Genomic DNA, 72,089 nt, shown 5'->3' with positions numbered 1-72,089 from the left:
AGATGTACAAAGTTGTACGCACTATCTCACCTCCCCTGGGCTTTGGAAAGAACTGCCCACACAGGGTGGCATGCAAGGTTTGGTTCCCCCATGTCAAGGACCACTCCCTTCTATTCCTCCTTTTCCTTCCCTTCACCAACAATCACGCCCTGCTTGACCCTTTAGGGGTGTGTTAGTCAGGTCAAAGAATGGCATCACTCCAGTCTTGGGTACTAAGGCACAGGGCGTCCCTCATTTACTCTGTCGTATTGGGGGAGAGCTTTTGTTGAGCACTTGTTGAGGAAATTGAGGGAAGCCGGTTTCTTTCTACCTTTTGGATCTGGTTAAAAATGTAGTGTCAGACTCCTGCACACTATGTAAGTATGTGATTATAGTACCAGATCCAATGAGGCTGTCATTCCTTTGCTCATCCTTGTCTGAGGTTTTCTCCTTTCCCAGATTTCTATGCCCAGTTGGCAGCATAGAAAGAGTACAACCTGTTTTGTTTCTCCTGCGTTACTCTCTCCTCCTGTGTGCAACCTTGGAATAATCCTTTCTCTTGTCTCTCCTTCATTCTTGTCCCTCTCTTTTACCCATCCTGTCCTGCTCTCCTCCTCCTACTTTAATTGGGAGCGCACTCCCCGACACCTTCACCATAATTCAATATCTGTTCCACTTCCAATATCATTCCTCTCCCTTCCTTTTCTCTCCTTCTTCTCCATCTCTTTTTTTATTCCTCTCTCTCATCCCCATCTTCATGGCAACCTGGCGCCCCAAAGTGGTCGTATCCATTACACAGACATGTATGAGATGTTGACCAACATGTCGCCACCTCTTGGCCTGGGCAAGAAATGCCCCTCCAAGGTGGCATATAAGGTAGACTAAACTCTGGAGAATAACAGGCACTGCCTCCATGTCTTAATCTACAGGAATAAGCACTGGTGAAGCTCATTTTTGTGTGTCATGTTGTGTTGGAAAGGCAAAGCATTCTCTTTGTTCATTATATGATGCAGCATTGCTTGTTCCAGTTTCAGTATTTTTCATTGGCAGATCGAAAAAGTGCGACTGTAAAGATTTGGCTGTTTTAATTTGCATCTTCACTGAGAAATGTATTTTTCTGAGCCACTTTACTGATAAAGTTCTTAAACATCTACATGCTAAACTTTTTCTCACTTGTAAAACTTTGCTGTCAGTTGTTTCTCATGTCTTCCATGCTTCTCTTTTTCTTACATATTCCAGTCTGCATGTGCCTCCTGTCACAGCCCAGTGTTACATCTGTGGTGTTTTTGTGATGTGTGTGTGTGTGTGTTTGAGTGACTCTGTGAGCCTGCAAGCATGCTCCATCGCAGACCAACACTATTCTCTTACCGTGCAGTGTGTCATGTGAGTCCCTCTTCCTTTATTTAACTAGATAAGCACCTGATTCTCTCTGCCTGTATTTACAAGAGGACAAGAGAGGACATGTTTGGACATTCAGCATTGTTTGATTGAATGGGCTTGTGTCCAAGAAAAGATACAGGAAATAGCATGCATGTCCTCTCAGTGTTTTCCTGTATATGTTGGCATATTTTAATTTGAGTTAGAGGAAATTGTGACTTAAGGTGTTGTTACATGCGCCAATGCCCAGAAAGGCCGTGGTTGCTCATAAAATTGTTTTCAATAAAGTTGAGTAGACAAGCTCATTAAGTTCTATTTGAACATATTCATAATGTAATTAAATATTGATGGTCTTGCCTGTGTGTGACCCTGAAAATCTGTGTAAAGGGTCATTTTTAAAAGATGATGATTATGAGAGAATGCATGTAAAAATGTAGAATCTTGAGCAGCCACAGCAGTTCTGTGTGATTTTGATTTATTTCTTCTTTTTTCTTTTTGTTTGTCTGTCTGTGTTGTGACTGACTTTGATGCTTTATATCTTGCTGCCATCAGAGATTAGTCCTGATGAACATGCCTGTGGACGATGACATGTCTGTCCACTTCACCTCCACCCTCATGGCCCTCATCCGCACTGCTCTGGAAGTCAAGATAGCCAGAGGTTAGACCCGATGTGAAAGCTCAAGAGATTGTGATAAAACAATAAAACATCACACTGAATGCATCTGCTTCTTCTCTCTGTTGCATATCCTGTTGTGTTTTTTTCAGGTGGAGAAGATAGAAATCAGATGGACCTGGACCTGCAGAAGGAGATCAGTGTCATCTGGCCTCATCTCTCTCAGAAGGCGCTGGACCTGCTGGTTCCTATTCACAAAGGTGACTTCAACATTAAAAGAATGTCTTTGTCATCATAGTACTGATTTATTTTTCTGTTGATAGTGCCGTTAAAGGGTCACATATGTTGTTTATTTCTGCTTCTTCCATCTCAGCCAGTGACATGACCATAGGGAAGATCTACGCTGCCATGATGATCATGGATTATTACAAGCAGAGCAAAGCTAAGAAGCTGCGACAGCAACTAGAGGAACAGGTACCGTGTTTTCTTATGTATGTGTTCTTATTTTTATCACTTTGTGTTACTTCATTTGCATTTCAATGCAGCCTCTCTTGTCTTCTGGCCATTGTCTAGTCATTAAATTAACAAAGAGGCAGATATTGTTGTTTGCACTTCTTCAAGGTTTAGCCTAAAATACATTCTAAGTATTTATTTTATTAATAAAATGTTCCAACTTTCACTTTTGTCCAACGATACAATATATATACAGTGTATATATACATATATATATATATATATCAACAAAAATATAAACGCACATAAAAAAAAGTAGTTCTTGTTATGTGACAAACAGAGTAACTATCTAGAACAACTTTATCAATAAAGTGGCTTTAATTGGCGAGCATTAGGATCAATTTCAAAACAAAAGTCCTGGAGTAATGACAGGAAGAACTCAATGAGGGTTGATGATCCAAGTTCAAAACTTCAATAACGTGTGTGTCCACCATTAGCCTCACGCAGAGCGGTACTACGGTGACGCATGGACATCACCAGGTTGTCGATCGTGGCCTTGAATGATCGTGGAATGACGCACATTCAGTTGTGTTGCCACAGCTGTAACGCTCAACCCAGCACTCAGCATGCCAATGGCACGCTCCCTCATGATTTGTGACATCTGTGGCATATTGACAAGTGACAAAAGTCCACATTTTGGTGTGCCCTTTTATTGAGCAGACCATAAAGAGTGTCTGTGTACTGGTCACGCATATTGACCACCACTCTGCCATGCTCCATGACTCTGGTGAGTTGAAATACTCAATCTGAGATTGTAGTCAATAGGAGTGGCCAAGTGACACTGGACTACTGGGTTTGAGCAAAACAAATCATTCCATAAACAAATGCATCAAGAATCTGAGCAAATGTCATGACATTCTATTTTTGTTCACCATTTCAAGTTTGTGAGTTTATATTTTTGTTGAGTATATGTGAAAAACACAGCTATCTGCTGATGACTCATCTTTCCCTTGTGTCTTTCTTTCTCCACAGAAACATGCTCCTATGTTCCAGCGTATGGACGCTTCCTCTCTGCCTCAAGAAATCCTATGCAATGCCAAATCGTTCCTTAGACACAATCCTGGATCTGCCCTGTAAATACTGACATTTTAACTCTCTTATTTGTGCTGGTCGACTTGGAAAATTCCCTTCCCTTGTCATCATCAATTAAAACAGAAAATCAGTGTGCATCATTGTTTCCCTGTCTTATCTGGTGTTTTTCAGCACCAGAGGTGGATTTGTGGCACTCAGTCCCATTTCCCCCCAAGAGATGTTTCTGCAGCCACTGCCTCACTCTATGGAGAAGGAGGAGGTGGTTGATGATGAGTACCGTTCACCATACCACCCCTACCACCACCCGCATCATCTCCATCGACATCATTTACACACACTGGTAACTACTTGTTGTCCTGTGATCACAACTGTCTGCTTTTTCCATAATGACTTTTGGTCAACAATAACCCTTCAATAACACACTAAATGATAAAATAATATGACCAAACAAAACCGAAGTCTTGTCTCTGTCGTATCCCCTCTCTGATTTCTGACTTTTGGAGAGAAATGTGAAAAAGACCCAGCCAATCTCTGCTCTGTGGTTGTTCATGTACGCAGGTGCCAGATGTAGTGGAGTTTAACCAAGTGATTCAAGAGGCCGGGAAGGACCCGACAGTTATTAAAACACCTCAGCGGACAGCATCTATCAGAGCATCCTCCATGCCCAGACTGGCTGTTGATCCACAGGTAATGATACGCTTTATTTAAACATATACTCCTAACAAATCCTGCATTGTAGAGTCAATAAACAATTAAAATTCACTTGATGCACATTAGGCTAAACTAAAGCCGTTGTAGTGACTAGGATAATGTGTTATGGCTGCTTAGTACATAATGACAAAATGTGATCTGTGTGCATGAGAGAGCGTGTGTTTGCAGATTAGTTGTCGTCCTCGTTCTTAGCTGTCTCAGTGATTCCTCCTCTGGTTGTTTTCTGTAAACGTAGCTGGGGATGTCAGCGGACAGTAAGCTGATGAAGCGCTCCTTCTCCACCATCGGTGACCAGTGTGTGAACGGCCTGTGGCAGGAACAACACTCTCTGGAGAGAGTCAGTCCTGACGACACATACAGACCTCGGCAGAGGAGCTACAGAGGTCAACTGACACGCTACTTCATTATGATATGGACTTGTTTTTGGTTGAACAAAGCATTATTTGTGTGAATATGAATCTTGCGGAAACAAAACATAAACACTCATACATACATATTTACACAGATCCATTTTATGTAATATACTCCAACACACGTGAACCTTAAGGAAGGACTAAACTGAAGCTTGAGTCTTAATTTGCCTCTGCATTTGGTTCCTCTCCCATACAGTCCATGAGACATCCCAGAATATTTGCATACTCACTCTGACTGTAAAAATGTTGTTGCTTTTGTTCTCCTTAAAATTTAATTTGAAATTGAAAAAGTTTTCTTGGTTAATTGAAGTCTACTCCACCTTGTAGGTCCAAGAATCAACCACAAAGAGACAGGTATTCATGAGAGAGGGCGATCTAAGGAACGGCGCCACCTACTGTCTCCTGACGTGTCACGCTGCAATTCTGAGGAGCGGAGCCAGGATGCTTCATGTGAGAGAAGACGGTCCCGCTCACCTAGTGAAGGACGTACTCACAACCTACAGAGACAGGTGAAGTAGAGGATACAAGGATATATAAACCCCATATTTCCAGAAAACATGGCTGACGGTTTGATGTTCATGAACATTCAGCAGCCGTTTCCATCGGTAAACTTTATGCACTGAATTTTCCCTAATATTTCCATGATATTATGTGCTATACTGTAGGTGGTGACAGACTTGTCCCATCCCAGATATTTTATTTCGCTCTGCAGACACGTCTGGCAAGTACACCATTTGGCCAACCTCCGAATCTCCTTAAAAAGGGAACCAATCACAAACCCCTGGCACGCTAGAGGCATGCTTGGCACTTTTCTAGTAGCAACAAGCACCTTTTTTCCACACATTTTTATTATTATTTGGTTGACTGGTTGTAGGCATATCCAGCTTATGGAGGCATTTTCATCTCTATATGTTTGTCACGTCTATTGAAAGTGGGAGGTGACTACACCCCTTTGCAGACTTGCGCTCAATCTTGAACGATGCAGTCAGGCATTATCCAGGCTATAACAGACCTACATTCATTCGAATGTTGCAATTGTTAAACATTGGTTTTGAACAGCACACATTGGTGAGCCATCCTTGCTTGTAGAGTCTCAGGCCTGTTTTTATTTATGTTTCATGGCTTTATTGGTTTTTATTGCATTTTTTGTTTTTTTTCTGAGGAAGAAAAAAGACACTTGGGCACTGGATAGCTAAGTCTTACCACTCTCATGCTTCACGTGCAAAAAATTGAACCTACTACTGTTTTTTGCATTCTTAACACTAAATATGTGAATACAGTGAAGGGGCATACAACAGTGATCCTCTCCCTTTTGTGCTTGTGTCATTTGCAGGTCAACACATCAGGCAGCCCAGCTCACTCAGCCTCAGAGTCCGGTACTCCTCGTAATCGACGCCAGTTGCCCCAGACACCCTCTCGCCCGAGGCCTTACATCTCCTACTCCCCTCTGGTTTGCCAAGCCCAAAGCTCTCCCACACCAGTAACCTCGTCTGAGGGACAGACACAGGCTCAGGATGGACCTGTCACTTCCACAGATTCCTCATGGAGAGCTGACAAGGAGGCTGTCCCCCTATCTGCAAGCCAAGGGTCATCCGGAGGTCAAGTTTTAGCAATGAGCCACCCATCTCCTCACCGCTACATCTCAGAGCCCTACCTTCCCTACCATGAGGACGTTGGAGGTGGCGAGGCAGGCAATCAGCAGGAGACCCTCACTTTTGAGACTGCCGTGGCAACCAGCCTGGGACGAGCCAACGCCATAAACTCTGCCCCTCAGCTCAGACACTCCTGGCAGGTTCCTAACGGGCATTTCCAGAAGCACATGGGCCAAGTGAGTCCGTCTGGAGCCGGCGAGTTGCTAAGTGACACGGACGAGGACGACCGCTGCTAAAATGTACAGGACAGGTGATGCGTGGAATGACTTGTCACCTCAGAGGCTGTAGCTCCTGTGCAGCTCTGAGAGCTTCTATTCTCAGCACCAGTAGCATAAGAGGCAGGACTGAACAACACTGCTGTTTATCTGGATACCTGGGTGTGTGTCTCTCTCTGCAACCTGCCCTTGCTTGTGTGTCTGTCATGGCTAGAGGGAGCGTGTGTATGTGTTTTTGTGTGTATGCTCTTAATAGAGGAAAATTTGCCAAATCGGATGAGTAGCAGAGACTTAAAGTACCACGAGTAGCTCACTGAAGGCAAACCCACGTGGCCAAGCCTTTAGCGTTAGTGTTTTTGGACATTTGATCAAATATGGTGAGATGTTGATCCAAGGAGTCCAATTTTCTTGTTCAGTCCAAGAAAGTGATTTGAGTGCATTTGGTGTAGGTGAACATAGCATGCACAGTACTGTGCAAAAGTGTCAGGGCATCAGCAGCTTCGTTTTTTTTTTATGCATTTCAGTTTCTGCGATCATTGGCATTTGGAATTTAATAATGTGACTGATATAGACCTTTTTCACAGCAGATATTTTTCAACATGAAATAGACAAACACGAGTTAATTAAGGTTCCATTCCAGCTTTAATGGAGCCAGGGTCAGTGTAAGGTTAGGTCACACTAAATACTTGACACACTGTTTTTGAGAAAGTGATTGAGAAATAATTATACTGTATGGTCATTATAGCATTGCTACAACAGCAAATCTAATGGCAATTTTTGCACAGTACTGTACAAATGTAACATTGAATGTACGTCAGCTTGTATTTCTTATGTTCAGGCCATTTGAGGTGTTAGCTGTCAGGTTTAACTGTGTGTACGTGCAACTGTAGCAATGAAACCAGGGTTGTTTTTGCCGGATTCTAACCGACAACCAGCCATTCCCAACAATTCATGTTTACAAAACAATATCCTCATTCTCTGTGGGCTTAATGTGAGCTAAATCTCCATCCAGCGATAGTCTCATTATTTTTCTGCCCTTTCGTAAACAGAAAAAACAAATTAATCAGCACCGTACACAGACGTGTTTTGTGAAAAAGAAGCTAAAGATGTTGAGCAGATTACGGAATGACAGATGTTTTGTCTCAGGTACTATATCGGTTGTGTGACATATTAACCGAAAACCAGATTTTTTTTTTCAGATCTTGGGCCTAAAACTCTCCATGTCAGTTATCATGATATCTTGTGACCTGACTGTCACCAGGACGATTTTTAAACACACACTGTCGTCCATCTTTGCTGTGTTTGTGGACTGTAATCGATCACTGTAGGGCCAAGTGGGTGAAGCCAAACTCTTGCTTGTTCTCCACGTTGATGTGCTGGAAAACCACCTGCTTCTGTTGTGCCAACAAGGCGGCTGAAGCCATTTTGTTCCTGTACATAGAGCTGAGGATGTGTTTTCTCCTGGGATGTTCCTTTCTCATGTCATGCAAATGAATTCCACAATAAGGATGCGTTTGCAGAAGAAGAAAAATCACGGTATGATTTTGTGTCTAACTGCCAAATTGTTTCTGTCACACTGAAGTCTATATGTTTTGGTTCGTAGAAACAAGCATTGTGGTATTTTCTGTGCTCCAGTGTTATGGTAAAGTTCCACATGCATGATCATGGTGACAATGGGACACGTGTGAGAGATGAGTCTGGTTATTCTTGACTTGGTGTCTTCATTACGTTTTAATTAGATTAATTTCACCATTTAAGTAATCAAACAGTGACATGTTTATACCTCCCGATTTCCAGCTCTCACCATCAGTATCTGCAAACACACTGTTGCCCCTAAATAAGATGTATATTTATATCATGTGCTGTTGAGTTGTTCTAATGTATTGAGTTTAACATGTTTTCTAAAAATGTGAACACGGGACATAACTGGACATAGGTGACAAAAGAAAATCTCACCAACCTGCTGAAGCTCCTCACAGAAGGTCCTGGAGAAAATAAAGATGTGTTTTAGAAGAGAAGTGTGTGTGACGTCAAAGGTCAGTTCATACAGGTCAGGTTGAGGCTTCAGCCTGTAGTTTATAGGACTTTGCTTTACATGTACAGTGCAGCCGAGGACTTGAACTCCACGTCCTTCTGTACAGAACAGCCTAATCTGTGCCTGGGGACACTCACCCAAAGAGTTACCCATCAAGCCTGGATTTGCTAGATAGAGATGCTTTCTGGAAAATTATGTAGAATAAACTGTACAAAATAAATCAATGTTTAATTGATTGCACTGTTTACATTTTATTTCCATAGCAATGTCTGTGTATGACTTTTAACAGAAGAAGTGTTCACATAATCTGTTCTAAGGACCATTAAAGAGTTGTCGTTGCTCTTTACTCCTCTGGGTGATTACTGCATTTGAATACTTAGTGTTTTCAAAGTTCATATCATTAAGCTTCACAGTTGAAGCCTCACTTTTGATCATGGATGTGGCAAAAAACTAAAATAAACTGCACAACTATATGAGAGACAGGTGGCAGCAGGATTAAACTAAACAAAGAATCACACACAGTGTGACAGTGTGAGGGACTCTTTTTTGTTTGCTGTTTGAAATCATGGATACCAACACAGAAGAAAAGGCTGTTTTACTTATCACTTAAAGGCAGAGTTAAGGTGTTTTCTAAGGACATTTATAACAACATGTGGAAAAAAACACAAAAAACAGGATTAGCTTAATAATATACAATCAGTCACCATCAGCACAAGTTATCAATTTGGTAAAAGGTGAAAAATGTGTCACCGATGTCAGTTATTACAAATTTAATAATCAATCAAAATCTAATAAGCAGCACTACATTTGTTAGGAGACATTGGCTGCATAAATAAAACATTTATTGTGAAATTTTCACAGTGTTTTTCACAAAACTTACTCCACTCTTCAGGAGTGAGTGTGTGTGTTATTGTGTGTTTCTGTCTGTATATTCCTATATTCCCAAAATAAAAGTGTGAAAGAGTCGCTGGACTAAAAGCTGAGCAGAAACCTAGGTGAGATATCTAGTTTGTTTCTGAGAGATGAAAACATATTCCTGAGTGTGCTGGTGTGAACATAGGGATGCCAGTTAGACCCCGCCTCCCCTCTGGACCAGGTCTAACAGCAGCCGAGATGCTCGTCCAGCAGCATCAGTTCTCATGTGGTGTCATGCCGAGGACATGATGCAGAGCTCATCTTCGCTCTCGCTGTTCTGGCTTCCAGTTTGTTTGTGTCTGTTTAGTCCAAACATTTCGTCTCTGCAGGGCGTAAACACACCACAGCAGCCTCACCTGCATCCTAAAGTAAAACATCATGGCTGGACCAGAGGAGACATGTCCTCAGCAGGGGTGAAAGGTAAGCAGACACAGACATGCTTTTCTGGCTGCTTTATATGTGGACAGACAGGAGTGATATTGAACGCAGAGCAGTCTGAAAGGAGGAAAGTGTGTCTCACTTTTTTTCTCTTTTACTGTTTTCACTGCATAATCCACACAATGTCAGTCTTTTACCAAGAGCATTACTCATCCACTTAGACCATAAATGCTGGGTTCCAGTTTTCTGCTGAGTGAAAGAACTTGAAAATGTGTTTTGGATGTTGTTGTCTGTTGTGGAGAGGCCCTGCAAAAAAAATCATTTACAACTTGTTTGTGTGAGAGCAAGCATCAAGTTGCATTTTGAAGCAACTAGTGCAAACATTAAACCTTTCACCAAAACATCAGCGTGTCTAAAAGACTAAAGCCTCTCCACAGGCCTCTGGTTTGCTTTCAGAATAGCGATGAGCAAACAAAACTGCTCTTTATTATTGATCTACTGCTTCAATATGCCAAGCGTTTGCTGTTTTGACAATAACACATTCTGTTTCATTCTGACCGTATCAGTTTTGTTACATGTTACATGTAATCCAAAATCCAACTTTGATGATTTGTGATCTTCTGGTCTTTCAGAAGTCGATCTACTGCAGCTTTTGGACGTGCAATCACTCGCACATCACAATGTGTCAGCAGCAGAGGACGACCGAGGATGCCCAGCGTATCAGATTGGACAATATTCCACACTTGCCCTGCCTACAGCTGCAGTATTTGGACACGTGTATGTATTAACACTTAGGTTCAACAGTACATTGAGGAGATTAAATATAATGCACTGTTAAACACAAATGAGTTGAGAAAAGAACACATTTTAGATGAGTTCGGTGTCACAGCTGTCATCATTATCAAACTTTATTATCCCATTCAAGGAAAAAGGGTCATAAAATAGAAGCACATAATACAACACTGTTTAAAAATCACAAAGAGGACAATTTAAAAAAATTGTAACGTAGCTTCGTGTGATGACAAAGCAGGAATATAAAACAAGGTAAATGCTAAAATGCAGATGCAGCTGAATGTCACAAAACATGAAGCGGTTCATTCATATTAACACAATTATGCCAAACTCATAAGAGAAAAATGAAAAAGCCAAATATATTTAGAAAAGTGCAAAGTGCAGAGATTGTTTCAAAATTACAGGTCAGTCAAGATACACACTTTATGATTTAGTTTATGAGTCATTTTTGCCAAAAGTAGAAAATATAATAAAGAGATCTCATCCACTCACACCAACAAAAACATATTATTTTGTCTGTTCTCATTTTTTAAATTAAATTTAAAATGTCTTACGAACATACGATGGCAATAAAGGCAATTCTCTCTGACCTGAATCACAAGTTGTAGAAATATATTTATAAAAGTGCGAATTCAGGCTGCTAGCAGACCAAAGAGACTTTATCGTCTCATTGTCTGAGGGTGTCATAGTGTTTAGTACGACAAATTAGTTGAGTTTTTAAATAATAATGATAATAATGTAAAGGGAAAAAAATGCATCGCACATTCATAAAAATCTATACAAAACGACTAGTTCAGTGTGTTTGACATTTTTACTTCTTCAGAGTCACATGTGATTTCAATGAACTTGTTTGTCCAGGGTGGATTTTCTTTCCATGGTGTGTGTGTGTGTAGGTTGAAAGGATTTAGCTCCAGGCTTTGGTGTTAAACTTGACCTTGAATGCAAACACACACACAGAGTGCTAATGCCGCCTGAATCTGACAGCTTTGTGACAAAGTTTACATTGAATCGTGAAGTGTCTGTCTGCGAGGACAGTCTCCCTGTGACATCACAGCCACTGACACTGTACCAGACACACGTGTCTCACAACTGTCCGGTGTCCAGTGACTGATTGAGTAAAGATGAATGTGTGTTCTGACTGTGACACGCTGTGTTTGAGTGAGTGAGTGAGTGAGTGAGTATACTGTATGTACATTTATTTGTGGGTGTGTGTTCACATGTGCGTGACAGGTTTCCAGATGAGCTGAGTGTGCTGCTGCGTCTGCGTCTGGATCAACGCTGGCCAGAGCAAATGACGCTGTTGGCTGTTTTAGGGCAAGAGGGGGAGGAGCTTTTCCAGCTCACGCTGGGACGAGCACAACTCTTCACTGTCATCACTGTTTGGGGACAACACTATGAGTGAGAATACACACAAACACACACACTTTTACTGATATACACACTTACCTCAAGGTGTTATTTGTACTGCTTTTGATTGTGGTTTGACCCTGATAAGATAGTTTTGGAATCAACCTTTAATGACAGTTGATAGTTAGTTAGTTCCTTAGTTACTTATGTAGTTAGTTGGTTGGTTTGTTAGTTGGTTGTTTGGGTTGTTTGTTCGTCGTTTTTTCCTTCGTTCATTGCTTCGTTGGTGTGTTTATTTGCAAATATTAGAAAAATTTAAAACTTAACTAAAAGCCATTTGTGAGTTACTTTGTTAGTTAGTTTGTTGGTTTGTTGGTTGGTTCATTCGTTCGTTCATTCATTCGTTCATTCGTTCGTTCGCTCATTCGTCCGTTGGTGTGTATTGTGTTTATTTACAAATATTCTAAAAATTTAAAACTTAACTAAAAGCCATTTGTGAGTTACTTTGTTAGTTAGTTTGTTGGTTTGTTGGTTGGTTCATTCGTTCGTTCATTCGTTCATTCGTTCTTTCGTTCTTTCGTTCTTTCGTTCTTTCGTTCGTTCGTTCGTTCGCTCATTCGTTCGTTGGTGTGTATTGTGTTTATTTACAAATATTCTAAAAATGTAAAACTTAACTAAAAGCCATTCATTAGTTACTTAGTTTGTTGGTTAGTTGTTTCTTCTGTTTGCTTATCCGTTCATTAATTCGTTGGTGTGTATTGTGATTATTTACAAATATTAGAAACATTAAACTTACCTAAAAGCCGTTAGTTAGTTAGTTAGCTGTAGTTCATAGTTATTTGTAAAACTAGCAAACTAACAAAAACATTTTAAAAACGTATAATATAATATAATTTTAATATAAGATAAACACTTCCAGGAAGCATATAACAGGAAATTGTTACATTTTTAAATCTATTAAAATTATAATGAAGGTAATCAAACATAAACTAGTTACTGTATTCTACAACACAACCTGTTTCCCAAGACAATCACAAGTGGCATAGGCAAATAAATTCTTTAAGATGAGTAAATTAAAAGTACCACTGATATAGAAGAGGGACAGAACTATAACTTAACCTGTGCTGTGTTTGTGGTGAGCAGTGGGAATTGCATTTAGTTATATTGACACTAGGGCCCATATTCAGTAGAATTGCTCATTATGCACCTCAATTAAACCTGAAATTTAAAAAAAATTGTGTGTTAAAAGTTATTCTGATGGAGTGGGATTTGTTTGCAGCAAACAACTATTTTTGTAAAAAAAAACTGCTGCTGTTTTTGTTGTTTTGTAAATATTCTACAAGCAGCTGCTCTGAGACACAGTGTAACAAACATTTTGTTCCCTCTCAGGGAAAGGAAGTGTTTTGGGTTATTACCCAAACCAATTCTCTAACAACAGAGGGTGTTCATGAACAGATTGTAAAGCCCACTGAGGCAAACTGTGATTTGCAATCAAATCAAATCAAATCTTTTTCTTTCTTTTTTTTAATTATTGCTATATATGCGACAGTAAAATGTCCCCAGATCTGTCTGACAGGTTCCCTGCTGCTTCACTCTGGGATGGATCGTGGCACAGCGTCTCTCTGGCCTTCTCTCTGTCCACACTGAAGTTGTACCTGGACTGCTGTCTACAGGAGAGCGCCTCCTGGCGTCACGGCGGCTTGGGACCACAGATCGACACCTTGGGTCTGATGCTGTTGGGCGGAGCTTCACTTCCTGACCAGACACCGTTTACTGTAAGTGTCCGACCTCACCTGACACAGCCATCCTCAGGCTGCAGCCCCTCCCTCGCCCCTTCTGATCTTCATGCCACATTCCTCACTTGGGCCACAGTGCTCCCCTCCTGACCCTGACAGCAGAGGCGGAGGTGGGAGGGCTCCTCAACGTGAAGTTCAATGGCAAATTAAGCAGAAAACGAACCACATTTAATGATATCATTCATTTATTATGAAAACATCTCCTGCATCTACTGTAAAACATTGTGTATTCATTTATTTCCAGTTGCTTTAAACCTTGAAGGAGAATTACCACATGAGCTACCATGAAAATATCATCATTTATTCTCATGCAAAGATGAGAAATTATAGCATAAACTCTGGGTCTAATCTATTTCTTATATTTGTACAGTGACAAACCTGTAAATTCAGGTTTCCTTTGTTTTCTCTGAAGTCTCACACTTCACACATCTGCACAGATCCATTACACCTGTGTGGACGACATGTGAAGCAAAAGGCTTTCACCTACTTTGATGCAATGTGTCCAGTAGGCGACACATTACATTGCCTGCTGTTGTTCACACTCTGAGGTGAGATCCACTTGCAGAGGACTATGTGCTGCTGGTAAGTGACCTGTGAGGGACTGTGACAGCATGGGGAAGCAGTGAGATGCTGTATGTAGACAGCGTAAGTGAGTGGGAGTATTTTTTACTTTTTTTGATGTGCTGTCACAACAAATGCGTCTGTTTGACACTTTGGAAGACTGGCTCTGTCTGCTGAGTTCATCGTCTCCCTCCAGCCAGATCTGGACTCAGTCCTTTAGGGAGGGGTGTGTGTTTTCCAAGTGCAGCAGAGTGAGGCAGGCTGGAGCTTTGACTTACAGACACCAACGTGACGCTCGTTGCAGTGCAGAGAGTTTCTTTCACTAAAAGTCATGCAGTGTGCTGCTTTTGTTGTCCTGCTGCTGCTGAGCTGTGTAAGTCTGAGTCTTTCATTTGTTAAAATATTGTTGATGGATTTATGACAAAAGCTGGACCTTACTGTTTAAGTTTCCAAACTTAAATATTGATGTCTTTACCCAGTATGTGCTTGATAGGGCTTTTAAGGGATCATTGCATTACAAGTGCAGACCACTTTAAGGGACTCTTATTTTATTACATTTTCAATCCTAATGGCTGTAAAGAGCAACGTAAAAATGTATAATTACAATAATTTTATATCACCAGTAGCTCCAATGTTACTGCATTAGGTCTGGTTGTTTATCTTCCATACAAAAGAAGTTCTCATAAAAACATTTGAACCAGATAAACTCTTATATTCAGCCTCAGCTCATTAGTTACAGTGGGTTATGGCCTGACAGTAAAATAAATAACCTCTGAAGCAGTTTATTGAGTGCTGAATATTGGCTTCTTTTTGAGACCAGCCTGTTTAAAATTCTGGTTATGTTCCTCCTTTTATTTTCTCATTTTTGAGAAATTAGAAATAGTCGTTTTGCACAATTTAGCAACAGGCACAGCTTAGTGGAACATATTTACCTATGTCGCCATTTGCTTGTTTAGTTGCAATGTTTTTCAAATGCATTCCTAGTATATCTGAAAGGCAAAGTTAAAAAAAAATCAAGATATGTAGAACAACAATTGTGCCCAAATTTTGTTTTTTCACTTTGAGTTTTTCCCTCTGCTAGTTCAATAGTATTTGAACTATTGCACAGTAAAGCCAAGAAACTTGCTGTTTGCAGTTCATTCTTCAATCTCATTCAAATCTATGCATCACAGTGAAATTATTTGAAACGGTCTGTAGTGCGTTGATGCCTCCTAGTGGTTATAGCATGGAAAATCCACTACAGCAGACAGCGAAATGCTCTGATGCCTGCCATTTAATTAAAAATGTACTGGTGATAGAAAACAACGTTTGCATTTAAATCCTGTTCTTGTGCCTTGTTCAGGGAACCATTCAGCAGATTGTCTTTGTGCTGGGAGATCCTTCAGCAGCTGAGCAGCACTGTCAACATTACAGCAGCACATGTTCAAGTCCGACACACACACAGGTACAAATCACACTGTACTTTTACTGTATATATCATAATAACATAACATGATAATAGGAGATTCCAAGTTATAGCAGTAGTATTGTTAGTAGTTAGTATATTATCATCATTATTATTATTGTACTTTTTGTCTGTATATTGGTGAATGTATACGCCTTTAATATATATAACATATAACATCAGCCATATGCGTTGGCAACAGTCCTGTCTGTGTAATTCAATTTTTTTAACTATTCTAAGTGCATGTGTTGCAGTTTGTAAAAAATTGTGTCCTTTAGTGACTTATTACTGCCTTTATTTATTTGGCACATTAGATTATACTCACTGCATTATAATAACACAGTTTCTAGTCTAATATTTCACCCAAATCTTTCACAAAAGGTTGAAGCAGATGAAGTAACTACTCATCCAGACGTGGTCTCAGACACTCCCCCTAAAGACACTACTCTGCAGGTCGTACTCACACAACCGACACCAAGGCTGAATCCAGTGAGCAGCATTTCCCCTCTGAAGTCACACACTGCTCCAAACACAGAGGATGTAAACACCACAGATGCAGTGAAAACCCACACTGGTTTGGAAACACAGACCACAGACCTGTCAAACAGTGAAGGAGACAAACCATATGCGGTGACAAAAGAGATAGTTCAGAGTGGAGCTCAGCTTCTCTCTGCGTCCACAAATGAGCAGCTTTTTGAATCAGACACTGACATATCCGGGACAATGACGGTGCCACAGACAACAGAGGACAGCATTACAGTCAGGATTGCTTTGGTTCACACACTTCAAACCACGCAGCACCCTGAGCAAGTCCATCAGCTGTCTAGTGCAGCCAAAAAGGGCTCTGCAAATAATGACATATCCGTCTCAGAGCGTGTTGAGACAGCCGTCTCCAGCCCAAACTTTGGACCTGAATACCCCACAGCTCCGAGTGTCACATCGGAAACCACAAGTGGAGATGCAGAAACTAAAAGTGCAGATGGATTTGTCTCCAACAGGTCACACGAGTCAGTGGTTGCTACCACATCCACTCATATTTCGAGCTCCACCACTGAACCGGGGCCTGTTGCTTCATCTGATGGACAAATAATGGGGGCAAAACAGGACACATCTCCAGCAACAGATACATCTCCAATGTCAGAGGTCATTAGTCCCTCCACTAAAGTCTTCGAAAAAACAGGACAAGACACATCACAGACGAGAGCAGGGACAGAGGACATCTCTGCACATGAAACTATTCTACAACACAGCAGAAAAGAACTATGTGGCAGGGAAATCCTTACTGAACCTGGTAATGTTTCATTCACAGAAAGTGGAGAAATCCCTGAAACTGAAGTCAGTTTAGAAAGTGTTTCACTTGAAAATGAAACGTCACCACAACAACTGCACCTTCAAGGTGGAGAGAAGGGAAACAGCAGCGACAAAGACAAAGATGAAACGGGTTTAATGGTGGAAGAGGAAGTGGAGAGCGATGCAGAGATGGTGAAAGAAAACTATGACAATGACACTGTCATCTTTGAGAAATCGAATCAGTCTTCGTTAGAGTGGATCCCTCAGTTCAATAATGAAGTCTTAACAGTTCAGTTTGAGGCTGAATCTCCACAACAGACTGTTAAAACAGCCAAGCAGAGGCCTGCAGTCACACACCATGGAACAGAGATCAAGGGTCAAAGGGTAAGACACTGCTATATAATAAAACCTAATAAGAAGAATAAGAAAATGGTGATGCATTTATTGATTCAGATGTTATTGATGGCAGCAAATGTTGTGATTGTAGTCCCGATATATTATGGACGACTCAACTAGGGTGCCATGCAGAATTATGCCAGTGGGTGGCAGCAGAGATCAGTTGACGTCAGATTTTGCACGGCCATTGCTCAAATTCAAATTACCAGGGACACACTTTTCATTAGGGGTGGGCGATATGACCTTAAAATGATATCCCAATATTCCATCATAATATTGCAATAACAATATCTGTGACAATATTTCACTGAATTTCAAAATAAAAGTGTCTGTGTTGATATAGAACAATATCAATAAAAACATCCTTATGATGCAAAATTCATCTATTCTCTATATTGCTAAGATATGGTGAATATTCCAAATAACAGTGTCTGTATCATGATATGTATCATGGAGGTTGTTGGAATTACCCAGCCCTAATATGAATGCATGAAAAACATCATCGTCCTCTTCTGGTTAAACAGTGACACTGCAATCTGTGAGATCCAGGAGTCTGAGCAGTGTTTTTATTCTAGGTGTTTGCATGCTCCCTTAAATCTTAATAATCATTGTTAAAAAAAAAAAAAGGCATAGATGTTCTAGATTTCAGACAGACATATTCTGAAATTATTGTTCTCATTGTTGCAATGTCTGTGAGTTATTCAAACCTATCTGTTCTTCCCCTCTACCTCTACCAGGGATTGCAGGGACAACCAGGACTACCAGGACCACCAGGACCACCAGGACCTAAAGGCGACAAAGTATGTGTTCAATTCAAACTATCAAGGATTAACTGACTGATTTACTCATTTATCCTTTAATCGGATAATTCAGAACAACATGAAGCTTTTAGTAATGCAACAACTCTGCTCTCCATGAAAGAATATGTTCTCTGCTGACGTAGTTCAAATAGACTAAGCTTGGTAGAACAAAACCAAAAGAGAAAAATGGTAAAAGGAAAAGATGGGAGACAGAGGAGAGGCAGGGGTGAGAGAAGAAGAGAGAAGGAGCGACAGAGTAGAGACAGAGTAGTGAGTGTACATCACAACATTCACAGTTAAAGTATTTGACAATTTAAAAAAAAAAGTACATTAAAATGAAAGAAAGGGAGAGGACAAAATGAACAAATGAAGGCCAGTACATGAAACACATCACAGTAAGAATAATAAGAATGACACAATAAAAGGATAAAACAATAACAACAATTCAATAAGCAAGAGAAAGAGAGAATACAAATTAGCAAATTAAGGCCACTACATAAAACACATAGTAATGTCACAGTCAAAGGATAGAACAATAAGACAATTCAATAGCAAGAGAAAGAGAGAATACAAATAAGCAAATTAAGGGAAGCACAGAAAAGCACATAAGAGTGACACAGATCTAAGCCTGCAGCATAAAAGCAAAAGGAAAAATGGGGGACAAAAAGCTAGAGGAGAGAAAAAGGATAGAGCCAGAGAACAGAGACCAGGAGCAGGTGTAGAAAAAAAACAAATAATTGAGGGAAGTACATTAGAACAGAGGATATAAAAAAAATAACAATTAAATAAGGGAGTTGGAATAGTCACCTGTGCAATAAGGTCAAAGTGTCTGACTCGTGTCAAAAGCCAGTGAGAAGAGAAAAGTCTTAGGAGGCTTTTTTAATTGCTCAATATTCTGGGTCAGCTGACCTTTGACCTCTGCCTAGAGTAGGTGGCTTTATACGGTATAGGTGCCAGGCCGTTACAACATTTAAAAACAAATAATACGATCCGAGCCAGTGTAAAGAGGCAAATACAGGAGTGATATACTCTCTGTGGTTCGTCCTTGTCAGAAAGCTGGCAGCAGCATTTTCTGTTTCTGTAAGCGTCAGAGAGTTGACTGATTGAGACCAATGTAGAGGGTACATCCAGATGTAGTTCATTAGAAACTGGTTCACCAAATTATATGCAAACCATAATAACATGTACCAGGTGGTTAATCGGAAATATACATCATTTCCATTTGTCTGCTGATTAGTTAAGTTTCCAGATGTTAGTTAGACAGGTTAGTCGTTAGCTGAGAATGGACTGACTTAAACTAGAACCACACTGACACCAAACAAAACCTTTTCATACAAGTCCCTTGATTTTCCATCATAAATGTTGTTAAATGTTTAATGTACAAACCAACTACCTTCATTTGTGAGATTATTATCGACACCTTCACCACATATTTAATCACAAGAAATGTTTTGTGTCATAGGGACTTAATTAGTTTCGATGATATATGGTATAGTTTGAACATTGTGTTGGGTTAAGGTTTAATAAGAGACCCTCTAATGTATTCGATAAACTTCAGCTCTGGTAAATAATGCAGCAGACAGACCTAAGAATGTCATGGTTTGTTCTTTGTGGAAACTGACAGTTTAATTTGGCCTGTTCCAACATTAAATATATATTATTATTATTTTATGAACCATTTTTAATATCAAATAAATCATATCACATGTATACTTAGAGCAAGTCAAATAGAAATTATGGATATACGAAAATAAGTCTCAAATATACTTCTAACCCAGCCTGTACAATTCTTGTGATTTTTTGAACCCGTGCTGCTGCTAATGCTGCTGCTAATGCTAATGCTGCTAATGCTGGAGATCCGGTGATGGTCTAGTGGTAGTGATCTAGTGTCTTTCAGAATAAGTCATATTGGGACATGTATATGTACTGCATATCCAACAATGTCCTTATTCAAAAGTACTTACTCAAAGCTCATTCATGTGTTTTATTTCCTGTCCTCTCAGGGATATCAAGGTGTTATGGGAAGAACCGGGCGGACAGGATACCGAGGCCCCATCGGTTCTCCTGGGATACCTGCCATTGTTGTGTTTAAAACCTCTGAAGAAGAATGGGAGGCTTTCAAGGTATAACTCATGTTAGTTAGTTTTACACCACTGACAAAACTCCCTCTGTGTTCAAACGCCTGTTTGAATTTGTGGATGTTGGATAATCATTGTTTTTACTGATATATACAAATTTACAAACTTCCGGCCAAATAAAGGGGTTACTATTTGCAGTGTAGCCACATTTTGCATGTAAAAACATATATTATGCTTGGCATGTTTGTCTTAAAAATGTATTGTATTCCCTGAAAGTCTGGTAATGTGCCACTCATGATATTTTTGTTGTTTGCAGAAAAAGAAGATTTACAAAAAGTTGGTGTCTTCCTGGCCAGTAGGTTTTTTGTTTGTTTGTTTTTGAAAGAAAAAAATTCCAATTGTAATCCAAGTGTTACCAGGGTTAAGCCTCTGTTTCGATTACATTTCATTTCATGCTTGAGTTGTTTGTTATTATTACTGTATTTAGAGGCATTGTCTAGTGAATATTGATACAAATATGAAGACATTTAGTGAGTGAGATTTTAATTTGTAGAAACGAAAGGGGCCTCTGGGGCCTCCTGGACCTCCAGGAGATGATGGACCACTTGTAAGTAGAGAAAAACTGTGTGGCTTACTTACATTAAACTTAAACAGCAAATAATGATAATACTGCATGTGTCTCCATCCTTGAAGAAGAATCTGTCCTCTGTGGCTCTTCCTGAGGTTTTTTTTTCCCTCAAGAATTTCCCTGCTAACATGGGCTTTTTGGGGGTTTTCCAAGCCCAAAGCCTACTAAAACAAACTGTGATTTTTTTTCAATGATGAATCGATATAATTTTGCAACATTACAACATTTTAAATAATTTGTGCAAGGACAGCAGTGACTGATTTTGTGTTCTAGGGGCTGCCTGGAATTCGCGGGAAGCAAGGACCAAAAGGAGTTCAGGGAAAAATTGTAAATATATCTCTACTTCATTTGTAAGCATATGACAACATCAGTTAATCTCTGCTAGCTCTTTGACAATTCATAGGTTTATCGGTCATATTGTACGTAAACTGCTGACAAGACTGTTGCAGAGATTTGATTATTTGATGAGTCGACCAAGGATGGAGTTTCCTAGAGTCAGAGATGAGTTAAGTTGAAAAGCTTTATTGGAAGCAGCTCAGATCTGAGGAGAACTGAGACAATGCCGAACATAAACAAGTATGTAAACAGTTGGGCATCCTCTGTCAGTCTGCCTGTGAGTCCCAGAGTTAGGACATTTAAAGGTGCTTTCTCTGCTGATATATGGAGCTGACCTTGGGGAGGACTGAGCAGTAGCTTTATCAGTCGTCTGCACCAGTCTGGTTTGGCTCAGTGAAAACATGAAGAGACAAATTCTGTAGACTGTAACAGACTAGAGCCAGGGCTGTGATTAGATAGTTGTGGCAGACACTGTCCTGAGTTGTTTAGGCTTGTGCTTAAGACTGGGAGCTGATAACTTTAGAGAAGGCCGAAATATATGTTTTTCCCTGACAAATACTATCACCAACTGATGTTACAGTTGGTGGAAAACATGTTGCAACATATATGACTGTAGGAATTTAGGAGAATCGTGACTCATAGCTGTGTTTTTGATTGTTTATAATTGTGTCTTGAAGATATTAATACCCTTATATATTATAACAAGTTTCCTACCATGCATACTAACAATACATCTGATTGTAAGACAATACATTAAAATACAAGTCATTATAAATTAAACTTAATACATCAGATTTGTAGTTTAAAAAAGGAATATAATATTGTTGACATAATTGTTTTCTGCATAATCTGAATGTATCAAACTGCATTACATGTTGTGTTGTGTTTTAGGGCAGTCCTGGACCACAGGGTCCACTAGGTCGCCAGGGCCGACCGGGAGGAGCAGGGATCCCAGGAAAATATGCTGATGCAGGCCCTCCAGGTTCACCTGGAGAACAGGTAAGTCAACTCAGATAATCTATCGATCTATCGATCGTGTTGTACATTTATGGCGTAACTTGATAGAGCTGCCATGTTTTTGTCTCTACAGGGTCCACAGGGCTATACAGGAGAGAAGGGCAATGAAGGGGAGCTGGGTGAGTGGGTAAGAGTGACCTGGACTTTTCATGTTATGGGGTTTTAAATTACGGAGGCCAACATTATGTGTGTACCTGTATTTAACCTTCAGCTATGCTTTATCATGCTGAAGTGCTGATCATATACCATTTTCTGCATTTAGGGTTATCGAGGAGAGGCTGGACCATTTGGAGATAAAGGACAAAAAAGTGACAAGGTCAGAATCAGGACACAATAAATATATGTATATATTTTTTCGAAAGTACAGTGCTGAAATATTTTATTGCTTTTTCACACAGGGAAATAAAGGAGTCAGAGGCCATGTCGGGCTCCCTGGCTATATAGTGCGTACACATGACTATTAAATGATAATGGCCTTTTTGGTGCTTTCGGTATCATTAAGTCATTCTTAAGTAACAACATTAAAATAACTCATGACTTACAATGTAGATAATTTGAATGATCCCATGTTTACAGGGAATACCTGGATCCAGGGGACCTCCTGGTTTTCCAGGACCATCAGGAACCAAAGTCAGTGCCATATCAGCTGAAATAAGTGTTATAAATATATAAATATGTGCAATATTTATTGATTTTGATCTTTAAATTGATTTTCAGGGAGCGATTGGAGCGCCAGGATTCCATGGATCACCAGGTCCACCTGTGAGTTATATACCATAATATACTACAGAGACATTATGACAGATTAATATGATAATTGTTTTCATTATTATGTAGATTTTCTTGGGGATTTAAACAATGAGCGACTAAAAAAAATAAGATTAGTGTCTGTTAATTTGTTTACTCAGGGTAAAATCGGCTCCAGAGGACGACAAGGTGTCTTAGGAGTCAATGGACCTCCAGTGAGTAAACAAACCTTCAAACAAGCTGTAATTCAGTGTGATTTATTAAGAGATTGTTGTCAATCAATGTTTTATTTCACCAGGGACGTCAAGGTGAACTGGGTATTAGAGGAGCAGCTGGACCACAGGTGTTCTCTCTCTCTCTCTCTCTCCCTCTCTCTGAATATTGACCTATGACTGACTTTTAATTAATAAATGTCTAACCTCTATGAATATGCATTGCTTTAGGGAGAACCAGGTCCTGACGGCACATTTGGTTTTCCTAGTGTCCGTGGCCCTCAGGTAACTTGAGACCATTTGATCATATTCAAAAAAACAATCATACTGTTACTGTAACAATCCTGTCCAGCATATTAACACAAAATAAAACAAATATAAAGGTGTGCCTTTAAAAAAAACTTACATTTAAAATGAATTACATATCTGTAGTAAATATAATAAAAGAAAATTGCTGTTTTTCTCCTCTTAGGGAAATCCAGGACCAGATGGACCTTTGGGTCATAAAGGAGATCCAGTGAGTAGAAAATAAAAATAAAAATAGGAATACAATTACTAATGCTGCTTTGTATTATTTTATTTTATTTTATTTTTATTAAATATTATAGGTAGGGACACAACACATTCATTAACATCAACATGCATGTTGCCCTTATTTAATTACACTTTTGTGAGGAAATAGAGTAAATAGCTCTTTTCCCTTAGTGTAATGTCTCCCAATTCACAATATATAATATATAAACACACTGACACTTTTGTGGTTAGAGATGATCATAGGCCAGATTTGTGCAAAGCCACATCTTTAAAACCACACTTTTATTTGTATGTTCCTCTGTGATCTGTCTCTGTGTGTTTCTCCAGGGTGATCCAGGAGATCCAGGAGATATAGGAGAGCCTGGACCACCTGGACTTTATGTAAGACAACGAAGCCAAAGCCTCTACACAAGCAATAGTTATTATCACAGATGATGGGAACTTATATGATCATGACTTTGTTGTGATGGATGATTGAGTTGTTGTATTTCTTGTTTTGTTGTCAAAACAGGGAGCCAACGGAAATCCAGGAAAGCCTGGACCCTCAGGTGATCCCGTAAGATTACTCAACGCAATTTCAATATCGACTGTGGCTAAAATCTTTATGATCTATTACTATATAATCTGTGATGACAATCAGTGACCTTAACCTAATCATGTCACCCTGATCATGTGGTTACTGTTACTGTCAAAGCTGGATAAATACCGTGTTTTCTGCTTGTGTGTGTGCATATATTTCTCTACCAGGGGACAAAAGCCGGGCGAGGTGACACGGGTGATTGTGGGTTTAAGGGAGACCTTGTGAGTTTGATCCTTCCTGTCACTCTCTTTAATCAGTTCATTGATCAGAACAGTGAACATCATCTTGTATTTGTGCACAGGGGTTTCCAGGCCCTCCGGGTAAACGGGGATTAAAGGGGCGTAGAGGTCCATCAGGATTTGAAGGACTTGGAGGACCAACAGGGCCAGTAGGACTTCCTGGTCCCAGTGTGAGTGAACATCCAATAAATGGTGACATGTTCACAAAGGAAGCCTCAGTAAAGTGTCTATAATCATCCATTCTGTTTTGTTCATGCTTCTGTTATTGTAGGGGTTTGATGGCATCATGGGGGAGCAGGGAAAGCAGGGAAAAGATGGACCAAAGGTGGGATTATTCCACTCATCATCTAGGGATTTTAATTGTTTTTATTTGCAAGTCATATTTAGTTCAACTTTATGTGTGCATGTGCTTTAGGGAGATCGAGGGCCAACTGGAATTTCAGGAGTTCCTGGGCCACGAGGTGACAAAGTGGGTAGAGCTATGTTTGTGAATGTGTGTTAGTTGAATTTGCAGAATGTACAGAGCTGCTTTTTTAAATGTCTTTAACCTGGACCAACACATGAATAAATATAACATATTTGTTTGATGCTTTTCAGTCATGTTAAAATCTTAATCAGTTATTTTTTCTGTTAAAGGGTAGAGAGGGTCGAACTGGATTTTCAGGAATGCCTGGTCCCATTGTGAGTACGAGTGAGTGAAGGACTGTAAGCTTAGTTTAGATGATGGCCATCACAATAAACCCACACTTATTATGTTGTTGTGTCTTACAGAGTGAGATGGGGAGATCTGGAGAAAGAGGACGTGAAGGAGAACCTGGTATTAAGGTTCCTATGTGATTACACTTCTTGTTCTGTTTTCATGATGTGACAATTGTGTTTAGATTACTATAATACACTGAGTTCCATCTTCACACACAATATTAGATAATCATGGCTGAGAACATGTGAAGGTGTGTCAAAAAATATAGCTTGGTGAAGCACAGGAGCCATATTTTCACATCTACAGTCAAACATTAACATGCTGTGAGATTGTTGATGGTAACATGTCAACATATGATGTTTTAATATGACAAAGTGCTCTGTTTTAATGTGTGTAAACTGTTTGTGTATAGGGAATCCGTGGAGTCCCTGGGGAGACTGGAACAAAAGGGCAGAAGGTGACTACACTTATGAAATATATAGCCCTATAGCAACAGCTAAATCTAATAGCTCAAGAGTTATTCTCCTTTTGTAAGTATTGGCAAATATATGTCATGGGACCTTTAAGTCATCACTCTGTCACCCCTCAACCTTAATTTAAGAAAATTCTGAAATATAATGGGTCATATCCACTTCTTTCACACCCTCTAAAAACTCCCTAATGTCATCATCACATTATTTGTGTCTCACCCTAGGGTTTTCTAGGTCACTTGGGGAACAGAGGGCAAGATGGAGCTGTTGGAGCCATGGTAAAGCCATAACCACAACAATAATTTACCAAACATATTTATAACTTTATTCCAATTATCAACAGTATTTTTTTATTTTTTTTAAATGGAATTCATTATAAAAGGAAATATGTGATACAGATTGTATAAAAAACACATCCTGTTACTAAATGAGATGAGTATCATCATTCGTACCACGAATGGTCTATATTTTGAAGAAACTGCATTTAAAGGAGTAACCAGGACATAATGACAATAATATTATATTTTTCATTAGGGCCACATTGGTGCAAAAGGGATGGACGGAGACACTGGACCTCCAGGACCAGGAGTGAGGTTTTTTTTACTCTACAATCGTCAAAAATAAAGTGCAAGTATTTACACAAATATATATCTGATACAGGGATTACCTGGAAAGACAGGAGCACCCGGCCTCCAAGGACATGTAGGGAATAGTGTGAGTTACTTATTCTTCCTCCTCTTTTATATTCTCTTTTTCTATTTACAACAAGTTAGGGGAAATGATCATAATGTGGTATTAAAGAGATATGTTGATTAATATAGTTTTACATACAGTTTGTGTCACTGTGTCAACAGGGGGAATCTGGCAGCAGAGGAAAGGAGGGAACATCAGGAAAACCAGGGGAGAAAGTAAGATTTTTAGAATACTTTACTGCAAACATTTACTGTAAAAATGCTTTATTGAGTTGAAAAGAGTGTTATTTTCCTTTAGGGGCTCAAAGGTAAAGAAGGCCCAAGTGGACTTCCAGGGGCTGAGGGACTTAAGGTATGAGTCATTCTGTAATTAAAGTCTTCTTTTCAATGTTTGCACATTAACGAACAATAGCACAACACTGGCTTTCTTTGAGACATTCTTGAACATTACATACACATGTATGAGTTAAACTCATCGACAGCTTATAAACATGTAAGAACAACTCTCCAGTCCAAATGCCAGTCATCATAGAATTTGACAGAAGTTACCTTGAGACTTTGTCAATTAAATGTGTCATTGACCTTGTTGTGAAGGGTAAGAGAGGAAAGGACGGACTAAGTGGAAAACAAGGCCCCCAGGTAAGTATTTTCTTCACACCATTATTCGCAACTTCACACCATCATTTTATTGATGCGCTGTCTTTGATATTTTTCTAAGCTCTTTACAAACAGAACTGTTTTATATTTTTCTTCATCCCTCAGGGTGAGACGGGCATGTTTGGACCACAGGGATACACAGGACCTCGTGTAAGATGATTTCAGTGATCTATTTCTTCCAAGCTCTTTCATCCATCCATCTTACTTCATCATTCACTGACTGATTTGTGCTTTATAAGTATTATTTACAAGTCTCTTTTTCTGAGTTTCTTTTTGCAAATGTAGCTGCACTTCATTGAACCTCTATGCAGATGACACTTTTGTGTTTATTGTGCAGTTAAAGCCCATATTAACATTTTATGAGACTTACCGACTGAAGTTTATTAATCATCCTTTTCTGTTTTTGTAAGTATATACTTTTTCTTCCAGGGTATTCAGGGTAACATTGGACCATGGGGTGAGGTTGGGTCCAGAGGTCGTCCAGGTGACCCGGGGCCACAAGGTCTAGTTGGCCCTCATGGAGTTACAGGTTACCCAGTACGTTTATTTTTGGGGGATTTTCTTGGTCAAGATTGTGCTTTAGCTTTATTAGCCATACAAATATCATTTTTGATTTCATACATGGCCATAGTACACAGAAATGAAAAAGAAGTGATCATAGTTACTACCTGTCTGAATGCTGCAAAATAAAAGTAAATAAAAAATAGTGCCGATATTGCTTGTAGGCTGTAAGAGGAAAGGGAATTCATAGTCTGTTTTGAACATATGGCTGCATACGGTTTATCAACACACATCCTTTGCATGTATATTGTTATTAAATATAAAATAAGTTTTAATTTTAAATGTTTACACTTTATTCCCTTGATATTTAGGGTAAATATGGACCCCAAGGACCAGCTGGATCACCTGGACTTAAAGGATATAAGGTCAAGTTTTTATTCTACATAACATTTTTTGTACCACTAACTTTGGCTTGAAAGTTAAAATCACTCTGATTCATTACTCAATGTTCCTTTTTGTATCTTCAGGGATCAGCAGGGTCTTTGGGACAGGAGGGAGTTGCTGGTCTCGATGGTGAGGAGGTAGATTGATTAGACTGGATTGGTCATATATTTTTTTTTACATTTTTTTCTGATTTGTTAAACCTAATGTCCTGAAATGTATGATCATCTAAAGGGTTTATTGCAGACCAGGTTTGAACCTAAGAGACGACATCTGTTTACTTTCATATACAGGGCCCACATGGACTCAGGGGATCTGAGGGCCCAACTGGACAAAAAGGATTCTCTGTGAGTCCATTTGTTTGTAAATTTTCACAGCATATGTTCACATATACACGCTGCATAATTTAAAAAAAGAGAATCTTTTCCAGGGTGATAAGGGAAATCCTGGACCTCCTGGACAGAAAAGACCAAAGGGAGCTGAAGGGGACACGGGCAATCGAGGGTCACAGGGACCAAAGGGACTACCAGGGAAGCAGGTGACTTACACTGTTTATATTTAAATATGTGAAATCTTTGCATTGCATTATATAAAGTTATTTAGTCAGGGCAATGTTGCTCTGTCTGCCTTCTTCTGTAGGGATACAGTGGTCCATCAGGAGACCGAGGAAAACAGGGGGTTCCTGGACTCAAGGTCAGTCACATACGTTTATTTGAAAGGAAAGAAACTTATTTGTAGCTTGTTTAATTACTTTGAAATTATCTTGTCATCAATGGCAATGGCCATTTTTGTAAATGATGCTTTTGCAGGGTGAGCCAGGCACCAGAGGTCCATCAGGCTTGATGGGACGGTTTGGACCAGGGGGCAACACTGGGACAGCAGGAAGTAAAGGCCTGAAGGGGGACGGGGGACAAACTGTAAGAAACACTGGACTATAACTATGTTAAAATTCTGTATGTGATCAATTTATATCAATTTCTCTGCCATATGTGATGAGAGATATACAAATGAAAGTTATTTATTCTCATTTCAGGGGCCCCCTGGTAATATAGGCCCCCCTGGACCTATTGGACCATCAACACCAGTATGTTTCACTTAATATGGCATTTATGTATTGACTTTTATTATTATTCTGAAAATGTTCTGACATTTTGATTATTTATTATCACATACAACTTAGGACACACATTATTAACCTGTAGTGAATTTTTAATGTACATTCAAAAGAGTTTTGGACCTTCAGTTATCCAATTTCAAACTAATTTTTGTCATTTTAATTAATTTCCATGAGAATCATCCTCAAGATTGAAAACATTTACATCGATGAGGCTGATGATTGAAAATTCTTTTTTAAATTTTTAAGGGTTCACCAGGTGACAGAGGTGTTGATGGCAAAACTGGGATCCCTGGGCTAAAGGTGTAATTATCTTTATCTTTCTAATAATCTCATGTGATTTTTTTCAATTATTTGTGTTTATTAGTATTTAATACTGTCTCTGTTGTGTGCACAATTCAGGGTAGCCAGGGTGAGAAGGGCAACCTCGGCCCTCTGGGCATCAAAGGAGACACGGTGGGATCTGTTGAACCATGTTGGCATTATTAATCTAGTCAAGCATATTTAATGCTGTTAATGAAGATGTAATCTGAGTGATGCAATGTACTTTTGTAAATCTCTGTATAACCCAGGGCACAAGAGGTCAAACCGGTGCAAAAGGGGAACCTGGAACTCGAGGCACAGCAGTAAGATTGATTCTCATGAATTTAGTTTTGACCTTTCACTGTTACTAAAATTGGATATTTTATCAATTCTGATTAATCAAGTGACTGTTTTTTGTTCAGGGGAAAGTTGGGAACATAGGGTTTGTTGGATCTCCAGGTGCCAAAGGTCAACTTGGAGCTGCTGGTCCACCTGGGCTTCCAGGAAGTAAAGGAAATCACGGGTCAAAGGTAAAAGAAAGAAACCAACCATCTCACATTATACAGCTTAGTCACAAAAGTTTTCACCTGACTACAACATGTTCTTGTTTCACTGCGACATGATTTTTGCGATTTATGAGCAGCTGAATTCTGATGTTTATTACCCATCACTGTTTTTACAAAGGGACAAACAGGCCAGTCTGGAAGGAAAGGGAGTAAAGGACTCCCTGGGAAAACTGTAAGTTTTATGATTGTTCTCATCCTAATATCTTAATTTGTGATCGTGGAAATATACTGTCTTCATCTTTTAAATTGAAGATAAGAGGTAGGGTTAGGGTTAGCACAGAAGATTTATTGAAATGGACTTAATGTGAGATATATATATTTTAATTAAATTGCTAAATGTATGTATTTTGAGTCAATCCTGGACCTTATGTGTAAGTAATGTGGTTTATAGGGAGTAAAAGGACCACCAGGGCGACCAGGGCCTGCTGGAACACCAGGAAAACCTGCAAGTATCCCTTTTGACTTAAACTTTAGAGAATACAGTAAATGTATATAGATATATAATATAAAAGTATAAGTAAAACACAGCTCATTTGTTGTATTACATGTGGAATGTCTGTCCAAGAGAGTTGTGTTGGTGACTGTTGGTTTCTTGTTTTATGATTCATCTTGTCAGGGCCTGAGTGGATTGGACGGCTTACTTGGGGTTGAGGGTAACGAAGGCGACCCGGTGAGAAAATGGACCCTGTTGCAGTTTGTTCTCATTTTCCACCTTGTTGCTCAATACATTCCCTCTTGTGCTCACCTCAAAGGGTGAAACTGGTTTCAGAGGAGCTCCTGGGTCGCCTGGCAAGTCTGGTAAGATGGTAAGTTCAATGAAGGCATGTTGCAATTGTGCAACATAAGAAAGAAAGACTCACTCATACATTTCTGTTGCAGAGTGGTTTGTGGAAGCATTTTATGGTGTTAAATACATTTGATATTCTAGGGAAAACGTGGGCCTCCTGGGATCAGTGGGAATATTGGAGCTGGAGGTTTCAAGGTACAATGTAATGTAATTTTAATAATTCATACAGGTTTAATTGCATCCTACTGATAATTTATTACATCCTGCAGGGTAAAACTGGACCAAATGGAAAACATGGACCTCCTGGACCAACTGGGCCAAAGGTTTTCAAGTTTGTTTGACAGCACAATATTGAAACACAGCAAAGCTGTCGATGTGAACATCTGCATCATCTGTTGTTGAAACAGGGTATACCAGGACTGAGAGGAGAGAAAGGTGAACCTGGAAGTCTTGGAACAAAGGTAAAAGTCAGACATACATAAAGTCATATATAAAGGCATTATGTATAACTCTTTGAGCCGTGTATAAGTCATTTTCATCTTTGCATTATGTACAGGGTCTCCCAGGTGACACAGGGGCCCGGGGAACAGACGGGCCTCCAGGGATAAAGGTTGGTATAAAGTGTTTTTTTAATAAAATATTTAAGCTGCATGTTCATTTTCTAACTTTCTTTTCTTAGGGAAATCCTGGTTTGCATGGACTAACAGGTCACACGGGCCGTAAAGGGAAGCAGGTACTCTTGAACTTGTTACTTCTTCTTTCTGTATTACTGTATTTGGTAGCATGTTATTTATCAACAGTATGATTTTCACAGGGGGACACCGGTCCTCATGGTCCACCAGGGCGATATGGCTTCCATGGCCCTCCTGTATGTTGTTTTTGATATTCTGCTGTGTAAAATCATTTACTGTAATGTTTTTTACTTTAATATTTTACTGAAGCAGTCTTTACTGTCTTTTATACAGGGCAAGCATGGAAAGAAGGTGACAGACCATATAACATTTTTACTGCTTTTAATAATGTTGGGTCTTGATTTATGTTTCTTTAAGCAAAAAACCCTCAAAGAATAATTTATGCCACCTTAAATGCTATTAAATAGCATTGAGGTGTATAGAGTTGGCCTCTATTCACATTTTGAATCTAAACAGAATGACTATGTTTGAACCTTTCCAGGGAGTGAAAGGTTTCCGGGGCAGGAGAGGGTCAAAGGGAGAAAAAGGAAAGCCTGGACCTTCAGTAAGACATTTTGCTCACACAGTACAATCAAACTAACAATGAAACCCAAAAAATATGTTTAAGCTGAAAAACAAACTTAAATGTAACATACTGTAAAGCTTTAACATGAATTTGAAACTTAACGACAAGGTTGTTTGATGTTTGGTGTCCAGTAGCCACAACAACATGTCCTTTAAGTTAAATTCATTCTGTTCTCAGGGAAAAGCAGGTGCTCCAGGCAAACACAGTGGACAATCAAATCCTAAGACAAGACCAGATCAAAAAAATGAGCTCAGGCCTAAAACAAGAACCAGTACAAAATCTAAACTGAAAAATGTGCCAACATCCAGGCTCATCTCCCTGAAGCAAAAGAGACGACAGCAAAAGGTTTGTATTAGCTCTCTTTCTTCTCACACAATGTCCTTATTTTACTTTGCATGCTATATATTATGATTGGTTGGCTGATGTCATGATGAAATCCTCTGTAGAGGCCCAGGTCAGTGCAGAGGAGTTTTCCTCAAGGAGATGAGGAGGAGGAGGAGTTACTCAGCAGGTCCATGGGAACTAGGAATGATCCTGCCACCACCTGCCATGAGCTGGGGTTCACACACCCAAAGCTGAATGATGGTGAGGGTTTCTTAGCTTTCCCTACATGCCACTGCACTTCTCTGTTGAAATTGAAGATAAGAATAAGCCTTTTATATATATATATATATATATATATATATGTAGGCCTAATAGTATATATATCAGTAGGCCTATTGAAGCATTTTGGACCACCATGTTTTAGGTTTTCATGCTAACTGACAGTTACATAGGCACTTTGTCTGGACCTGAGTTACACATTCCGTTTTCTTCATGTGCCAACATGGTCAGAATGACAGTAAAGGAACCTTACAGCTTGATGGATGACAAACACTTTTTTGTTTCAGGATACTTTTACATGGACCCCAACCGAGGCTGCGTTTGTGACGCCCTGAAAGTGTTCTGTAACTTTACAGCAGGAGGAACAACCTGCATTGACCCTTTAAAGTCAAAGGTACACTCATTTTCACCTACCAGTGTTACCTTTAGCTGAGGGAAGAAAGGCTTCACTTCCTTGTGGCAGGTCCTGGCAAAGTTACAGGAACACAAAAACATTTATTCAACAACATGATACATATGATCTTATGGTTTCATGGCACCGTTCTTACAGAACATGCTTCATAACATTGTAGGTCAAGTGAGGTTTTCCTCTATACCCTACAGTGAAATTAGCTTTTTTTAATTATTCTTTAGGCTGACTAGATGGATAAATGGAAACAGTTATTTATAACTAAAATGACAAATCTAATCAGTGTTTTTGTTAGAAATAAGTTAGTGCTAAGAATTGGATATAAAACAAATGTTTTTGTAATGTAGATTAAACTCTGGGAACCAGAAATGCAGAAATCAACATCTCTCCTGTGGTTTAGTCAGCAGCACGGTGGAAACAAGGTGAGACTAATTCATTTATGGATTGAATGGGGACCATTTATTACGTCCGACAACACTGAGCTATTTCTTCTGAAAACTAGTGAATTCTGTCTCCAATAGTTTGAGTATGCTGGCATGGATGTTGTCCAGCTGAGGTTTTTGCGATTACACAGCCACACGTCTTTCCAGCACATGACTGTCAGCTGGACAGGAAACGCCTCCAGTGCTGCTGCCACATCTAATTCAACTAATATGATCTACTTGCTGGGAGACTCCAGCAAAGAAATTGGTTCACACCTTATTGGACTTTCCAGAAAAGAATTTGAGGTGAGAATATATTTTACATTTTTCTTCCATTTTTAGCACTCTCACTCATCCTTTGTCAATGAATCAAATTGCATATTTTATCCTGCATTTATTTACGATGAATGTTTGTGACACCAATGCAGTGGGGGATTCAATTGATCAATATGGCATTTAGGCTGTAAAGAAGTTATGTTATTTTACAGAAAAATTTACCCAGACCCACTTTCTGCAGGTGCACATGGTTGTGAGTGTTCAGGGGAGCACAGAGCTACATCGAGGAGATATGGAGTTGCTTCCTGTCAGAGATCTGGGTGTCGCAATAAGGGCGATATCTCACCTCAACCCAGAGATCACTGTGGCCCTGGGACCCCTCTGCTTCTTGTGACCAATGAGGAGAGAGTGTGTGTGTGTGTGTGTGTGTGTGTGTGTGTGTGTGTGTGTGTGTGTGTGTGTGTGTGTGTGTGTGTGTGTGTGTGAGTGTGAGTGTGTTAACACTGTAAATATAATTTACATACAAAAAGCAACAATATGCTGGTATTTCACATTAATAATTTTGTAAGGATTCATTTACTTGGTGGTGTACTGTATTCTATGTATATTTATTGAATTGACTGTTCATCATCATGTGAAGCATTTGTTACCATTCTCTTAAATTTAAGTTTATGTGACACAGATATGCTCTTATTAAATTGACCTTGAATTAAAATGTACAGTGTATTTAGTGTATCATCCTCCACACAGGGTAAGCAATGTGAAATGATTTAATTAAACTGAGCTACGGTATTTCTATTAACCCTCCGCCTATAGAGGATATGTTAATCTTGACACAGTGGTCTGCACTGTTTCCTCACAGCTATGATAACATGACAGAAAGCTCCATCCTGACACTGTCAAGCCCCTGACCAATGCACCAATGACATTAAGTCTGGAGTTGGAGTTTCTCTTTGAATAAAATGCAGAGGACAAATTTCCCCACATGGATTAATAATGTTACATAATCATTCAGCAGTATGATTTTGTAATTTTAAGAAATATTATGCAGGTCATGCTCTAATAAGTTCACGCCAGGTAAATTAAGGAGCATTTAACTGCTGATGAGAATTTGCTACCCCTTGTGCCTATTTTGAACAGTATATTAGTATATAGTATATGCTTAGGATTTCCTGTGTTTCCCAGTTAAAGGAAGCCCAAGGTAAATATAAAGTGGGTCGTCATTGGGACATTTTCAACATTTACGGTGATTATGATTGAAACCACATCACAAAGTGGCTTTCTTATGACAGACAAACCCTGCAGCCATAGTGCTGAAACGCCCAGCGTCACGGGGTCATTTTGAAAGAAACTATACAGAATCATGTAGGAAATAACTGCTTTTTAATTGAATTATTTATCTATCACTATTCAAAAGACTGTTCTGTGTAATATACACTGTCTGCCTTCATTTGTAATAGATAACACTGTAGATAAAGTGGTTGTTATTTTTTTTGTGTGTGGGTGAAAGAATCTCACAAGACCATTTTTGAATTGTGACTCGTCATGCTTTACTTAGAAGGGCCCTGTGTCTCATTCAGAACATATTTTCATTGAAGTTTATCAAAAAACTTTTTCGAAAATGTGTCGGTTTGCCTTTACAGTCATCATCACATTTCAGTTATGTGATAACCATTTGATATACATATTGTAATTTAGACTTAAAGGTATGTCATGTCTTTATAAATTGGTAATCATATTCAAATACATGGTTTTAAAAAATAAATAAATAAGTTTAGCTTTGCAGATAACCTGGAAACCACATTTTTGCCCAAGAGTCAGCTGTTCCCTAGGGTCAATATGTAAAGTGAAAGGACTTACATTTCTTTATGATTTTGCTCACCCAAACGAATCATCTGATAAATGTAATGTAAATCATCTGCTCCTCTCCATAAACATTGCAAGCTTCTATCAATTTGTATTGAGAATATTAAGATTAATCACATGACACAGTGAAGCATGACGATATATTCAAGACGACCTGCTGTCAAAATTGATTAAAGTTGATTAAAGTGACTTTGAATGTGGCGCGGTTGATGGTCTGGGTATTTTTGAAACTGCTGATCAACAAAATCTCACAAAACCGTCTATTATCCTGATGCTGATGTTGAAACGTTACCTTAGATATCTATCTAATAACTTTATACTAACATCATAGATTTGATCAATCGGAGAGGACATAGAAGGGAGTAAAATCAGTGTTGTAATGTAACAAAGTAGAAATACTTAATTACTGTACAAAATTCATGTACTTTTACTTTTGTTATTTATATTTTTAGTAACTTTACTCCACTACATTTTCCTCTAACTAGCTTTGTTACTACCCAATAAAGTCAGAAGAAGAGCTGCCTTGCTCAAGGACAAATATAGACTAGCAGAGCCAGGAATTGAACCCCCAATCTTCCAGTCAAACGATAACTTGCCTTACTACTGAGCTAGCATGGATCAATCCTAACTCATCACTTTTTAAAAATACTTTTACTTTTAAAACTTATACATTTTATATTTGACTTCAACTTCTACCAAAGTAAATTTCTGGTTAGATGCGTTTAGGTACTTTATACAAGACTGTAAAATCTATAATCATGTCATTAGATCTGTTTGCTAATAATAATAATAATAATAATACATGTAAGGTAAAAAAGAAACAACAACAAAATGTGAGGACTGAAATCACTGAGAAGAATATTCTAATGTGTTGAGTTACTGTGACCAATGTTGTGGTCGCTGGTGACGTCTAAAGGAGGAGAGACTTTGGGCCAATCAGCAGCAGCTGTCGTGCTCATCTTCTTCATCATCATCGTCTCCTCAGTGTTTATACAATGGGGAAGGTGAGCAGCATCACAGGTCGACGTCTCTGAAGGAGTTTGAGAGACGTGTGAGAGGCTTTAACGTCGCAGGTCTGAAGAGGAAGAAGAAGAAGGAGAAGAAGAAGAAGAAGACGAAGACGAAGACGACGACGACGACGACGACGACAGCACCTGTTCACTGAAGTGAGTGAGCCTCTGTCCACCTGCTCTGTAGCGTCAACAGTCTGGGCTAATTTGACTTAACACTTTCACCTTGTGTCAACAGCCGTGATAACGAACAGGCGGAAGCTTTCGAGTTAAACTCACATTATCAGGAAACAAACCACACTTCGGCTACTTCGCTGTCAAACTGACCCGTGTTTAATCCCCGTCTGTCTGTCAGTCACTGACTCTTGATATTAGCTTGACGGAAGCTAACTAAGCTGTTAGCCGCCTGTCTGCTGTCATGTGAAGCTGATTTGATTTTGAACAGGTTTGCTTTGTCTGTCAAAATGTTGAAACATGCATTTGTCTGCTACGTAAGAACTGACCATTGTTTGTGTCCATAACACATACCGTCTTAAATTTCAGTTTGCTTATTATATTTTATTATTTAACCTTTGCTTTAGGAGGAAGATTGAGATTAAAATCAAATGGACAACCATGTTAACATCAACACATAAGAAGAAAACAGTCGGGTACAACTATAATGATTATAATAATCTTTGTTTATTATATTTTATTTAAGTGCTGTACAGTTAAGTTAAATACAGAGTGCACAACATGAAGTAGTAAAACAAAACTCTTTGAAAGCGGTTGAATAAAAGAACATGGCCACATTAAAAAGAAGTAAAAAGTCAAACTAATTAAATCATATATTCCCAAAAGCTTTGATTTAAAAAAATAAGAAACAAACAAACAAGGTTTTAAGACTTGACTGACTGTGTGGGATGTGATTTGTCTATGAAATGCAGTAATAAAGAGGCATTCATTTATAAGATTCTTTAAATAAGCAGCTGTGTGTCATAATAACTACTTGTTTTATTCTACGTTTAAAATAGTTGTTCATTGCAGGAACAAATGCTATAGTAGGAGTGCCATGGTTTTACAGTTGCTGTTGTTGACAGAGTTTGGTAATGTGTCAGTGCCACTGTGGATTTCTTCACTTTTTCGATGAATGTGTGTCTTCAGGATGGAGAGTGGGGATGACAGTGTCCTCAGGTCCCGCTGCAGGTCCACCCCGAAGAACATCAGCTTCTCTGACCTGGATAGCTCTTTAGATAGTAGTCCAGGGGAACATCGGCCGGGAAGTGGAGACAACCACATCACCAGCAATGGTAAGAATCTCTTGCTCCTCTTGTCAGCTGGGACAAGAAAGAAGACTTTGACTCTCCTATTCTACTGGTTTGTCTTTGGTGTCTTACCGCAGTAAGACATCCGAAATGTTGCATTACTGCCTCCCTCTTCTTCAGTACATTGACCTTTTACTACTGGTGAAATCTGGGCTGTGCAATGTTGACTCAACGACTCCCTCCCTTTTTTAAATTTCCCTACATTTTCCTGCGTATCTTGTTACTCAACAACTGATGACATGTGATCGTGTCTTCCTCTTTTTTACCTCCACCAAGTAAATGTTATGGCCCAAGAAAGAAAGTATTAGATTTTTAGAGAAGATCACATTACAAATATGGATTCATACATCAGGAGGATTCAAATAATAATACTAGTAAAACATTGTTAACTTTGTGAGATAAGGGAGTGTACTGACATTGTGGGAAACCAAGTTACCTTGCTGGAGGTTTGCACTTTCTGAGTACTTTCTGTAGTTTTGTCCCATGATGTAGTTCATCTTTTGAAGCTTTAAGATTTGTGATTTGACTGGTGCCATGGCAGTTCTTTCAGCTTCACAGTCTACACCTGCAACAAGGATCCAGTTGGACGATACCAGGTGTCAGTCACATTGCTGTCCACATTATGTGCAGTGATTTTATTGTCTATTTTTCAACTATACATGCACAACATAAACAACACAATTGACATCATGTGCTATTGGAGAAGAGCTAGAACAAGTGATTAAGACCATTAACTCTTCAGGAAAATGTTTTACTGACATCATGTGAGAATGAACTCATGTGAGAATGGATAGGAGACATTCAGACATTGTGATTACAGTGAGTCTCACACAGGTGTTTTTTTTACTGTATTGTTTGTTGACATTTTCTTTTTAGATGGGTGATGAATGGCCACTGTTGCTTTGTCATTGTTTGAGCTGTTATCCTCCTCCCAGTTACTGAACAAACTTGTTCATCATCAGACGGCTATTAAGGCTGACAGCCAATAATAGCCTTGGTCATAATAAGCATTCACATTTACTTAGCTTGTGAGTCACTAGATTATACTTTACTCACAGTGTTATTCATAGGTGTGTCTTCTTTTGGATTTGGCAACAATGTCAACTGTCAACTGATGTAAGCTGACTTCTGCGATTTTTAATACACAGTAACACTTTCGACAAAATAATGACAAAATAAAAAACATTATCTTTAAATATAGCCTTTGTTATTATTCCATGGATTTCATTCTGTATGACAGATATATTCTTTTGTATTATGTGTTTGTCTTTTATGAAAATATTTGAACAGTGTTAATTGCTGTTTGCATTTACTGGTCAAAGTTCTGTTAAGACAAATATACCTAGCAACTCAGTTGGCTCTTTTGTTAATTTGGGTGTGCCATAATTTAGAGCTGTAGTTTGACACTTGGAATATACAAAGCAACGTAGATTAGAATAGAATAGGAAAGAATTCCTTTAGTGTCCATGTATAAAAACAACAACATTTGCTTGGTGATGAGGATGGGATTGTGACACGCTGACAGTATACCGTTCTCTTTCAAATTTCAGGCAAGATTGAAGTGGAACATGTGATCAGCAGAAAGCTACAACTGAAAAGGAAAGCAGAGGTTAGTAAGTGAGTTAGACCTTTCTAAAGGTCCAGTGTGAATTTATTTTCATTTGGGAAAAAATTAAGACAAAATAATTACACTTTATTCTTTTTTTGTATAGGTGAATAAAACCCTGATTGAATAATTGTTTTATTATCCCAGAATGTACCTTTTTATATTTATATCTGGAGCCAGATCAGCTCTAAGGGAGGCAGCCATTTTGGACCACCATGTTGTTGTATTAGCCCACAATGGACAAACAAAATATCACTTGAGTTTTCATGCTAACTGAAGGAGAGATAGTTTCTCCAACACAAGGTGCAGAATGTTCAGCTGCAACGTGCAACTTCACCAAAATCTTCTTTTTACACACGGTGCTTTTAATCGGGGGTCACTTTGCATGTTCTCCAGGTGGAATTTTTGGATTTACTCATTCCATAAATCTATGCATTTTGATTTTGAAACAAAGACGTATATGTCCTTGAACTCATCATGAGTGTTACATAGTTCTGATCACCCCTACATTATGTTCAGTGGATGGTGTGAGTCAAATGATGAATACTGCTCTGTGTGTGTGTTGGCTTCCTGTAGCCTCTATCCGCCAAGAAGATGTGTGAACATTTGAGCTTCCTGGACATTGTTTTTAACCCACATGTCAAACCACCACTGAACAGTGGCTTGGTTTTGTTCCTCTGAAAGATTTGCGGGTTTATGCTTTATATTTCTAGCTGTAACAATTTCCTTTGCAGTGGAAATAGGTGATGTTCAGGCAGAAGTCCAACAGTTGGCATATTTGATATGGGTTAAAGTTGATCCTATTGCAGAGGGTGTTGTCAAGTAGCAAGTTTATAGTAGTCGGGGTTGGGTTAGGGTTAGACAAAGGGATCTTTGTCTATCGTAAGTATAGTAGTATCTTCATTCTTGCTTAGTGAAGTCAGTGCCTTCCCTTGTTGGGTGGCTAGCATTGGATAGAGCCACTGTTACCTTCATCTGATGACTGAAATTAAGAACTGTGTCCAAGTCAAGGGCCAAACAAAGTCCAATAATATAACATTCTAAACAAACCTAGCACATCATGTGAGATCGTTTACTGCTGTCTCATCACCATTGACTTCTTGTGCTTGTTCTTAACTTAAACCATTCAACATTTCTTTAACTTCCCTAGAAACATTTCTTTATTTTGCATTTATTCTGCCGTGCACAACCAGCTCCAGCTCACCATTTAAACTGATGATGACTACCTGAGTACATTTTTATCAGTGGGTTGTTTAAGGACACTGAAGATAACGTCTTTTTCTTTGAATTGTGTTGATTCAAATGTTCCTATTCAGAAATAAGATTGTTATTGCCACAGACATGCTAAATAAATGAAACTAATTTTGTGTTTTATTGTTACTCAGTTCCTGAAGAGTGATCTGATGCATCAGTTTAACAGTCAGGTCAATGACTTTGTGGACAGTCTTATTGAAGAGTCGGCCAGCCTGGAGCCTGCACCAGTTCCTGCGGTCTTCTCACCCCTACTGTCAGACAAGGAAAAGAGCAAACTCAGGTAAATAAGGTGCATGTGGGGTAACGGCACATGTGATATTCACAGTGCTCTACTTTCTGCAAAAAAAAACAACACAATTTGCTGGTCACTAATTACAGTCCATTTCCCTCTAGGAATTTTCGACCTCCTCATGGCCAAGGGAAGCAGTTTGTCAGCCGCAGGTCCCTTCTAGAGTAAGCTCACGCTTTGATTACTATTATAAATATTGCTCCCACACAATATCTAGTGTGTATACAGTGTGCAGTTTTAGTGATGCTTGCAAATTTTCTGTTTGTGGACATGTAAAGGATACACATTTTCTGTCTTTTTTTTTTGCAGTGAGCTGTTTGAGGTGAACCACATCAGGACCATCTACCACATGTTTATTGCTGTCCTCATCCTCTTTATCTTCAGTACACTTGTGGTAGATTTCATTGATGAAGGCAGGTAATATAAGACTGCTACCCATAAGTTTTTTATTTGTGTCCTTTGTGAGTCAGTTAACCAAAACTTGTCAGTTTCCTTTGCCTCTGTTTTATGTTAAGTCCACATATTTATATCTCTTTGAGGCAGATGATTGCCCACTCACTTTGATTGTGTCCAAAAGTTTCTTCCCATTTTTCCTCCGTTTGTGGGAACTGTTGAGTTTAAAAGTTTCGGTCTTAGTATTTAAAGTGTCTTGTAATAATGGATCAACAAATTTAACAGGTTTAAGATGACCTCATGAGTCTGTTCATGTCTTGCTTTTCTTCTTTCCCTCAGACTGGTTTTGGACTTTGACCTGCTGGTCTATGCATTTGGACAGTTCCCTCTAGTGGTGTGCACATGGATCTGCATGTTCCTGACTGTGTTGGTGGTTCCCTATAACCTGTTCCACCTGTGGTCACAGACCCAGTCTGGGTCTCACCCCAGGTTGAACACTTGGCTGTTTGGATCTTTATTTCTGCTCTACCAAGCTCTAGGTCTGGGTTTCCTTCCCACGTATGTGGTGGTGACCAACAGTATGCCTCCTGCATCCTGCTTCATCATCATCCTGGAACAGGTAGGATGACTAGTGTGGCTGCCTTTTAGTGAGATCAGTGTCACAGTGAGTGCTGTATTATGTCATTCTACTTGCCTTGGATAAACACTTTCAAATGTTTGAAAATGTGAAATTTACCATTTCCTCACCCCCTCTTGAATCGAACCTGTGGTAAAACTGTTGCTTTTGCTGTTTTCATTACTTCTCTAATTCCAGGTGCGTCTTATGATGAAAGTGCACTCCTTTGTCAGGGAGACTGTACCTAGAGTTCAGACCTGGGCTAAAGAAAAGAAGAGTATGTAATTTTCCCCCCTCAACAAGATTTTGATTTTATTTGTCTCTGTTTAACCACATACAACCCTTATTGTCATACATTACTCACAGCTACTACATCTTCTTTCGGCTTCTATCTTTAGGGGTCGCCACTGGGGATCACTTGGCTCCATCTTGTCTTAAGCCTAGTGTTCTCTTCTGTTACACCAACTGTCCTCATGTCCTCCTCAACTATATCCATGAACCTTCTCTGTGGTCTTCCTCTTGTCCTCCTGCGTGGCAGCTCCATCTTCAACATCCTTTGTCAAATATAATCCCTATCCCTCCTCTGCACGTGATCAAACCATCTCAACCTTGCCTCTCTTACTTTATTTCTAAACTGTTCAACCTGATCTATCCTTTGAATATGCTAATTTTTAATCCTGTCCATCCTGGTCACTCCCAATGCCATTACATACATCATAGCAAGTCTCACTACAGTCTTGTAGACTGCACAGCTACTATGCTCCTTATTCCTTATATCCCTATATTGATGAGCAGTCTCTTCTCTCCTCTACAGGCCCCAGCCCAGTGGTCCCTCAGGTTTCTCAGTATATCTACTTTCTGTTTGCACCCACACTCATCTACAGAGACAAGTACCCACGGTAAACCAACTCTCGCTTCATCTGACTTTTGGTAATTTTGATGTCCTTTTGAGAACCGAATAAGTGTCGCTTGCATAAAAGGTGATCAATCCTTGTTTCTCATCTCAACCCAGGACCCCAGTGATCAGATGGGGATACGTGGCCACAAAGTTAATTCAGGTAATGAGCTATTTCACAGTTACACCTGCGCTTACTCAAGGTTTGAAGAAAACAATACTAACTAATTTTTCTTTTTTCTTTTCCAATCCTTTCCACGGTGCAGGTACTAGGCTGTCTGTTTTATGCCTACTACGTGTTTGTGCGGCTGTGCATTCCCCAGTTTCGTAGTGTCAGTTTACAGCTGTTTGACCTGAAGGCCATGGTCCTCTGTGTCTTTAACTCAATCCTGCCAGGTAAGATCACCCCACTCCCCCCTTTACATTTTCATCTCAGGAGATGAGAGCAATATTATAATGGCCACATTTGTGTAACATGTGTCTTTCTTTCTTCCTTTGCAGGTGTATTGGTTCTCTTCCTTGGATTTTTTGCCTTTCTTCACTGTTGGCTCAATGCATTTGCTGAGATGCTTTGTTTTGCTGATAGGATGTTTTACAAGGTGATGTTCACTGCAAAATTCAAGATGAATTTGTATTTTATTTTGTAAGTGTGTTGTATTTTTTATTTGACTAAATTCAATGTAAATACACCTCACAGGATTGGTGGAATTCAACCTCTTTTGCCAATTACTATCGCACCTGGAATGTAGTTGTGCATGACTGGCTGTACTACTATGTGTACCGGGACTTCCTGTGGGTGAGTGTTTCCTCTGCTGACTCGGTCCAGTCTTAACTACCATGTTAGTTGCATGTTTATTATGTTTATTGTATTTTCAGCATATACATTCATCAGGGCTCAAGTATATACTGAAAATAAATTAATGGTCTAGGTTACAAATTATGTTTTGGTCATTATGACCAATTATTATTATATGACATTTTATTTATCTAATACCTCTGACTACTGTGATATTCTAGTGTTTTAAAAATATGTTTTCATTGTTAAACACTAAACAGTGACCCACTAATGTCTAATAAACTTGTTTCTCATTTAACATGCAGACATTACATTTAACTGTCTGGCTAATATTCTGACTCATCATCTCTCTCTGCTCTTGTCGTTCCAGGTGTCTCAAAAGCGTTTCAGAGCGGCAGCCATGCTGTTTGTGTTTACAATATCGGCGGTGGTCCACGAGTACATACTTGCCATCTGCTTTGGTTTTTTCTATCCTGTGCTCTTCTGCCTTTTTATGTGCTTTGGAAGTAAGAAACACGCCTCAATGTAATCACACTTGACTGGTTTTAAAAGATCCAGTGTGTAACATTTAAGGGACTGTTTGCAGAAATTTACTATACTAACCATAATAAGTATGTTTTTAGAAAAGTATAATTACTTTAAACTACAAATCATTTGGGGTTCAATGCTTCAGAATAAGCATTTTATATGTCATTTAGGGCAAGGGGCTTGTTTTACAGAGGGCACCATCTTGCACCACCATGTTTCTTCAGCAGCCAGAGCAGACGTGTTTTGCATTTTGAAGTGGAAACTCACCATGCAAACAACAAGGAATGGCTCCACCCACTTAATACAATGCATTATCCAACATAGAAGGAGGAGGAAAATGCAGAGGAGAGAGAGTGGGCGAGTGGAAGAATAGAGAATTCCTAAAGTATATTTACATCTTTTCTGGTATGTGAAGGGAGTCCTTCACTTTTTGGTCCCACCATTAGATGTCATTGATTATTACAAACTGGACTTTTTTTAAAAAGTGCCTCAAAAGCATACTGGAGTGATCTGAAATAATTCTTTTATTTTCATTTTAATCCAAAAATTGCTTGAAAACAAAGCTGAACCTAACCACATGGTTCTCCTATCTCTCTCAAGTTTAGAAACTCACAGACCTTGTGGTTGACACTTCCACCCTCTTCTTTTGTTTATCCTCTCACAGTGATGTTCAACTTCATTCTGCACGACCAAAGGAAAGGTCCCATATGGAACATAATCATGTGGACATCACTCTTCTTGGGTCAGGGTGTTATTATCTGCCTGTACTCGCATGAGTGGTATGCCCAGCTCTACTGCCCCTTGAAAGAGGTATAATAGCACCTTCAGCATTGCCTTGTCAAGTGTGTTGATTTGTTGTTCTTGAAAGATGTGATGCATTTTCTTTCTTGTTGGATACAGAGTCATTCGCCTGGAACGTAGTTGTGTTTTTATTTATGTGTCTCAAGTGTAGACATAACTTGAGTGTTTTTATTTCAGCCTTCATTCTTGGAATTACTGAAGCCTCGCTCCTGGAGCTGTCAGCAAGGCTTGATGGGGGACACTGGCAGGCCATGACCTGTGTTCGGATGACTGCTGAAGAGTATCACTCATCATCCTTATTCTTACTTTAATAACCTTTGGGTCTGTAAATATTTCTTCTTTATCCTCTGCACTAAGTTTACGACTAAGTATGTGTGATTGTAGTTCAGAGGACCTGTACGTTGCTCCCAAAATGTTCCTTTACTCTCACAGCTAATTCACAATGATGCCTTACTCATACATTTTATTTTGAAAGGCAACCCCACAACAAAATTACACATTCACATAAAACCGAATGTGAACTCTTATTTTATGTACTATTTGTTTTTCAGATGTTTTCCAGTTACTTTTGCCTTGATCAACTGTGAATCCAGTCCCTGTGCCAACACAATAGTGATTATGATGACAAAGCAGCTAAATACAAATCATATTCATATATGCAGTAATTAATAATATTTAGCAACGTCTGTAACTGCCACTCTCTTGTAATATACATTTGTTATGCTGCTTTGGTGTCAGTTATATTATTTACCCCCAAATATTTATTTTGAAAAACAGCCACTGTTTGAGTTACGTATTTTAATTTACCGTCAACTTCTCTTAAGAGGAAAAGGAAGGCAGCATAGTTGGGGAATTAATTCAATAGTAAATGTAAATCTATGGGTTAGCCATGTGATGATTCGGACACAATACTTTTAAACCTCAAATTGTGTATTTTCCGAATCCTACGTGGAGTTCTTGACTTTTTTTGTTACAAGCTGTAAAGCCACACAGGTTAGGAGGTTTGCTGCTCTTTGCCAAGCTAAAAGACAAAATGTCAAACAAAAAGATGACACTGTGGAGTTAAAATACTTTGACTAGTGAATGTATTTCTGAATATTGAGTTGAACTGGCTTGAAGGTGCACCGAGAGAGTCAGTGATATTTTGTTAAAGGCCAATGACTGAAATTTGCTTTGTCAAATACTCAGTATCTTAAATAAGACATGTCAAACTAATGTAAAAAGGAATGTATGTGCTCAATGACATTTTGTACGTTTGTATTATTCGAAAGAAATTCCAAACCAATTATTGCACAGTTGATGTTGCCAATTCATGTATGCTTATCGATAAAGACAGGTATTTTCTCAAAGTAAAAAAACTAGTAGTGTGGAAACCCCGAACTAAACACTGCATGGCCACAAGATGGCACTGTATTAAAGGGTTTTGATTTCCTCTGCTCCTGATGGCAAAAGACAGAGACTTCTTAAAATCCTTTTCAAAATGAAAGTACCAGCAACTATTTTTATATCTGTAAATATGTTACAAATATTATATTATAACAATATTAATGGCAGTAAAAGGGGCCAGGGTGCAGAGACACTGCTTATTTAGATTAGCTATTTATTTTGTGAGTTACGTTGATATATGTTGTTGGGTTGTTTTTTTTTTTCTTCTTTTGTTTCTTGGGGTTCTTTTTTGTGGCATGTGACAATTTGTGTTTCAGTATGTTCTATTTTTGGTTGGCAAACAAATGTCTGATACATTCCACCTCAAAGATGCATTATCACATAATGAGAACTGTGGAGAAATAAAAAAAAAAAATGGACTTACATATCAAAATGTTGCCTAGTCATCTTTTTTAAGTGTGGTTAAATATTATTTACAGTGATTCGTCTGACAAATGAAAAACATTGAAATGGATTTCCTGTCCATGGTGTCAGCTGGGACTGACCCTCATGGATGATAAAGCCTTAGACAATGAATGAATGAATGAAAGAAATGGATTTGCACAATGTTATACAATGCATACACTGATAAAGGTTGTCACAACATTTAATTAAAAAAAAAAAAAAACACCTTTACCAGTATACTGTATATAATTCTAAATACAGTGTAATACTGTGTTTAATTGTCATTCAATGTTTTGACAAAACTCATTTGTGTCATTGTGTAGACATTATCATCCATTATATAATTTTCGTTTATTTCTCTACCTTTATATGATACAAATTATAGCACAGCTTTTCATGTCATATCGTCCTGTAGTTGTATACTATGCTACTTTGTATCATTTTGGTTGACATTGCTTGACAAAACTACAATTTAGTTAAAGGTGCATTATGTAATAAATCTAAAGCTACTGGTCATAAAATCCTCATCCAATGTCACAGAGGACCAGGAATAATGTTCATATAACATACTGAACTCACCACCAACAATAGTACAGCCAAAATATTTGGATTCAAAAAATAGTTTGCAGACTGCAAATCATGTTTTGGCATGTGGCGCCAACTACCGCCGTCTACCAATCATTGCAGTTGATCATTGCGGTTGCCAGTTACGTCAGAAAAGGAAACCTAAAAGACCTTGGTATTTAGAGTTTGAATGTAGTATCCGTTTTTGGCCACATTCTTACATATGGCGCCTTTAATAGTAAAGATAGTCTAGAACTAACGGACTAACAGTCGCCAATCCGCTATACCCGTATGAAGGACGAGACCTGACATATCGATACATAAATAAATAAGTAAATAAATAAATAAATAAATGCATAAATACATACATACATACAGGCATGTAGAAATAAATGTAAAGCATTTATTTATTCCTGTATTTAATTGTTTATTGATATGTCATGTCTCGTCCTCCATACGCCCGGTGCTCGTGGATTGTTGGGAGCAGCTCGGTGTCAGCGCTGGAAAGGAGGAGGAGGAGGGGGATCCCGGTGACAGGGGATCGAACCCCCCGCCTTGTGCAATACATCTTCTGTTCTGCGGTAAAGATGGCGGCGTCAGAGGGGGCGCGCAGCAGCCGGACAACGGCAAGACGATTGTGAAAAAAGCCCAACATTTGACTGAATCTCGCTCTTGGAACATCGTTGATTTCTGCTCGGATATCATCTGGATCTCCGGAGTGCGGACAAGCGCTGTCACAGGCCCGTGTTGCGATTTTATTGTTGAAGGCAGGGTGAGGGTGGGTGGGTTTCAGTGATTGCTGCTAACGTTAGCTGCTAACTGCAAAGCCAAAAGAGCTAGCACAGGCTAGTTAGCGTTAGCTTAACGGTGAAGATCAGCAGGGAGGGGGATTGAGGAAGACTGTTCCGGCCAGGCCGCTTCAGCTTGGGGGAATGTGAGCCAGAGGTGCACAGGGGGGTTTGCTCGCTTCGTCCCGAACGTCCTTACGCCAAACGACTAGGATGGGACAGCAGGTAGGCCGCGTCGGTGAGGGCACATCGACCGCACTCCAGCCACCACAGCCTCACGCGTCCCAACCACACCAAGGGAAGGGGATTCGGGGGAGCGGCGCCGGGAGGAGACCCCGTGAACCCGGCAGTAGCACCGGGACACCACCGGGCAGGACTGCTGCAGTCAATGTGCCAGATCCAGCCATCAATATATTCACACAGCATTCAGGTAATTGGACATAAAGGTTCTTAACAAATGTCTGGATAATGATGAAGTTGTATCATTTGTTTTAATGCTTTACTGCTGATGAGCGACTGCTAGCTCATCCTATGCTAGTTTGACAACGACGCGTGAGCGGAAATAACTCTGCCAACTAACTGTGGTTTATTATTTCTTACCCAGTTTACTCTTTAGTGTGTGTTTCAATTTTGCATTTATTATATTTTATTTTTAACACACTCATGCTGCTGTGAACTTTAGTACAGATACAGATCATATACAGAAACAGACTTGCCTCTGTGATATTAGGTGATGTTATCAGATAATCTTATTAATCTCACTTTCGGATTTATTCAGTGTCTTGTGTTTTAATGCTTGCACCACAGAGGGGCACATTCGTTTGTGTTGGATGAGCACAAATATATTTTTGTATAATATGACATAACAAAAATATAATCACACCAAAACAGTTTAATGAACACATCATACTGAATGTTACAATGATAATGTGCATTAATGGTAAATGCTCAGTCATATGTAGTAGAATAGTAGTAGTAGTGTTTCTGACTTAATGTTTTTGAATGCACCACACGTCAGGTACTGTAGTACTACATTAAATGGTATTCTCCACCAGCCTTTACTCATGTGTTAGTTTTGTTTATTGTATGTGTACAGACATGAGGCCATTTATGTACTAAATAGATAATACACTTGCACATACTCTGTTAAACATATATAATATATTGCAATTAGGTGTCAGGGGTAGGAAACTACATACAGTGAAATATTGCGATATTATGCGCGGAAATATTATATCGCCTTTGAGACTCCCAAGTATCGATTTTCTTAGCATAAAAATATCAATTGGCGTTTCAGTCCACTAGATGGTGCCAAGTGCTCACTCTCACTTGGGCTGATTATATCGCAATATATGATTTCGCGAATATATTTACTATATCGCAATAATGTGATAATATAGTATTACGGTGTCTCTGGCGATTCCCACGCCTAATTGCGATATTTTAGTTGAAGTTGCTTGCTGCGTGTTATTTACCGACATAGAGACAGTTTATTTAAAAATAAAAATAAAAAATGTGAATAGTCTGTCTTCTGAGGTCTGCCTAAAGGGTTAGAGCTGCAGGTTACCTGCTTAAGTTTCCCTCCAAGGCCTGTTTGTGCAATACTTGGTTTGGTAAACAGTGATTTTTTTTTTTTTTGCCTCCGGAGGTTGAGCAACAATTCCACTCCATTAAGTCACAGTGGCAGCCACCACAAGCTCACATTACGATACCAAGTGGTTTTCACATGCTTACTTACATCCTCTGTCTGATCCTCTTTCCTGCTACAACACACTCAATCAGCAGATTGCTTAGTTCGATCCAGTGGGAAATCGGCAGTATAGTATATGAATTATTTAGCTCACCTTCTGTCATTGTATTATTCATTGCACTCACGTCGGAAGTTTAAATCTACCCAAGCTTGTGTATTGAATCTGGTGTTAGTGTGGTGAAGAACGGATAGACGAGACAGAGATGGTGGAAATTACCCCCACCATCAAATAATTCCTGCCTTTGTGCTTTAGCTATACATTGATATTATTTGCAAATGTGAGTCACGGCGAGCGATGCAGATCTCCATTATCTCTCTGCCTCGAGCTGTGGAGAAGTAACTCTGTCATGCTCTTCCTCTTTCCTCCCAACAATTTCTCCTGAGGCACTGTTTGTAGAGGCTGATCTGGGCATATAAATCATGAAGATGACTAAATGTAATATTGTTATTATTATAATGATTTTTGGATTGAATTTCCTGAAGTTTAACTTGATTGTTCTCTTTGAGTGTAAATTAGAAGTTGCATTTTGTTTGATGCCTGTCTACGTGTGTTTAGCTCCGTTTCTCACTCGAATCCATCCTCCAGTGGATGATTACTTCAAACTACTTGCACGGTTTGTCTAGTTTTCTGCAGATGTCATAGAACCAGCTTCTTCATAACATTGCAGAGAGCATGGGGCAAATGAAAGTAGCAAGCTTTTGAGCATAGAAAGCTGAAAAGTAAATCAGACAGACAGACGGACCTACAAAGTGCAGCTCCATTCACTGTCGGCACTGTTCTGTTCTGTTGATGGCAGGGCAGGAATGGCCTTTTTATAGCTGCCAGGATGCAGTCACATAGCCACTCTGCAAAAAGATTTCTACTCTTCAAAACACGTAATAATAGAACAAAGACTCTTAAGTGAGGAAGCTTGAGACTATGCACTCAGTCTAACACTGACTATCAAAGTGCCTTTTTTCTGGCAGTCTATTATATCTGTTGTGACAATCATGCAGCACAATGTTATTTGCCTTTATCTGTACATTTTTTGACTTGGCTCTTTAAAGAGGTTGTATTGGTTTAGTTGGGAAGGTTGAGATGGTTTTGTCATGTGCATAGGGATTTTATTGGACAAAGGATGTTGAAGATGGAGCTGCATGTGCTGGAGGATAATAGGAAGACCACAGATCAGATGAGGATCGTGGATGTTGTGTAGGAGGACTTGAGGACAGTTGGTGTAACAGAAGAGGACACAAGGGACAAGATGGAGGCAGATGATCTGCTGTGGCGACCCTTAAAGGGAGAAGCCGGAAGAAGAAGAATTGATTGTCAGGGATTTTGTGTTTATTGAGAGTAAAACAAAATATGTCTGAATCTGTTATTTGTCAATAACTCGTTAAAACTCAGAGAAATGGCAGTGAAGTTGGTCATGATTGTGTAATAATCATGTAACGGCAGTCAATTTTTGTAATGAGTGATGAAATCAAGTCCTCCAAATTTCCGTTGTTCAGAGTTCTCTCTGCAGCTGCAGTGCAGATTGAATTGATAATGATGACCAGATTTGCTTTGTGTCACTTTGACAACAACATCATGTGAATGACCAGTTAAGATAAAAAATGATTGATCCCATTCAGGGAAGTTGAAGTGTTGCACTTCCTTCTTCTGCTGTAACAGATGCATAGTATTGCTGTGAGTCAGTCAGTGGGTTGAGGTGTTGTTGGGTGTGATTTTGTTTTCATAGGTTATGATTTAAAAAAACCAAAGCACTCCCAGTAAAAGCAATTAGCTAGCAATTTATTGAAGAGGGTTTATTAATATAACCACTTCATAGCAGACGAGCATAATAACATGCTAAATAACGACAATTAATGATCCATGCTGTTCAGCTGAACTTGGTTAAGCAGCATGTATTTATTACAATTCTTATTTGCACTGTCAGCTTCAGACTGTATTTTCTTTTAATACCATGTGACTGATTGTTAAATAAATTGTGAAGGAGCAAGGACAAGTGATGGAAAATTTAATGAAAGACAACATATAGTCAAGAAACTTTTAATTACCTTCAGCATGTAATTAAAAACCATGTCTTTTGAAGTCATTCTGGTGTGTTGATGGTTTGCTACCTGACTTTTCCAGCAAGTGTCACTGAGATTTATTATGTTCTCACTACACTTTCTGTCAGTAAACCTAAAACCACCGAGTCATTTCAGGGAACAGACATTGCTGGAGGGCACTGGTGTAAATTGGTTCTTGTCATTCTCCTCCCCCTCCTTCATCTCTCTCTCTTTTTTTTAACTTCTATAGCTTCCTGTTTGGGGATTTTCTTTCTTTAGATTAGTCACTTCCTGTCCTCTGCTCAGGTGTGCAGCAGTTTTCCTCATCTTTGAACAGCACCCCCACCAGACAGGCAAGCCAGTGGGAAAACACAGTTAAACAAATTTAGACAGGGTGCAGACTGCTAATTCAAGAGGAGTCATCCTAACAGCCACCTGTATTGGTTGAAGTCCAGTATTGGCAAATCAATTGCTTCAGCATATTAATGTTTCAGTAGTTCCGAGATTTCCATTTCTGCAGTGCTTTCATTTATTATCGAATCTGCAGAGAGGTGAATCCTATGTTATTGAATTGACACGGAGGGATGAATCTCTGGAGAAAATGTTCCCTTTAATGGACTTTCCACTGCACCGTTTCAGTGCACTTTATTACTATTCAGGATTTGTCACTTAAACGGGTCCTATCACCGACGGCGTGAAAAAATGACTGATAATACCTCTGAATGTTCTTTTGTAAAAGAAAACAACAAAGCAATTGCCTTATCTACTTTTACCCTGAACAGACCATAGAAATCGTGGCAGATGTATTTTTGTACATCAATCCTGTGAATATAGAGCCAGCTGGACCCAAAGAGCAGCACTGTTAAAGGTGCCTAGAGGAGAGAAGAGGTGCCTAGATCCTGGATCCAAGGTCCTAAGCTGGTTTGCATCATGGGTGAAATTAGATTACAGACAAATCCACTTTTCTATGGACTCTTGTTTACTAAAAGCCAAGCCACTCAGCAGCCACTGCAATATGAGGAGGACACGAAGAGGCTGTGGGTGGGATTTTAATAGACTTAAAGAAAGGTATTTGCATGGAGTGAAGAAGATTTGTTCATTAAATAAAAATAGTTTGTCCTTTTAACAGCCATTAGCCACTAGGAGGAGCCATGGCCACATCTGCTCTGGGTGAAATTGACCAGAAATGAGGTCAAAATTGTTGAGTCTGACTGATTCGTTGGTAATAAGTAGATGTGTTTATTATGATTATGGTGTAACATGGTCTCGTGTCTAAACGACTGCATTTACCATTGATGGTCTGTAATGATTTCATGTTTAATCATTTATGTCTCTCTGTGCACACATCCATAACTGTGAAGACCTTGTTCTACAACTGACTGACCACCAAGCCACCTTATCCTCAGCCTGAACCTCTGCTTTAAGTCCCTTTGACCAGCTCTGCCTAATTCCTCTCCTTTGCAATTGACTGTTGTCTCATTCCTCACCCTACATTTGAAAAAAGTGTTAAATCTCCATTGAACACGAGAACCTTCACAATCAAACAAAACACAATACAGAAATGGATTTAAAAAGACTGCATTTAAATTATGCAAGGAATGGATATACACCCCCATAAGCTCAGCTATTCCTTTATTGTTCTTTCCTGCACTCCAGTGTTCTGCTGCTGCGTTGAGCCCTCGCATCTGCCACCAGTGAACCCTTTGCAGGACAAAAACCACAGACCTGGGTTTAACTCCTTGGCCTCAACTCTTGTGCAGCTTATATTTTTAAATAGTGAGGATTGATCTGAACAGTGGGTGACTGGCTGTGTTATATGGTGAAACCATCATTTGCATATGCAGCTCTGTCAAGAGGTATATCTAAAATTGTTGCAGTGAGAGTTTTTTTGCTCTTGATCTAGTAAGAGTGCAGTAGAGAAATCCGAGATATGGTATAGGAAACAGTGTATAGTCCCTGTGCCAAGCCTGTTAAGCATTGGTTTGATTCCAGGACCAGTCCTCTGTTGATGGCATTATCACAACTGCTTATCTTCTGGGTTTCAGGCTGGAGACTTGGCCGCAAGTGCACATTTCACACACACACTTACACATTGCATGCACATGCAGCCACCTACTCTCTCTCTCTCTCTCTCTCTCTCTCTCTCTCTCTCTCTCTCCTTCTGTTCTTCTTATCAGTGAAGTTGTGTTGTGGTGGTACTCCGTGTGAGGATTATTCAGCGTGTTCTACCCCCTCAGTGTAATAACCCACAGCTGACCAGTTGGTCAGATACCCTTAATCTGGGCACCCTGTGGTGCTGCTGTACTCAAATTTGCCATGTGATTATTCTGAAAAGAGAAAGAAGTTTGTAGGATTCCTGGTTACATTTCAGTCTCTGTTTATTATATTCAAAAAGCAATAGCTCTGCCACTCTGCTACTTCACTCAGTAATATTATTACATCGTTAATCCAGTTTGAATTTGTGAGACTATTTGTTCCACCCCATTTCTACTGGTTAAACAATCCATTTAATCCTGGGTTTAAACTAGTGCGAATGTATTTAATCAGCATTCACTCCTGGGTCAAATTACTTTGCAGTGCATGGGGCTTTTTTTATTGGCTTTGGCTCGAACTGGCATCAGTAGGAACACAAGACATGATTGAACATGCTGATTTCTTCTTTGTATCTAACATCATGTCCGCAATGTCGCAACACATGTTATGTAATGTTGGACTAAAAAAACCAAAACACCACCGGACAGATCAACCACTGGAATGGTGTTAATCGCCCTTTTTTGCGGTTTCATCCAGGTTTAAAAATTCCGGTGACACCTGCTAATTTTACAGTGAAAGAGGCTGTAGATGAGTAAAGAAACCATATACGTCTTTTGCATCATGTAGGCTCTACACTGAAAATACTTGCTCCACTGGACTGGTTTCACAGTCCGGTCACTCCCAGCTGTTTGACTAATGTCTGGGTCATACTCGGCACTTTGTATTGTATTGAATATGTACTGCTTTGGATTTCTGCATGCGTGACCACGCCCACGATTCCACGGTTCCCTTCATACTTAAACAAAGGTTGGCGTCAGTCTTGGGTTTCACACACGGGTTCTCGATCTAATATTCCATTCCCTGTAGTAGAAATGTCTCACCAGAAAAGGGCGCATGATGAAATCTACGTCACTGTGCACACGTGGGACTGTTGACGAGAACAAAATTGTGTTTTTAAAATCGGACGTTAGAAAACATGTTGACTGTCATGCATGTTTGTGTGCGTGTGCACGCGTGCGAGTGCTAGAGAGTGAGTTAATGTCTGAGTGTTGTGGATCAAACAGCGGAGGATGAGTAGGCAGTCTCTAATCTATCCTGAGGACCGATTGCATTCATGTATGCTCAGGAATGTGGCCACATGTGTCCTCAAACCACCCCGAGTGTGTTTTCTGTGGTCAGATCTGAGGACACATACAGTATGAATTCACACCTACACTTAGTGCACTTTGCCCATCATCAGATCATTGAGGACAAATGTTTGAACGGGGTCTAAGAGCACAGTCAATTTGAAAATTTCCCCTTTTGCCTCCAGTGTCTGGTCCTTAAACTGGGATACTGTAAATCAGCTCTTCATGCGGATTAGCTCCTCAGACATCAATATCAAAAGGTTTCTAGTGTTAACCCTTATTAGACAGAAGGCTTTGGAGAGATTTGCTGTGGTGATGAACACACCTCTATACCTGTGGGGTGGTAGCCACATAAACATCCACCTCAGCCTGACATTACATCATCCACATACATCACAACTAGGGGTGGTGTCATGGTGTCATTGAGACACCATGACACAATATTATCATTATATAATAAAGATATACTCAGTATTTGCGCAATCATATAGCGATATCGTCACACAACACTCTTAGTGAGAGTGTGCACTTGGCATCATCTGGTAGACTTTAAACATCAATTGATTTTTTTATAATGGTAATCCATATTAAGTTGAATGTTTATTTGTAACATCAGTTGTTGTTAGTGCTCAAAAATATCATTCACTAATAGCACTCTACCAAACTGCTGAGATAGACTGAATGACTTGAAATATAATAGCGCTATTGAAATATTTTAGTTACTTAGCTTCTCAGGCCATATTTGGCCTATGTGTGAAACAGACAAATGCAATGTGGCTGACGAAGAGTTACTTTCCGGTCATCATATGCCACTAATCCTTTCAGCTGTCACATAAAGAACCACTTAGCTTTTTTTGCCAGCACACCTTGAGAGAAGCACTTAGAGCCCATTATTAACCCATAACAGTCTCTGAGAGGGGCAGGGCAAGGTGAGCTCTGGGTTAGAGCTTCATTCTTCTCCATTCCAGGACGATCCACTGGTGCTAAGCTCCAGACTGTTGTTTGTCCACTCCCTAATTGGCATATTTCCATGTAGACAGCAGATACGATGGGCTGTATGGACAAACCTGAATAGAGAACATTAACAGGCGTTCCCAAAGGTCTGCATGCGTGTGTAATTACTTACTCAGAGGGGTTTGCGACACCAGGATTTGTGAAAAGCTGGGATCTGCCTGTGTGGACTTGTGTGAACTGTGATTACAAGTGCATACATATGTTTGCTTTCCTGTTGTAGTCATTTGGGAACTGGTGAACTCCACTTTATCTGCTGAGATTCAGACTAAGATCAGTAAAAAAAAAAGAAGAGCTGTGTTTCTAGGTTTTAAGTCCTCAGATCAAGGGAGTTTACAGTGTAACACACACACACGCACACACACACACACACTTGTGATCCGACATTAATGACACTATTGTCCTTTGTCCAGGCCTCTTGAACAACAACTGACTCATGTCTCTCCCCTCAGTCTTAGATTCCCAATGGACTGCTGCTGAAATTGTGGTTGGATTGCTTACAAATCAAGTTAGTCACATGTCAGGGACACGCAGCTCAACTACATTTCTGCAGCTACAGTTAAAGTGTAGATGTGTTTACACTCTCGGTTAATTTTGATGTAATCATTGAAATTGGTCTAAAATGAAATGGGGGGGAAAATGATCCCTCAGTCAAAGAAGTGTGAAGAAGTTCAGTTGGGAATCTAAACTTATTGCATTTAAAATATATCTTGCTCTACATTTAGGTATTGTGGCGTCTGTAGTGTATTCATATTCATTTCTGCACGATTAACATGTCTGTCTTACGTGTTCCTCTTTTCCTCTGCCTGTATCCTGTACAGTACCAAACATATGTTCCTTATATGTATACTAAGTAGAGCAGCATCTTATAATTGTTTTCTTATCAAATTTATCTTTAGATAATTTTCTTCTGTCTACTGTGTTTGCTTTATTGAAGGAGAATCATGGAATAATATTTGGCTCATATGCTCTTAAGTTTTCCTCAGTAATTTGAAGAGTAAGGGTGTCATGTAGAGATTTAAAGCCACCTGACTAAGTGATTTGGATCTAATTTGCTAAAACCGACTTTGACTTCAGGCCATGAATTTTCCTAAAAGCGACGGCAGAAAGAGCGGTGTTGAAATGATTTACGCTGAGGCTCAGTATGATTCATAGAATATGGGAAGACTACATCTTGGTACTTCAGACAGGATCTGATCTGGCCTGTCCTCTTGCTTATGTAATGTTTTGTATCATTGTGTCATTTTTTTTAGTTTGGACTTCCTGCAGGCAGTCAGCCATCTTTCTCAGCACCATCATCACTATGTGTGCTGTTATTTCTGGATGTCATGTTGCTATGTTTTGTTCTCCAGCAGCTAAAAATATACCCTTACCTCGCTGGCCATGGGCTTCAGATAGTGACTGCATTGTTTTTGGTTATGGTGCGCAAGTGACGTTATTGTTGTTTAATACATGGATACAAGGTGCTCGGTCAGTGATGTGAAGGTTTTACAGGCACACACAGAGACACAGACAGCTGCAGGGTAAGCAGCAGGGTGTAGGGACAGCTCAAGAATGTCACCATTGATGATGTGTGTGTATGTGTGTGTGTGTGCATCATGTGATGTGTCACCTCTGTCTCAGCTGTCTTAGGGGGGGAGCAGGCTTGGCATGAAGCCCCTCCAACTTGCAAATACCCACTCTGCTTAGGTCTGCTTAGCTTAACAAAAAGCTGCAGTTTCTTCTCAGCGCACATGTGCTGCACTTGACAACACACACGCACACACATGTTAAGGCACACGGACGGGCACACGACATACCTCAGGCTGGCCAACTGCTCCTTCAATCAAATGTTTCAGCACATGAGGTTTGAGCTTGGCCAAGAAAAAAGGCATCTTCATGTTGGTCGGATTTTAGAACGTTTTTAAAGTGACTAAATCAATATGATCAACTTGATTGAACTGGCTTCTGTAATGAAAAACATTTTTTATAATTTGGCTGCTTCATATGAGCCTTGGGATGCACTGGGTTGTTTTTTTTGTTTTTTTTCACATTATGATAACTGCAATTAAGATTATTCGAATTGAGACCGCTGACAAATGTGTATTGCATAATATAACGTTCCATTTCCCTAAAAGCCTTGCTCTATTCGCTTTTAGAAGATAGATAGCCATGTATGTAAGAGGAGCAGCTCTGACAGTTGGCTCAGCCTTGGTATGGCAGTTGCGGTCATACACACACACACACACACACACACACACACACACACACACACACACACACACACACACACACACACACACACACACACACACACACACACACACACACACACACACACACACAGGTGGGGGTCAATAGGATCTCTCCTCCCCCTGGGGAACAAGAGCAGCCATCTGCTGCTGGTCACAGTGCTGCTACAAGACCCACACACACTCCTCCACAGCACACATGCACACGTCACATTCAGCTCAACTTTCTGCCATACCATACACGCTGCCCTACCCCCAACCTATGTCTGCATCTACATACCCCCTCCCAACCACCAGGCCTATCTCGCTCCCTCTCTCTCTCTCTCTGCCATGTTTTGCCATCCCTTCCAGTGCGTTAAACCACAGCGAGCATCAGTCATGTGTGTCTGTGCTCTCCAGCTGGACCTTGGAAATCTTGACTCTTCAGGGCCACATCAAAGCTAAGAGGGAGTTGCCAGCAGGAGACGGCTAGTCACTACTGTAACTTCAGATGTTTAGGTGGTTTTATTCAAAGACAGCGTGGGTAAATACATTGTCTGGGGGGGTCGTTCTCCGATCTCCTCTCATAGGGACTCCACTGTGAAGATGTCTTGGAATATTAGCCTGCTTCTGCTCCTTGTTCTTTAAGAGGAGAATGTCCACTCGTGCTTTTCAGTCTCCACTCTTGTAAGTCTACATAAACACAGTGAGGCTCTTGAGCGGAGAAAACCCTGGTAGCACTGGTAGCTGACCAAATCAGAGCAGACGATGTACTGGGAGCTGTGGCTGAGCCAGGTCACGGCCAGTGCCGCACTACAGTGCATGCTGGTCCAGAACAAAGGTGAGCAAAGCTGTGTGTGTGTGTGCAGATGTTGTGGCATAGAGGACAGAATAGATATTAAAGAGCTGCTGGCAATGTGCTTAAGTTTGTAGATCACACAGCTGGGAAAATATCTCCACTGTCATGTGTCTGTGTGGCATGTGCCTGCCACATGGTGTAGACCAACAGTGGAACATGTTTGATTCCTGCCAACTTTGAAATATTACAGCTATGGTACAATTGTCACTCAATTATTTGAATTTGTATGTATGCCAGCCTAAAGTGATCTCAGGATAAATGAAGAATTTGTTTAACCCCAGAAAGCCATGCCATTATCTCAGAAGCTTACAGTGATAATTACTCTAACAGACTCGTGATAAACATGTTGACTTGCCTCCAGCACAAGTTTGTTGTTTTAGGTTCTCATGTTAAAAACCAATGTGAATCCAATGCACATGTTTTATCTTTGGGTATTTCAGGTTGGCTCCACTGCTGCTAGATTACTACATTAAGACATACTATACCTCTAAATTATGATTTGATACTATTTGTTTTCATACCGAATACTGTCCTCTTTTGTAATAACCGCTATGAAATGAAACGCAGAGCTCTCTGATGCCTCAATATCTGCATTACATATTGTTTTCATTTGATGTGATTTGGAATTGCATTGCATTGTTTTGCAGAGAAGACAATATGTGTGCAAACCTGCTCTGTTCTTCTCCATCTTTATTGAAACCTGACCTCACTGGCAATAAACAACTCTGGTCTGATATTGAAGAGAATTGCTGCAGGGAAAAAGAAATTGTTGTCAAAGAGTTTCTTCTTTAAAATAGTTTGGGGTTTTAGATATTTGCATGTCACAAGAGCAGAATTGGCAAACTGAGCCCTTTTCTTGTCCTCATCAAAGCCTTTTGTTGTCTGTTTGTGTTTAACATTTCACTTCACACACAAGTGACATATTCTTCCCCTTGATCTAAGATTTAAACATTTAGTATGTAATATTTTGAACATGCGTTATTCAAAGTCTTATGTGGTGCCAGACCACCTCTGTTTATATGAATCAGTTACAATTGAATCATTAAACTACATCCTCTCATCTCACTTTTTATAAAGGGTTAATTAAAAGTAAGGCTGAACAATTAATCAGTTTCAAATCAATGTCAATCATGAAATTTTTCACAGTATTGCGATATGAGTCGCGATATCCGAGGGAATGGTGATTTTTTTTTTTGCTCATTTTCATTTGAAAAGCACATTTTAAACTGTCTGATATTTGTGCAGATCTGTAAGAAACAAAGATGTTCTCTTCAGTCTGTAGAGTATGATGTGTATAGGTATATACAATAATGAATTTAAAATGATATTTTGACACACTTTTTGGCTTTAACAAATAACGTGCCTCCTGCGATTTGAAAATTGCAGCAGGCTGTATTTCAATATCATTTTTTGATTAATTGTTCAGCCCTAATTACAAAGGTTGACATTCTGTGTTAAACAAAATGTAAAAACATACATGTTAAAAACAAATGATACATTTAAGCTCTTGTCCTTGCTTTAGAATATAGCAGTATATATTATATGGTGAATCTAATTAAATCAAATTGTAGTACCTTGTCAGAATCATCGCAGTACTTTGTTTTCCCCAGATCATTCACTCCTAATTGAGTTGCAGTTTAGTTTGAGATGACTTTATTACTTCATAATATTTATGTAATAGTAGCTTTTCTGTTTGAAAGTATTGTGTACACGTTCTCCATCCTGCCTCCCTCTATTTCACCACCCTCCTCTCCCACTCGTTCACCAGCTGTCCAGGCATGCAGTGACTTTGGCAGCAGCTGTTGAGTACATGAAGTACATATTGGCTCCTGCGTGTATGAACACATAATTGTGCGTCTGTTGGTGTGTATTTTGCAGCTATGGCAATCACTGTGTTCTGTGTAGGGAGGGAAGAGTTCCTATCTCAGTGGTGTTGAAGCTCCTCCCTCTCGTTTCCCTGTATATACACACATACCAAAGCACTCTCACCTCAGATCTTGCATAGCTCCGAACTACACACACTACATCTGTGTGTGCAGTCAGTGATAACAGTGCTCTTTGCCTAGTAGACCGGTTAAAGTGATGCTTTTGAGGTGCCTGCAGGCGAACAGCAGTTTCGAAGAAGAATGGAACGCTCTTAGCAGCTGTCAGCATCGCCGCACGGGGGTCACGCAAGGGAATAATCATGGAGAGACAGGTAGACGACCTGTGAAAAGGACTCGTACGTTAATGAGAATCTAAATTGTCAAAAGGGTGCTGTTCGTCAATTTGATACTTGCCGATTCACTTTGACCTGTGTGAATGCTTGTTTACACGTCTAATGCGTTTATCGTCCTTCTTCCTGACCATTTTTCGTCCTCTTGTTTTTCCAGAAGCTCTTCACCGGCCATTCGGCCTGGACTCTGCGGCGCTGACGGAGGCAGTGCGCTGGAGCTCCAAAGAGAACCTGCTCGGAGCGGCCGAGAGCGACCCGAACCTCTTCGTTGCACTTTATGACTTCGTCGCCAGCGGAGACAACACACTCAGCATAACCAAAGGTAAAACAGAAATGTGATCTAAAATATGCAAAGACAAAAATGATTGACCACATATCTTGATTGGGTAACACTTTATAATAAGTACACACTATTAGCATTAGTTAAGCATTAATAAATATTGAATTCATCATTCATAATGCATGAATACTCATTAGTATGTAGTTTATAAACACAGTTATGAATGTTTTACTCATGTGCTGAAGTGTTGGCATGTACTGAACGACTGCTGGACACACACAGAGAGGTGAGAGAGCAGTCCTTTGTAAGTCGATCAAAGAGCTCAAAGAGGTGGATTCTGATTGGCTGCTGGAGTACAGCAGCTATTTGGACACTGTTCCTCAGCTGGGATGAGTAAAACATTTGTAACTGTGTTTATAAACTACATACTAATGCATTATAAATGATGAATTTAATATTGATTCATGCTTAACTAATCCTAATAGTGTGTACTTATTATAAAGTGTTACCCTTGATTAATGAATTTACCTTTCAGCTTCTCCATGGCAACAAATTCTGATTCCGCACAAATAGACTTTGTCACATCTGTCATGTCGTATGATGAGACAAGACAGGAAAGACCTGCCTCACAGTCTCATCCCTAACGGTTGGCAATGACGTTACTCAGGGAGAGATTGTTCCATGTTTCACGCCTTCTCGATCGACACTGTTGACACCTGTAGCAACAGGGAACAGTGATTCCCGTATGTGAGTCATCAGTCATATCCTCAGGGCATGGTCAATGATTGACATGTCAGCAGCTCCTTAAACATTTTTTTGTGTAGTTAAGTGTAGTTATACCATAGGAATGTTGTGTGTCACTAGAACATACCATACTGTTATTTCAGGTTCTTGTGAAATGCGTAGACATCGGCAGTATTCATTTTTTTGTTCTCCACCCACCAGAACACTTAAAACCCCTCTTTAAACATTAGTTTCATTATTTTACATCACCCTTCACTGTGAAATAGCTAAACCTTTTCACAATTTCCTTCATCTTTAGTCCTCCTACTCACTTTTTCGAACATTGTGTCTTAAGTTAAGTCATCAAGCTCTTCCCCTGAGTAATGAGCTTAAAATATCCTCATATTATCCAGAGACAGCCACACTCATGTCCCCCACTGGTCCAAAGCATTAAACGTGGCAGTTTGTTAATTATCCATCCATTTTAAGGATTTATGGCAGCTGCTTGGGGTGGAAATGATGTTTAGACCCTGACTCATGGAGTGAATCTAAGATTCCTGTCCACATGTGTGCTCCCAGGCTCCACTGCTCTTTTCCAATCTGACCAAGTCTTTTCTGTGACACATGGAAACACCCCAACGTGCCCCTGATACCTCCTTAATATGGAATTTATTCAACTGTAATAATAACAGGTGGATGGATGTGTGCAGCAGGATGAGGCAGATCACGTACAGGGATTAGGCACATTCTCATCTGGGGCTAATCATTGTCTCTCCTCTCCATGCCAGGCCAAACCAGGCTAGGCTTGGCCAGACCATAGCCCTGCTTCAAGCACACATGGCTCCCAGTGTTAGAGAGGGAGGCAGTCAGTGTTTCCACTCCCACAAAACCTAAAGGCACAGAGGACAGACACAGTGGAGACTGGTGAATTTGTCGGGCTGGATGTGGATAACCGTCTCTGTTTAATGTAGCTCTATGGATTCCTGGCAAAGTGTGTGGAGTTCTATGAGCTCAACCTGCAGGTCTAGTTAGTGGTGATGTGTTTGTGGGTAAGGAGGACTGTATCTATAGAAGTTAAATGTTATATTTACTGTAATGTCTAAGGTCTAAAATCTTTATAGCTGCCTTTTCTTACAGTTTTAAGACTGATATTGACCTGTGGCCACGCCCTGATTGACTTCAATCCTGCCATTTCAGAGTGACATAGCAGTGGTGTCAATGCGGGAGGCTTCTTTTGCAAAGTTGCTGCAATGTGTGGCAAACAGATTGAACCATGCTTAGTCTCTGGAGCAGTGCTACATCATCTGGCAAGGTTTTTACCTTCGTCAAATAAATTCATGCAGCTGCACTGCCAGTGATTTACCTTGTAATGCAAAGTAAATCACTGTCAAAATCTACTTTTAGTTCATACACAGGAAAATGGTAATGGCAGTGTCGAGGTTAGACACTGCAGAGATCCCTCACCCTGCAAACTGAACTTTATCACTCCCAGGTTACCACTACCCTCTGTCTCTTCCGCCCTTTTCCCTTTTGCCAATCTTCCGTCCTGACTGATTGCTCTTCCATTCACTGTTGTTTGTTGTTCTGATGGATTGTTCCCGCCTCCCGTCTCCAACACATCAGCCTCTCCCTACCCTCATTTCTCCCACACTGACGTCAGAGACCGAAAGATCAGACCATGTCCTGACATGCCAGGTTTTCTGCAAGCCTTTTATGACAGACAGGCGGCTCTAACCCTGTCGTTGTTCCATAGCTTTGGCTGTATTTTCAACAAAAGGCACGTCACATCCATGACTATTCTCTCTTCTGTGAGATCTGACATTAAGGCATAATGACAGACATAATGGGCATCGTGGTATGTTCTAAGCATTATGTGAAACTTCAAAATCTAAATAATGTTATCAGAATCAGATGTTTCTAAACCCTCCAATGGGGGATTTTGGTAGTAGCCAGGCTGGGATCATAGCCACTGGGACATTCCGCTACCATTTTATCCAATCTTACAAATTTCCCCCTCCTGTGTCCAGGTGAGAAGCTGCGTGTGCTTGGCTACAACCAGAATAGGGAATGGAGTGAAGTGCGCTCGAAGAACGGCCAGGGCTGGGTGCCCTCCAACTACATCACACCAGTCAACAGTCTGGAGAAGCACAGCTGGTACCATGGGCCTGTTTCTCGTAGCGCTGCAGAGTACCTGCTCTCTTCCCTTATCAATGGAAGTTTTCTGGTCCGGGAAAGCGAGAGCAGCCCCGGACAGCTGTCCATTTCTCTGCGGTATGAAGGGAGGGTCTACCACTATCGGATTAATACAGCCTCTGATGGAAAGGTAGAGCCACCAACAGTTGCTACATGATCATATTGTTTTACGACTGCAGTTGGTGTATGGACTAAACAGGGTTCCTCTTTTCTTCCGTCTTTGTTCCTCCTCCCTCTGTCCCCTCAGGTCTATGTTACATCCGAGAGCCGTTTTGCCACCCTCGCTGAGCTGGTCCACCACCACTCCACAGTAGCAGATGGCCTGGTCACCACATTGCACTACCCAGCACCCAAATGTAACAAGCCCACAGTGTATGGTGTGTCTCCCATCCATGACAAGTGGGAAATGGAGCGCACAGACATCACCATGAAGCACAAGCTGGGAGGGGGGCAGTACGGAGAGGTGTACGTGGGAGTGTGGAAAAAGTACAACCTCACAGTGGCTGTCAAAACGCTTAAGGTTAGTAGATATTTGAAGTTATCTTTTACTATCTTTAACTTCACTGTGGAAATTGAAGATACAATAATATCCTGTTTTGGTGGGTATTTTCACTGCACCTTTGAAGTTTTAAATAATAGGGCATGGGCAAAATAATGGATATATATTGCCATCTGCAGGTGCACTTTGGCATTGCACGTGGTGATCACTATTAATAATCAATGCTACTTTTTTCTCTGACTCTTACAGCGTCTTTCTCTTTGTAAAATGTTTTAATTGTGTGTCTTTGCCTTTCTACAATAACAGGAAGACACCATGGAAATCGAAGAATTTCTAAAAGAGGCTGCGGTTATGAAGGAGGTCAAACATCCAAACCTTGTTCAGCTATTAGGTCAGTTGTTTATTTTAAACATAAATTGTAAATTATATGCTGCCTAACTTCAATCAATTGTGGCCTCCTGACATTGTGTTATTGCTGTCTTTGAAAAACACGTTCAAATGTTGCATCGTTTCCATCTATGGTCTCTGTAGGTGTGTGTACCTTGGAGCCTCCTTTTTATATTGTGACAGAGTACATGCCGCATGGTAACCTACTGGACTACTTGAGAGAGTGCGATAAAGAGGAGGTGAACGCTGTTGTGTTGCTCTACATGGCAACACAAATCTCTTCTGCCATGGAATACCTGGAAAAAAAGAACTTCATTCACAGGTAAGGGAATAGTCCATCTACACAAGTATGTGTAGATGTTAGAATTTATAGTGTCCAGTTTTGCCCTGTATTGGTCCACACATGTGTAAGACCTGTCTCTTGTTACCTCACCCCTTAGGGATCTTGCTGCAAGGAATTGCCTGGTCGGGGAGAATCATGTTGTGAAGGTTGCAGACTTTGGCTTGAGCAGGTTGATGACTGGTGACACCTACACTGCACATGCTGGGGCCAAGTTCCCCATCAAATGGACTGCACCCGAGAGTCTTGCTTACAACACCTTCTCCATAAAGTCTGATGTGTGGGGTGAGCGATACATGTGCATACAATCATGCTAAGTTTTGCTTCTTAATTTCCACTGAGCTAGCTTTTGATCCACTGACATTTTCTTTTGTACAGCATTTGGGGTCCTGCTGTGGGAAATTGCTACATATGGCATGTCTCCATACCCTGGCATTGATCTGTCCCAGGTCTATGACCTCCTGGAGAAAGGATATCGTATGGAACAGCCTGAGGGATGTCCACCCAAGGTCTATGAACTCATGAGAGCATGTAAGTAGTAGCTGTTTGGCCTACTCGTGGGAAGACATTCATATTTCTGTTTTAAGTTGCATCAATTTGTCAAATATAGTCCAGCACTTCCTCACAGTAATTTCTCTCCAACAGGCTGGCAGTGGAGCCCATTAGACCGACCTTCATTTGCAGAAATCCACCAAGCATTTGAAACGATGTTCCATGACTCCAGTATCTCTGAAGGTATGATAACACCCATAGCTTGTTCTCAGTTCATTTAGTTTGATTGCTATTGTTATGAAAAGCTCAAAACTTTCTCTTGTTTAGCTCCTAAAGCTGCTTCTCTTCTCAGGCTGAACATGTAAAGTGGATTTGGGTCACAGTACTGACACTTTAAAGTAAATTGAAAAGTTATTTTAAGAATACAAAATAGAGAGATTTCCACAATGTTCAACAAAAGTACATTCTTATTTACTTACTTAACTTTGGTTAATGTGTTCAGCAAATGTAAAGTAGATCTCAACTGAGTGATTCCTTCTTTTTGCATTACAGAGGTGGCAGAGGAGCTTTGTAAGACGGCCTCCTCTGGTCACTTTGGACCACTGCACTCCTTCAGTCAGGACATGCCCCTGCTGCCTTCCAAATCTCGCACACTCCACAAGCACACGGAAAACAAGGAAAACATAGAGGGCGGACTGGATGGGCGCACTGACCATGGCACACACAGCCACTCAGGTACAGCCAGGCTTCCCGGCCTCACTACCAACCAGTCACGTGCATCACATTATGAGTCTGCAGGTATTCAAAAGAAAGCCAAGTCAGACAATGATCTGCAGCGTCGCCAAGTCCGCCGCCTGAGGAGAAGAGCGATGATATTCCTTCCCAAGTGACCTCCAGTCAACTGATGGCGGTTCTTCAAGCACAGCCTCAACGAGCCCCTACAAATTATTTGATTTCCATGGTTGAAGTTTTGAGTAATTCACCCTTAAAATTAAAGTGCCCGTGTCCTTGTCCTTCAGCACCAATTAAAACATTTGAAAAACAATAGTGCAAAACCTAAAGTATGAACAAATGGTAACAATTTATATTAAGGAAAACATATTCACTAATAACTAGGCGCTTACTAACATATATAAGTAGCATACTAGCCCTTTATAAGAATTTTTTAAGCATGTATTAGCACCTTATTCTACATAAACTTTTTCTACCCCTCGTACAACATGAATTAAGATTTTTCCAAAATAAGGCTTTAATACGTGCTTTATGTTTACTATTAAAGGGCTAGTACGCTACTTGTATAGATCTTGGTAAGCACCTTGTTAATGGTGAATATGTGTTCCTTAATATAAAGTGTTACCGATCAAATCCCCAAAGAACATATTTAGCTGATCAAAGAGTCAACGATCTGTCATTCAACTCTGCTTTCAGTCATTTCATTCATGATATGTTGTGTTAACATTAGTAATCATTTATTTATTGTACTCTCCTGTGTTAATATTTACTAACCCTAATATTAAATTCCAATTGTATTGTCCCGTTTGTCTTTTTGTGTTTAACTTATTACATATTTATTTGTTTGGTGTTGAAAATAAACGTTTGTATGTTTGTTTGTTTGTTTGTTTGGTTTTAAAGGCTTTTTGGGATTTGTATATTTATGTTAAGACCCTGTCCTTTGTCTTGGTCAATTTATGTTAATTTTGCCCATTTATTTATTGATTATCAATAAAACAACCACAATAATGAAGTAAAGGAGATTCATGCATAACATTTCACAAGGCTTACAACACTGACATTGTCATGAGACAAATAAACCGTTTCTCCGTCAGTGAGTCCATGAGTGAAGGATAATGGTGCTACAGAAATGTATTCTGAATACATGAATTTGTTTATGCACATTTGTTTTTAAATGTATATATTGGATGATGGGAAATGTAGTATAAGATATTCAAAGTTTATTGACTTGCGTTCCTCTGTAATAACCATTATATAATATGACAAGTTTATCCTCAATTCATTATCTGTTTGGTAAAATTCATCAAACCAGCTTCAGTCTTGTAATAATCAATTTTCTTTGAGCTAAGTTAAATAGCAGGGTCGCTGATATTAGGGATTAGGCAGTTTATGTTTGGTTCGTGTTATCATGAGTTCCCAGAGGTATATTCATCCTCCCATCCTTTTCAAGAGCAACTTAAACGTAAATCATTAAATGCAGAACCTCCTATTCCCTTTACTTAATGCTTTTTCCTCGCTCTTAAATCCCTAAGGAGGAAAGAGCAGCTTTTCCAGAGAAAGAGAATAGTCCATCGTATTACAACAATATACTGCTGTGTAAGAGAGCCACAGGAAACTGTATCCACCTTTTTTTTTAATATAAGATGTTAAGCAACAGTGATGAGTGTGTCCTCGTTGTGTTCAGCTTAGCTTCTTTTTATTGTTTTAATCTGTTTCTCTCTTCTCTTGCCAGGCTGGGCCTCATTGCTGGGAGGTGATGGACGATCAGGTGGCTCCCCAGCTTTGCCCAGAAAACAGCAGCCACGAGATAAATCTCCTGGCAGCCTTTTAGAGGATACACAGGATATGGGCACGTTTACAAGAGACCGCAAGACTAGCTTCTTTAGCTCCTTCATAAAAAAGAAATCTTCCTCCTCTTCTTCGTCATCCCAGCTCCAACAGAGCCTTCCGACACCACCCAAGAGGAGTAGTTCTTTCCGGGAGATGGAAACACAGCCTCACAAGAAATATGAACCCACTGCTGATTTCACTGCTCCTCCTCCTTTGCCTCAGTCAGACAGTTTAGGAGGCTTTTCTGCCTCTCCTTCCCACTCCCAAGGGGAACCCACCCAGACTCAGTCAAGGTGCTGCGGGGCGGCTTTCGGACAGAAACCCTCAAGCGGAGGCCTTAGTTCACAGGTGACGAGCGGTAGCAGTTGGGGAGGGTTGGCTGGCTTTTTTACCCCTCGACTCATCAAAAAGACCCTGGGGCTACGGACAGGAAAGACATCCTCTTCAGATGAGGGTGGAAGTATAGTTGGAGGGCCCAAACCCTTCCCTAGGTCCAATTCTACCTCCTCTATGTCATCTGGACTGCCAGACCTGGAGCGCATGGCTCTAACTTTACCCAGGAACCGCAGTGCAAAAACCCCTCTGGAGAGAACTGCCTCCACAACTTCCCAGCCAGAGAATGGGGCAGCACGGCCCTCAGAATCTCTGCTGAGGAGGATGGATGAGGGGACGGCACAAATCAGGGAAAGGCCCAAAGCCAAGCTACTACCCCGGGGAGCTGCTGTAGGGATGAGGGCACCAGGAGTTGGGGGGGAGGTTGGGGAATCAGACACTCTCTCCCGGGTCAAGGAGGGTAAAGAGGAGAGTGGGGGAGCACTGGAAAGGCAACAGAGTTGGTCATCTCCCTTAAAGAGCTCTACTTCTTGCACTTCCTCAGCTGCACCAGGTGCACCAACCCACAACCACAAAGTTCCAGTCCTAATCTCCCCCACGCTGAAGCACAGCCCAGCTGACGTGCACTTAGTCGGGCTAGACTCTCAGGGGAATCGCTTCAAACTGCTGTCTGAGCACCAAGCAGACCGGGACAGGCCGCGTCTTGTAAAACCCAAGTGTGCTCCTCCACCGCCTCCCACTCTGCGCGGCCTGCAACACTCCTACAGCGGTGACGGAGAGGAGCAGTTAGGAGGCGCACCTGTGGAAGTGAATGGAGACACATTAAAAGGTCACAGGTCAAGGCGAACGTCAGGCGGAGCAGCGACGGGCAGACCGTCTGTGCCACCACCACAAGTGCCTCCTGCAACTTCTTCTGCCATCACTAACACAACGCCAACCAAAATGGCCAACGGAGCCACCACCACTGCCTCGCACGCGGCACAGTCAGCCGGTTCCAAAGTGGCACTGCGACTAACCAGGCAGCAGGCAGAGAGGGTTCCCCTGGAGCGGGTCAGCCGTGAGGCTCTGCTGGAGTGCCTGAGCAGCGTCCTCCATGCCAGCTCCGAAAGCCCATCCAGCAGCCAGGTGCTGGACGCTGGCCATCAGCTGCTAGACTACTGCTCAGGTTACGTGGACTGCATCCCACAAATGAGGAACAAGTTTGCCTTTCGAGAGGCAGTGGGGAAGCTAGAGCTCAGCCTGCAGGAACTAAGGGCTTCGTCTTCAGGGGGAGGACTAAGCAGTGTGGGGCCCAACACTGTACTGGACAACCTGCACAGCTGTATTAAAGAGATTAGTGATGTAGTGCAGAGGTAGCCACTGTGACAACAATACCAACTGGCAGCCCCCTAACCACACATCAGATCGTATATATGTTTTTATGTTACTGGTTTTATCAACGGCTTTTTGTGGGACAAAAATCTCTAAATCTCTGAATCTCTCTACGTACCTCAGAGAAATCTCTACACAATGTAATCTTTTATTGTTTACAAACAACTGTTTCATAAAATGCCAGTGTGGACACTAACTTTGCTCTGACTTGTACATATTGAAAAATGTTTATACTGAACTAAATGTGGTTTATGTCGCACCATGAGATGTTTGGACACAATGGTCATGATGATGATAATGGCCTCCCTGTTAAGTGAATGTCGAGTGTATCAGCTGTGTGTAGCCAGTCTGGAGAATAGTTAAAGCTCCTTCTGCTTTTCTGTCAGTCCGTTGCATTACTGAGCGAGAATGATAGCGGTTGTGCCCAGCCTTACTGAGAATACAACACAACTGTTTGTCCTGTTTGCTTCAGCTCAAGCTGTGTTTCACTCCTATGTGAATCATGAGTGTTTTGCTCAGCATCTGGGAAATTTGATTTGCCAATATTTAAAGCCATTTCGGGTCACAATTTGACATTTTTATTCTTGTGCATATGTTTTTTTTTATTTCATAGATTGGTCGGTAATTTTCAGTCGCAAAACAGTTGTTATGAAAGTATACACCTCCCACAAACTGCTTATTTTTGTGATGACAGTCTTGCTTTTTTTGAGGATAATCTTAAGAGTAATCAGCCATTTAGCCAGTGACATTCCCAGAAACAAAGTGAGACCACTGACAGCCATTGAAGGGATCATTTGTATCATTGAAATACCATTGTGTTCTTTTGACAAGTGTGCATGTTAAGTTTATGTTTCAGTAGTATCAAATACAGGCTTATCAAATTTAAAAAGAAGAAGAAGAAGAACATATGTATATAAAGGCATATAATAGGTATTTTTGTTTTTTCAACCCCACAATACTGAAGCATAAATGACTGAATGTGGGGGTTATTTCATCATATGCACAGCATTTGTCTTTGCTCCAGTGACAAAACTGATGCTTACACCTGAACACAGTGCCACATAGATGGGGGCTCCCCGGCC

At 40.1% G+C, this 72,089-nt stretch overlaps 3 protein-coding genes across 5 annotated transcripts in view; all 3 read left to right on the top strand.

The window, feature by feature from the left end:
• cacna1ea (calcium channel, voltage-dependent, R type, alpha 1E subunit a) overlaps positions 1 to 7,972 on the top strand; it is a 90,530-nt gene extending 82,558 nt beyond the window's left edge. The window contains exons 39-49 of the mRNA XM_083888058.1: positions 759 to 855; positions 1,909 to 2,014; positions 2,122 to 2,229; positions 2,343 to 2,443; positions 3,455 to 3,555; positions 3,686 to 3,854; positions 4,073 to 4,201; positions 4,461 to 4,608; positions 4,966 to 5,147; positions 5,972 to 6,667; positions 7,705 to 7,972. Coding sequence (XP_083744184.1) covers positions 759 to 855; positions 1,909 to 2,014; positions 2,122 to 2,229; positions 2,343 to 2,443; positions 3,455 to 3,555; positions 3,686 to 3,854; positions 4,073 to 4,201; positions 4,461 to 4,608; positions 4,966 to 5,147; positions 5,972 to 6,526 — 1,696 coding nt within the window. The 3' untranslated portion in view covers positions 6,527 to 6,667; positions 7,705 to 7,972. The remainder of the gene's footprint in view (positions 1 to 758; positions 856 to 1,908; positions 2,015 to 2,121; positions 2,230 to 2,342; positions 2,444 to 3,454; positions 3,556 to 3,685; positions 3,855 to 4,072; positions 4,202 to 4,460; positions 4,609 to 4,965; positions 5,148 to 5,971; positions 6,668 to 7,704) is intronic.
• A 28,610-nt stretch (positions 7,973 to 36,582) lies between these two features.
• On the top strand, positions 36,583 to 45,441 carry soat1 (sterol O-acyltransferase 1; the record flags this gene model as incomplete). Its single annotated transcript, XM_083888162.1, has 16 exons — positions 36,583 to 36,698; positions 37,848 to 37,993; positions 39,559 to 39,617; positions 41,000 to 41,148; positions 41,262 to 41,321; positions 41,467 to 41,574; positions 41,890 to 42,169; positions 42,365 to 42,443; positions 42,981 to 43,065; positions 43,179 to 43,224; positions 43,328 to 43,457; positions 43,563 to 43,660; positions 43,759 to 43,857; positions 44,228 to 44,363; positions 45,050 to 45,195; positions 45,364 to 45,441. 16 exons carry the CDS (start codon positions 36,583 to 36,585, stop codon positions 45,439 to 45,441), a joined length of 1,815 nt encoding a protein of 604 aa, XP_083744288.1.
• A 3,140-nt stretch (positions 45,442 to 48,581) lies between these two features.
• abl2 (c-abl oncogene 2, non-receptor tyrosine kinase) lies at positions 48,582 to 70,992 on the top strand (the record flags this gene model as incomplete). 3 transcript variants are annotated; one of them, XM_083887869.1, is made up of 11 exons in its annotated part: positions 48,582 to 48,798; positions 61,985 to 62,149; positions 64,858 to 65,153; positions 65,271 to 65,543; positions 65,829 to 65,913; positions 66,054 to 66,231; positions 66,350 to 66,534; positions 66,628 to 66,780; positions 66,895 to 66,984; positions 67,294 to 67,476; positions 69,206 to 70,992. In XM_083887869.1, 11 exons carry the CDS (start codon positions 48,582 to 48,584, stop codon positions 70,990 to 70,992), a joined length of 3,612 nt encoding a protein of 1,203 aa, XP_083743995.1. The 3 variants fall into 3 exon arrangements, with proteins under 3 accessions (XP_083743995.1, XP_083743994.1, XP_083743996.1); XM_083887868.1 differs by having other exon boundaries at positions 67,294 to 67,515; XM_083887870.1 differs by lacking the exon at positions 48,582 to 48,798 and adding an exon at positions 61,695 to 61,809.
• Between the last annotated feature and the right edge of the window lie 1,097 nt (positions 70,993 to 72,089).

This window comes from Microchirus variegatus (genome assembly GCF_963457635.1).
Source record: "Microchirus variegatus genome assembly, chromosome: 4".
NCBI lineage: Eukaryota > Metazoa > Chordata > Actinopteri > Pleuronectiformes > Soleidae > Microchirus > Microchirus variegatus.
The sequence above is the reverse complement of the archived record's forward strand: the minus strand, read 5'-3'. Positions and strand labels throughout refer to the sequence as shown.